Source organism: Salvia splendens, chromosome 11 (assembly GCF_004379255.2).
Source record: "Salvia splendens isolate huo1 chromosome 11, SspV2, whole genome shotgun sequence".
Classification (NCBI taxonomy): domain Eukaryota; kingdom Viridiplantae; phylum Streptophyta; class Magnoliopsida; order Lamiales; family Lamiaceae; genus Salvia; species Salvia splendens.
The window spans coordinates 14,902,612-14,974,700 of record NC_056042.1 but is presented as its reverse complement, the minus strand read 5'-3'; the positions used below and the strand labels follow the sequence as shown (position 1 = coordinate 14,974,700).

Below are 72,089 nucleotides of genomic sequence, written 5' to 3'. Positions count from 1 at the left end.
AGAAATAGCGAGTACCTTTTAGGTGCTCGGCGTATCCCAACCACCCCAAATGTGCTCGAGAACAAAAGACTTGTATAAATATTCAATATATGCTATGTGAAGTGTGGACAAATATTTTTCAGAAATAGCGAGCACTTTATGTGTGCTAGGAATAAGCCGACCACCCCTAATGTGCTCGGTTTTCCGGAAAAAATATGAATAACTTCAACAATTTTGTCACATGAATTGGATTCGTTTATTTCTAATAGATATTGCGAGCAATATATGTGTGCTAGGAATAAGCCGACCACCCAACCCGTGCTCAACATTAAAAAAAAAACAATTTCCAATTTCCCAACAATTATACATCATAAAATATATATGCAGTGTAGTTGTTTTATTTTTATGGATCAACCGAGCATATATATGTGTGCTTGGATTATTAAAAAAAATATTCCTCCAACATTCCAATAATTTTTGGGTAGGCATTCAAAAACAAATATATTCATCCAATATTCCAACAATTATGTATCATGCAATATATATGTAGTTTATTTAGTTTTATTTTTATGGATCCGCCGAGCACTTTATGTGTTCTAGGAATACGCTGACCACCACACCCGTGCTCGGCATTCCAAAAAAATATAGATTTCAACAATTATGTATCATAAAATATATATGCAATGTGTTTGTTTTATTTTGATCAACCGATACTATATATGTGCTTGGAATATATTCATGCAATCTTCCAACAATTATGTATCATAAAATATATATGCAATGTATTAGTTTTATTTTTGTGGATAAACCGAGCACTTTTATTTGTGCTTGGAATATCCCGACCACCAAAAATGTGCTCGGCTATTCGAAAAAAATATATTCCTCCAGCATTCCAACAATTATGTATCGTAAAATATATATGCAATGTATTTGTTTTATTTTTGTGAATCAACCGAGCACTTTTATTTGTGCTTGGAATATCCCGACCACCAAAAATGTAACTCCCCACTTTTTAAACCCTAATTTTCGAACCCTTAATTTTTTGCATTTAATGCTTTTAATACTGTGAAGTCCGTGAATTAAATATCGAGTGGAATTGTTATTTGATTTTCTTGTGACCTATTTTGAGTTGGAGCTTTGCCTGTGCGTTGACTGATTCAACTTCGTTGATTACGTGACGTGACTATTTGAATAAATTGATGTGGGGTGAATTTATTTATTTTTGAATAATTGATAACTTGATTTATAAGCTCGAAATCGCGATGGTGAAATCACAATGTGAAGTTAATAATTTCCTTCAGTGAGGAATATTTATTAGACTTAATACCATGATGGGGACAATAAATTAAATAAATAAAAATCTGAATGGTTTCTCTTCTTCCTTTTCACGCGTTGCCTTCTTCCTCCCAATCTGCAAAATCATTCCAAACTAATATCAATCAATCACAATTTAATTATGAAATCAATTTACTCTTTTTACACCCCTTCACACTCTCCATAACCGTTCCCTCCCTATGAAATCCCTTCCAAAATTAAACCTCAATCAGCTATCAATTATACACTCACATTATGCGGTATATAAATCTCCATACCCTAATCTCTCAGCCTCATACAAATTCTGCAGTCACTCTCAATTCACTTTTGAATCACATAATCTCTTTCTCAAGGCGGCGGAGGAAGCAGCAGAAGAGAGTTCATCATTCTTCCCTCCCAATTCTAATTCCACTACGAAATCGGGATCCAAATTCAGTGAGTAAACAGAAGTTACGATCCTACTGTTAAGCCAAGCCGCTTGTTACCTGTTGTTGAAGGTATACACTTTCCCCATCCAAATCCAATTCCATACTTGTGCATCTCATGAAACCAGTAACCGAAGCAAATCAATAATTTGAACAATATAAAACAAAGAACCGAACTTTAATTCGTGAAACCAAATTAAGAACTTATCTTCGAGGCCGCCGGAGTGGCGACGCAGCGGCTGCTGCGGCGCTGAGCGACGGCTGTGGGTGAGGGCGTCGAAGCTCTAATTTGCTGTTCAATTTTTGTTGTGAATTTGAGAGAAAGCCGACGGTATGGAATGGAGAGTTTTGTTCTTCATTGTTTATTTGTACTGGTTTCTTTTTAAGTATTTTTAGTTCGTAGTTTCTTTAAAAGAAAACGGGATGTGAGGGTACGTGTAAACAAATGGGAGTTTTTGAATTCTTATTAAATTGTTTTTACTTGAATTGTGTTACTAGTTCAAATAGGAGGTGGAAAGTGACCGTATTACTTTGGGAAGGGAGTATGTGTATGTGTGTTTTTAAAATAAAAAATAAAAAATGGAAGTGTACTCTTTTTCTTGTCTTTCATTAAAGTCAGGAGCTTCACTTTTTTATTTACCTATTGGGCCTTTTTTTAAAATTAAAATTGGCTGAATGAATTTGGTGGTTGGGCTAGGAGGCCTATATTTTTTATTTCTGGTGGGTTGGATTGGAATTGATTAAATCATTGTGAGTCGAGTACTTTTTGGGAAAATTCTTAATATTGATCGAGGTAATAATTGGAGATATAGGATGGATGCATCTTAATTTATTGCTTAATTCTTTGTGCTGATCTATATGTTATTTTAATTTCCAAATGTGATATCTTGCAAGTGAATCGTGATCGCAACAGAAAGAATTTATTTGTGGAATAAGCACTCGAGGTGGACTTTATTTTAAATAAGGACAATGTCCTAACTCTTTTTATCGATGGAAATGAAACGTGAAAATGTTTATCATGCCGTATTTTGGTTTTAACGCGCCTATCTGAAATGGCTTTGCCATTTATTATTTAAATCGATTTCGGGTCCTTATAGGGCCGCAAACCCTACTTGGATTAGTGTGCACCTATGGTAGACCATGTGCCAGTGTACGTGTTGGCCGGTCTAGTGACTTGGTTAGTGGCCACATTCCAAGTCATGTATAAGCAGATATGGTTGACGTCTATGGGAAAATGACTCCGCAGTCGTGATTTTGAATGATGAAATATTTTGGTGCCTCGGGCCTTTCTAAAGCTAAAACTTTGATAGTTACTTGAAAATGGCATGATAAATATAAATATTTTTGATAAACTATTTTCGGCATAAGTCCACTGAGTATTTTATAGTAATCAGCCCTACATGTGTTGAGGCCTATGTGCAGGTTGAGCGGCGACGAGCTGGGCGGTGTTGAGCTTAAATTGAAGTCTTGCTGGTTATTAATTGGATCTCGAGTGTCGTTGTGTCTTCATATACATGATGTCACTCTTTCTTTTGAACACTTCCGCTAAGATAATACTAATTTTCACAACTATGTCTTGAACCCTTTTACTCTTGAATTATAAATGATGATAAGTTATTGATCTTGGATTCAAATGTTAAGCATTTAGTCTGATTTTCCCTCCGTTATTTGAATATTAATTATTTAGTCAAACTCTTTATTGAAACCCTAGAATTTTTTCCCTTTCTTAAAGTCACATTAGTCGCGACCACCGCATTTATTAACCCTAGAAAGGGCGGTCGTGACAAAAAATGTGCTCGGCTATTTAAAAAAAATATATTCCTCCAGCATTCCAACAATTATGTATCATAAAATATATATGCAACGTATTTGATTTATTTTTGTGGATCAACCGAGCACTTTTATTTGTGCTTGGAATATCCCGACCACCAAAAATGTGCTCGGCTATTCGAAAAAAATATATTCCTCCAACATTCCAACAATTATGTATCATAAAATAAATATGCAATGTATTTGTTTTATTTTTGTGGATCAACCGAGCACTTTTATTTGTGCTTGGAATATCCCGACCACCAAAAATGTGCTCGACTATTCGAAAAAAAAATATATTCCTCCAGCATTCCAACAATTATGTATCATAAAATATATATGCAATGTATTTGTTTTATTTATGTGGATCAACCGAGCACTTTTATTTGTGCTTGGAATATCCCGACCACCAAGAATGTGCTCGGCTATTCGAAAAAGAAATATATTCCTCCAGCATTCCAACAATCATGTATCATAAAATATATATGCAATGTATTTGTTTTATTTTTATGGATCAACCAAGCACATTATACGTGCTTGGAATATCCCGACCACAAGGCCAGTGCTCGGCATTCCAAAAATAAATATATTCATGCAATCTTCCAACAATTATGTATCATAAAATATATATTCAATGTATTTGTTTTATTTTTATGGATAAACCGGGCATATATATGTGCTTGGATTATAAAAAAAAATCCATCCAACATTCCAACAATTTTTGGGTAGGCATTCGAAAAAAAATATATTCACCCAATATTCCAACAATTATGTATCATACAATATATATGCAGTGTATTTATTTTTATTTTTATGGATCTGCTGAGCACTTTATTTGTGCTAGGAATACGCCGACCACCACACCCGTGCTCAGCATTCCAAAAAAATATATATTCAAACAATTATGTATCATAAAATATATATGCAATGTGTTTGATTTATTTTTATGGGTCAACCGACACTATATATGTGCTTGGAATATATTCATGCAATCTTCCAACAATTATGTATCATAAAATATATATGCAATGTATTTGTTCTATTTTTATGGATCAACCGAGCACTTTAATTGTGCTTGGAATATCCTGAGCACCAGGCCAGTGCTCGGCATTCCAAAAATAAATATATTCAGGCAATCTTCCAAAAATTATGTATCATCAAATATATATGCAATGTGTTTGTTCGTCGTTCATATATAGAAAGAGTTGGGATAGTTATTATCTAATCTAAAACAGAAGTAGTATTAGTTTCAGCTTTCTGTAATGTGGTTTACTGTGTGTGATTCGACTCCATCCCCACCACACAAAGTTAGTAGTCATATTTTGTTTTCAAGGAATAAGAAATATATGGAAAATGAAGTCTAGTTCTTATATTTGATTATTCTATCTACTTCAAACTTAGTTTGTGGGTTTTGAAATTTTGTTTTTTCTTAAAGTTTAGCATCTGGTGATATTCCATTATTCCCATATGATAGTACTGTTTTAGATTGAATGAAATATCAAAGGAGGCTCTTTGAGAAACATCAATTCTGCATCTATACCCATCGAGCTAGGTTGCTAGAAACTGAACAATATTGGAGAGGATGTTCTCCCTTTAAATGTTTGATGTCTAAGCTTATTATTTACCACTTTGGTTGTACTATGCTCCATCTTATATTTATCTTATCAATTTTATTTATCTTATCCACCTAATCTAGCAAAAGCATATCACAGTTCAGAAATCTAGCAAATACAATTATTCTTTTAGTTTGAACCGTTGCCACAAAATGTAATAAATACATTTATTCATTAACTGCTGCATTTCAGGTCGGTAAGCTGTTGCATTTCCACCGCTCTTTGCCACTGTCCGTCACTCTCCTCGTTCCGTCACCACTTTTCTCTCAAGCTTTAAGGTAACCCTCTCACATGGTGATATATTTTTAGACTAGTTTGAGAAACTCTTTATTGTTTGATCACATTAAAAGTTTGAAATGTCTTGTGAAAAGTTAGAAATTATTTTCCATATACTACTTCAAACTCAGTTTATCTGTAACACCCCTATAATGCTTCTCGAGAAGCATCTATTAGACGACGCTCAAATGATCCTTCACTCTCAGGTGATCATCCACCACACGGTATGTGTGTTGTGTGAACTCCACTTGCATTTTATTCAGTCTACTGTACAATCATTGACCAATAATATTGCACAAGTGCACAACTTCAACTCCATAAACTAATTGAGACACTTAAATTTCCATTTTGGGTTGACACAATCATAGCTGTTGATTGTCTGGTTATGTTATGTCCACAGCAATGTATTCTCCACTTCAATATTATCAATTTATCATTGGTCAATTTGTGTTCATTTATGAATTTGAACTGCAATTCTCATTTCCACTTGTGTTATGCACTTTTTTGTTCTATTTTTTCGATTTTGATAGCATAATGCTTTGTCTACTATGTAGAAATAGCTCAAGGAGCATCTGTTGGACATTCCAATGATCCTTCACTCTCCGGTGATCATCCACCACTGGATAATGAGGAAGGAGAATCGACGACACATAATATAGAAGGGGATGATACAACAAGTAACTCCCTAAACGAGTCAGGTGAAGAAGAGCCTACACATGATGCACGTGGCCGCCAATTCATACATCTTAGGGGGAAATAGTAAGTGATTTGATAATTTCACTTATATCATTATTTTTGTGAGTTAACTAACCATATATTGACGTGCAGCTTGCATCCTTCCGGTGTCGTGGCAAGCATATGTACGTATAATTTCAAGCAGATAGTTGACCCGAATGGATTTAGCCAGAAAACTCTAACTGAGGAATACATTAACCTTTTAAGGTAAACTTGTGCATTATATATATTTTTTCTATCTCTATCTCTCTTTTTCTCTTTTAGTAAGATTACTTACAATCTTTAATATCTTATTTTGTAGTTTAAATTTGATTGTCATTTTGTGTTAATTTGTAGAAATCTGCTAATTGTGAGGCATATGATCAAGACGAGTGTAAGAAAGCTTTGTTAGCAAGTGTAAAATCAGATACGGGGATTTCATTAGCTATTATAAAAAGAAGACAAAGAAACCTTCTTTTTACACAGATGCCCAATGGTCGAATTACCAAAAAGGCTGGAATTTACCCGAGAGTATTGAATCTTTTGAGAGGTTCTCGGCAAACCGTAGACAAGGGCTTGAGACTGCGCTTGGCACACATTGTAATGGATGTATATCATTTGCGGAGACAGCTGCAAAAATGGTAAAAATTATAATATTTTATTAGTTTGATTTGTTGGTTACTTTTACACTTTCTTATGTTGAAAATTGTTTTCAGGCCAAAGAGAACAATGAGAAACTTCCTCCATTTATGGATTTCTTTCTACAGACCCACAAGCTAAGGAACGGTGATTCACAAGGCGAGTTGTGTTCGCAGCGTGCTCAACAAATTGTAGTAAGTCTTTTCACATGTTTGGTTTGATTTCTGAAATTTTATTTGGGATTATAGTATGTGATTATCTAAATTTGTTGTCTTATGCTATGAGTATTGCTTGTAGTATTGCTTTTAAGAGTTCTTTATGGAAAGTTAGACTAATTGTGTTGTATGAGAAGCTTAGAGCTCTCATACTTAGAGCCCTCCTCATCCTTAGATTACATTGCACGTCTCTCTTATTTATCAACACACAGCTAGGTTTAGATTACATTTGTGATGAGCAATTTAGATATCAGTTTCCTACTAACAAAAAGTATATGCAAATGTCATTCCATTAAGGGGGTGTTCGATTGGCAAGATTAAATCTCATGATTAAATATGTATCATGTTTGGTTCATAAGATTGAACCCTTCAACTTAATCCTAGATGGATAGTCTCATGATAATTAGTCATAGCCTCCCCCCTCCAACTAAAATAATCTCACAACTTAATCCTAGATGGATAGTCTCATGATATTAGTCATGACAATATGGATATCAGAATACAAGTTCAGTAGCAATATGAAACTAATAATTAAAAGCTTGAGGTTAACTTTTGGCAAGTGTTTTGATAAAGTTAGGAGAAAATAGTATTCACCTGAATTCCCCAAAAGCATCTGATATTGCAGAAGTTTATATCCCACCTTCAGCACAAATGATCTATGTTAAGCATACTATGCAGATGAATTCAAATGAAAATCACACAGAAGATTGATTATTACCTGGCTTAGTAGTGATGCGAACTACTGATTTTCTCTGCATAGCCAACAATAACTTGATATGTCTCTGTGCAACAATGAGAGTCTGTGTATTACTGGTAAAAGGTGAAGCACATAGGAAATAGAAACTCACTTTCAGCAATGCATCACTGCCAGTCATAGAAACTACGAGATTGGATTGGTGTTGAATCATGGTCTATATTCATTCTGAGTTTAATCACAGATTTAATTTCTGATCTGATAAATCATATTCATTCTGAATCTGTAGCTTTATAATGTTGTACAAAATTGTCTGATATGATGAGCTTGTTGCTTGTGAGGTTCTCCCTTTGTTGTTACACATTTTGAATGTTTTTCATGTTTGTTTAATGGAAGGATGACGTTATGGCACGGGTTGAAGAACAACGGGCTGAAGGAATAGAGAACCCGGATCATGAAGCCATCTTCTTGGAGCTTTTTGGGAAGGTGAAGAAGAGAAAACGAATTTATGGCACGTGGCAAGCAAGAAGCATATACTTCCCATTGGCTACTTACTCATCTGTGGGTTCTACACTCGTCAATGCTAGCCAGATCGATGAAATGGTAGAGCAACGAGTTAAAGAACATCGTGGTTAAATGCAGCTACAAATTGAAAAAGTGCAAGCCGATTCAGATCGGAAAATTGCACTAGTGCGTGAGGAAGCAGCTAGAAGGGAGCAACAGATGCGAGAGGAAGCAGCTAGGAGGGAGCAACAGATGCGAGAACGAATGATGCGCCTTTTTAATGAAAAAATGGGACAAATGAAAAATGTGTAGTTTACTGTAATTTTGTAAGACAATCTTATCTTTATATATTTTTGTTAACAATCTTATCTTTTTAATGTTATTTAAGCATTGTTTAATTTTTGATATCTTCTAATTTTTATTTTTTATAAATAATTAAAATTATAGTATATATATATATCTATATATATATATATATATATATAGGGAGATGATCAAAATAAGTATGTGTTTAAATCCAGAAATGCAGACCAAATCTTGGCCCTAGGATTAGATGATCTAATGGTCAATAATTAACCAAAAATACGGAAGGTCATAATTAAGCAATTTTAGGTCATATTATAATATTTGGGTTAAATGTCATGCTAAGATCGTTTTAGGTCATGCTTTGTTAGCATGACCTAAAAATTACCTAATTATGACCTAAAAGTGACCTAATTATGATATTGTTCTGCGTTTCTGTATTTAAATCTAGTTTTGCATAGATCAAAACCCTATATATATATATATATATATATGGGTGCATTATAATGATAACCCCAATTTCCGTAATAACCCTATAACTAAATCTGGACCACACATTTTTAAAATCACGTGGTCTAGATTCAAACTTAGCTTTCCTTCATAAAAAAGGCGCAGAGGGTAAATATGTCATTTCGCTTATTTAATTTCGGAATTTCACTCATGATAAAATTTACGTATCCAAATTTTGCTCATTTAAATACGTAAAATCTTATTTCCCATGATATACAGATGTATGAGGTTCAGTTATACGTAAAATCTTATTTCCCATGATATACAAATTTCGCTCATTTAAATACGTAAAATCTTATTTAAGTATCATTTTATCATTTTATCAGTCACTCAAAAGTATCATTTTATCAACTCAGAGTATCATTCTATCCGGCAAAACTATCATTCTATGCAATAAACCTAACATATATCATTTTATCAGTCTGTCAAAAGTATCATTTTATCAACTCAGAGTATCATTCTATCTGGCAAAACTATCATTCTATGCAATAAACCTAACATATATCATTTTATCATTTTATCAGTCAGTCAAAAGTATCATTTTATCAACTCAGAGTATCATTCTATCCGGCAAAACTATCATTCTATGCAATAAACCTAACATATATCATTTTATCAGTCAGTCAAAAGTATCATTTTATCAACTCAGAGTATCATTCTATTCGGCAAAACTATCATTCTATGCAATAAACCTAACATATATCATTTTATCAGTCAGTCAAATGTATCATTTTATCAACTCAGAGTATCATTCTATCCGGCAAAACTATCATTCTATGCAATAAACCTAACATATATCATTTTATCATTTTATCAGTCAGTCAAAAGTATCATTTTATCAACTCAGAGTATCATTCTATCCGGCAAAACTATCATTCTATGCAATAAACCTAACATATATCATTTTATCAGTCAGTCAAAAGTATCATTTTATCAACTCAGAGTATCATTCTATCCGGCAAAACTATCATTCTATGCAATAAACCTAACATATATCATTTTATTATTCAGTCAAAAGTATCATTTTATCAACTCAGAGTATCATTCTATCCGGAAAAACTATCATTCTATGCAATAAACCTAACATATATCATTTTATCAGTCAGTCAAAAGTATCATTTTATTAACTCAGAGTATTATTCTATCCGGCAAAACTATCATTCTATGCAATAACACTTTCTAGACAAGCCACGCTTAACATATTCAAAAGAATTACCCAAATGGAAAAGCGTTGGCAAGTGACCTGACTTGAGCAGCTGTGTAGAAAAAGAGCTAATTCGATCACCTAATCTGCAGGGGAAAAAGAAAGGAGTGTGCTTCAACAAGCCCAATAGTATACCCACATTAGAGATTAATTTCCAGAGTTAAGTAAACGTTATGCAACCTATATATTTATAAAATTTATTACCATGAATTTTTCTCTCCAGAACCAACATCCTTACATCCATATACATGCTTACTTTTTAAAGAAATATAAAAAAATAATACATCTGACCTTTATATCGTCCTCTCCTTTATATCTCTCTCTCTTGATTTTCTGGGACTTACCGAAGACATAATCATATATAGATTCATTAAAATATCCAGAAATATACAATTATAGTATACATGTCATCACTCACATAGTTTTAACACATACATACTTACTAGATCTATACAGATTTATTCTTTACCAACACCAACAACCATTTAAATTCCACATTCGTATAATCTCCATTGATCTCAATGAATTTACCACATAATCAGAAATCACATATCCATTCATAATATGACCTTTATATCGTCCTCTCTTTTATATCTCTCTCTCTTGATTTTCTGGGACTTACCGAAGACATAATCATATATAGATTCATTAAAATATCCAGAAATATACAATTATAATATACATGTCATCACTCACATAGTTTTAACACATACATACTTACTAGATCTATACAGATTTATTCTTTACCAACACCAACAACCATTTAAATTCCACATTCGTATAATCTCCATTGATCTCAATGAATTTACCACATAATCAGAAATCACATATCCATTCATAAAATATATAAAACTGATACGACCACACCTGGAATGCCCATGACGAGGTCTATGACAAGGCGTCTACACGAGGGGCTCTCGATGTTCATCCAAAAAGTCATGCTGGAGGAGGCTACAAAGATCGAGGAGCACGCGACGAGACTCGTGCTAAAAAATGAAGGCTGGGAGCTTCCACCCTGTCGGATAGATTCTGAAGCCAAGCCTCACCCGACCGGGTGCTATTTTCTGGAGATGCCAAGGCTGCTTAGTTCCACCCGACCGGGTGCCTACTCAACCACCCAGCCGGGTACCCCGTCAGAGGCAAGCAAGGGTCAGGGAGGTCCACCCGACCGGGTGACTTATCGTACCTAAAGTCCACCCGGCCGGGTGACACGTCGAAGGCATCCGGAAGTCAGGCTCTTCCACCCGACCGGGTGACTTAGCATACCTAAAGTCCACCCGGCCGGGTGACGCATCGAAGGCATCCAGGAGTCAGAATTTTCCACCCGACCGAGTGGCTTAGAGTATTAGCCCACCCGGCCGGGTACTATGTCGCTGGGCTATATTTTGTGGGCCAATTTCTATTTTTGGACCCTTAGTATAAATACCTTTTGAGGTCATTTCATTTCTTAGATTTTGCTGAATTAAAATTACTACCCTAGTGAGTTTCCTCTGTGAGGATTGTATCCAAATTCCTTCTTTGAAGGTTGCTTGTGTCTATCCTAGATTGATTCAAGTAGAGGTATGCATTAATGGAGTGTATCCATTGAGTAGTGGAGCCAAGGGGTGATACAGCTAATGAAAGTTGCCTAGGGTTGTCTCCATCTTTTTGGTTAAGGTCCTATGGTGGTAGTTCTCTTATCTCATCAATATACACATGCTTTCCTTTTCTAATCTTCCATCCATTCTAGTTTAGATTCAATTTTTATGGTTGGATCTACTTTACCCTTGTTTTTATTGAGAAATTGGAAAACAATCTCACAAAAATATCTAGATCAAACATCATAAAAGGGAATTTTCTTGGGAAATGGATCACAAAATACTTGGATCCACATCATTTGGTATCTAGAGCTTAGATACCAGAATATCATTCAAAAATTCCTTCGTTTTCCTAGATAACTGTGGGGTTTAACATCATTGCCCTATTTTGGCATAGTTGGGGAAAACCATGAAAATCATATCCAATTATTAGATCTGACTATATATGAATATTTTCCCCTAGATCTAGACTTGATAGTGAATCTCTCCACCAAAATTCATCCAATTTGGGCGTGGGGATCAATACCAAAAAATTCTTAAAGATCAGCTAAATTTTAGCGAAAGCTTCATCCCAACTTTTTTTTGGTGTGTGTGGGTTTACCTTAGGCCTAGTTTACTTGCTTTTATATGCTTAATCATTATTACTTTTGTGTTTACTGTATTTGCTTGAGGTGTATACCTTGATTGAATTGTCCAGGCGCCACCAAGGTGCAATTGGATTGAGAGTGTGTGATACTAGCCCCGCTATATTCTAAACCTACCGAGTAACATTGGTGAGTGACTTGGGGGGATACTCTCATTGGGGTGAGCTAGCTTCTTAAATCATTCTTTCTTGTTTTACCAACTTCTAGGACTATATCCTAGTTTGTTTTGACATTGTAGGTACTCGTGATACCTCCTACTACTTGTTCCAACGCAATGGGAAAGACTCACGAGGGGGAGGTAGAGAAGGGTGAGGGCACAAGTAGTACTAAACCCATAGGAGATCTATTGAGCATGATGTCCCAAATGATGGCGGATCTTAGACGTGATCTCAAGCAAGATGTCCAAGAAGAGGTGAGGAGTTCCGAAGGTTGCACACGTGCCATCCAAAACAAATTGTTTGAAAAGATCACCACCTTGAACGAAGAGCGGACGACAAGACCTCCCACTCCCATGGGCAATGCTATGCCCAATGAGGTCCCAGAGGAATTTGTTGAAGATGAGACGTATGAGGGATGACAAGTGGGGAATGTTAGAGATGTTGTTAACCACTTGGAGAATGGACGATTTAGGGGGGGGGGGGATAATGGAGCCAATAGGGGTTTGGAGGAGGAAATGGGGGATATGGTCGGTTTGGGGTAGGAAATCAACATGGAGGGATGGAGCCTTATGGGGATAGACTTAGGAGGGATAGGTACTATGAGGAAGAACCCCGACCAAGGTTTGATGATCCGTCCAAGACCTTGAAACACAACCTCCCCGAATTCCATGGCAAGTTTGATCCCGAAGCCTACTTAGAGTGGGAATCTTAAGTGGATAAAATCTTTTCCCCCGACAACTATTCCCAAGGTGACAAGGTGAAGATTGCATTGGCGGAATTTAGGGGTAATGAACGATGTGTTAATGAAGAGGAGGCTAGCTAGGTTGGGGGATGTGCATTCATGGGATGAGTTGTGTCGAATCATGAAGGAATCTTTTGTGCCTAGGTCCTATTACCTCAAGCTTCGTGGGGAGCTCCAAGACCTAAGGCAAGGAACAATGAGTGTGATGGATTACTACTATGAACTTCTCGCTTTGATTAACAAGATTGGAGTGAATGAACCGGAAGAAGCCACTCAAGACCGATTCATCCATGGTCTTAACACTTCCTTAAAGCATACAGTCCAAATTGAGGCACTAAGGGGAATAACATTGGGAGAAGTACTAAGTTTTAGCGAGACATTTGAGAGGCAAGGTAAAGAAGTGACGCTTAGCAAGGCAAGGATGGCCTCTAGTCAAACCAGGATGGGAGGAAACAAGTGGAGTACCCCTCCCAAGAAGATGGAGAGCTCACCTAGTACTCAAGGGAAAGCACCATACAGAAAGTAGCAAGGTCCAATATTTCAAGTGTAAGGGCTTTGGGCACTATGCACGTGAGTGCCCTAACAAAAGGGTGATGGTTATCGGGCAAGATGGTAGCGTGTTTAGTGAGGATGAATGGGAAGGGGAGGAGTAAGGGAGAGAGGAAAGTGTGGATCCTCGCATGGCGTACTCTAGTGGGGAATAAGATGATGAGGGGTTGAAAGCGTTAGTGGTGCTTAGGATGTTTAATATGCAACCCGATCTTGAGGAGCACAAGGAGCAAATGTGCAATATATTCCATATGAATTTCAAGGTGGGGAGTAAAACATGTGTGGTGATAATTGATGGGAGAAGTTGTGCCAATGTGGTGACTGAACAATTGGTCTCCAAGTTGGGATTGAAAGTTGTCAAACACACCAACCTATACAAGCTTCAATGGCTAGGGGATTCCGGGGAGCTTAAAGTGAAGGCTCAATGTTTGGTTCCATTGAAGAATGGTGTATTTGAGGATGAGGTGATGTGTGACATCATCCCCATGACGACTTGCCATGTGTTATTGGGAAGACTTTGGGAGTTTGATCGGAGGGCTTACAAAAATGGGTTCAAAAATGAATATTTTTACATGGTGAATGGCTTAAAAGTTCGTTTGAAACCTCTTCTACCTCGGGATATTTTTTAGTCTCACCAACACTTGCAAAGGGAAAGGGAAAGGGAGTGCGAAAAAAGACTAGTGAGTGAGGGTGAGAAGAAAGAGCCAAGTGAGTTTGGGGGTGTTGGGAGTAGCACAAAAATACCAAAAAAAGAAAAATCTCAAGCACGGGGGAGAAAAGATTGCTTGATAGCTAGGACTTCTGAACTTGGGTGGGCTCTAAATTACCGTTCAACCATTCGTCTTATGGTCCGGAATGACTTGTGTTTAAATGCTAATACTCACCCTTGTCCCTTATTGATTGAGAATGTCTTGCATGATTATAAGGATGTCTTCCCGGAGGAGCTACCCAATGAGCTTCGACCCGTGCGAGGGATTGAGCACCAAATTAATTTCGTGTTGGGGTCCTCTCTTCCCAACCGGGCGGCATACAAGGCAAAACCAAAGAAAACTTAAGAGTTTCAAAGGCAAGTCCCTTGCCAAAGGTTTGATTCGAGAATCCCTATCACCTTGTGCCGTGCCCTTTATTTTGGTGCCTAAGAAGGATGGAACTTGGAGAATGTGTGTAGATTGCAGGGCCATCAATAAGATTACTATTAAGTATAGGCACCCTATACCTAGGCTAGATGACATGCTTGAAGATCTATGTGGTTCTACATGTTTGATTTGGCAAGTGGGTATCACCAAATTCGCATGAAAGAAGGGGATGAATGGAAAACCGCTTTTAAAACTAAAGTTGGCTTGTATAAATGGCTTGTGATGCCTTTTGGTTTGACCAATGCTCCTTCTACCTTCATGCGTTTGATGAATCATGTTCTTCATCCGTTCATTGGGAAATTTGTTGTGGTGTACTTTGACGATGTATTGATTTATATCAAAAGTGTGGAGGAGCATGCTAGTCATCTTAGGGATGTGTTTGATGTGTTGAGAATACATGCATTGTATGATAAAGTGCCTAAATTTGGTCGTCTCACAAAAAGAAATCGGGGTACTTCTCTTTCATCCCTATCAGTCCTTGTCGGTTTGCTGCTCCTGCCCTTCATTTCCTTTCAGTGCATACGCCCTCGCTTGCTGTGGGGCCACCTGTTGAATGAGTTGTGGTTGTTGCTGTTATTCCCCATGTCCCTGCCTGTTCCACATTCCTCCTTTGTTGTTATTCGGGCACTCTCGATACATGTGTCCATTTCCACCACAAGTGAAGCATCGGATGCCTCCAGCTCTACACTCGCCAAAGTGGTACTTGGAGCACCGGTTGCAGTGAGGTGCCTTCTGTTGATTCCCTCTCGGCTGTGGCATGGCTTGTCGGTCATAGTCCTGTGTCTGACGGGAAGTAGAATGGTATCGCTTGTTGATAAGGAGCTCGGTTGTCTTCCCACTTCCCCTTGTCTCGATAGTTCGGTTGAGGTGTTGGTGGTGTAGGATTCGCTGCCGTCTCGTCCTTAGGCAGTGCTTCTACCACATCTAAAGCGCAACTCAAAATTTCAGAGTAAGGGATTCCTCTGCGGCTGGCCACGGCTACCTTTATCTCGTGTCAAAGGCCAGAACGGAATTTTGCGGCCATCTTCTCATCGGTGTCCACTAACTCGGGCGCATATCGGGTCATTTCACAAAGAGCACGGTCGTACTTCGTCACCGTCATGTTTCCTTGTTTCAGGGTGTGGAACTCCACTATCTTTGCCCGTCTATAGCTCATGGGAATGTACTTGTCGTACACCTCTTCCTTGAATTCTTCCCATGTGAGCGCCTCACGGCGAGCAGGGTTCATAGTTTTTCGTTTAGTTTCCGACCAAAAATCGGCAGGCCCAGCCAGTTGATAAGTCATGCAAGCCAGACGTTCCCTATCGGTGCATCCCATGAAGTCGAATATACGCTCGAGGTCACGTATCCAAGCCTCTGCATTCGGGGGCTCTCCCAGTCTGTCAAACTTTGGAGGATTTTCCTTTCGGAAGGCCTTAATGTATTCTCTCTCTTGAGGTTGAGGTGGGGGTGGTGGTAGAGGCGGGGGTGTTAGGATTAGTATACTGGAAAGCATGTTTCGAGCGAGTTCGCATGAATAGAATCTTGTTTGTGTACGGAAAAACTCTACAATCAACTTTTGACCCGATTTAGTATTATTCGAGCATTTCGCACGAATAGAATCAGTAAATTATTACATTGTGTTTGCTTGTGCATTTATAAGATATTTTATAAACATTTAAATGCATAAGAAGTAAACGAAGCCTAAGTCTTTTGCTTAGTAGACTGGTTGTGGGCGTCGTCCACTTTAAGGTAACAACAGTCGGTTCTATGCAATGCTTTGCAAAAGAAAAAGAAGAATTTCACAACCTAGATAAGCTTTGGCTACCTATCGTGAAAGGTTGCAATGTCAGTCCGATTATTTCTAAGCCTTATTGAAATAAGATGACGTTGGTGTGGTATAGCACTGAATGGATCTAACAGCAACACTGTCTTTATGATATCTATTGAAAGACGAGGTCTTGATAAATATCTATTTCATAATCAATGTACGTTAGCATTGAGCATACGATATTGAGTATCTACTACTTTGCCTTACCAAAGGTGCGGGTTTTTCGTCACCCAACGATCCAGGTATATTGGGTAGTGGTGATCATTATCTAGCGGTGCTAGGATTGCTATTATAATGAATCGTGCGCGAGGTGAGTCTCGTTTGATAATGTCCTCAAGAGGAGCTTGAACAAGGTTTTATTATTCGGAAAATGGCCAGTTGGAGTTTTATTACTCTATGAATAATAAATAAGTGTTTCTTGCTAAGTCCACTCTTGGAATTAATAAGATGTTAATTAATTAAGTCCATAGCAGACTCTAATTAATTAATGAATATTTATATCTTAAGCACGGGAAATAAATAATAAACAAAATGGAAACCCGGATTACATGTAATTTTGGATTTGGATGGGGAGTTCAATATTACTTCTGTAGGCTGCTCGTAATATTCCAATATAAGCTTGTATTAAATTGTGAGTTCAATTTAATTAGTAAAAAGCTAATTGGGGGAGGCCATATCCAAAACCTTCCATAGATACCTGACTGGGCCCAATATGAACTATTATAAATAGGAGAATAAAGGAGACAGAAAATATACAATTAATTGTCATGAAAATTTCGCCCTCTCTAATTTTAGAAGGGACGAAAATTTCAAAAAGATTTTCTCCTCCGTGAGATTTTAAGCTCCTCCTCCGTGAGAAATTTCTGTCTTCTTTATTCAAGTCCCAGTGTTTCGATAAGATCAGTCTACCCTGATGTCGGAATAGATTTCGGGACACCTGTCAGAAGATCTGTGGTCTAGTATTGAAGATCATCGTGGAGAAGGCGCGAACAATTGACGATTCTTTGGAGAATCAACGAGGTAAATTGGCTAACTCCGTAGCAAGCATGTTTTAGGGATTTTTTTGTGCTAAAGCATGTTTGAAATTCAAGTTATGAGCATGATACATGTGATAATTACGCGAATAGAATTTGTCTAAATAATCTACAAAATAGATCCGTATATGTGATCCGTTAGAACGCATGCTTCCGCTGCCAACCCCTTCAATTGGTATAAGAGCCAGGTTTTGGCTCTGATTATTTGGATTTAAATTTCGTGAAATACATGTATGCATGTATTATTTGATTTCGAAGTTTGTTCTTGGTGTTTTGTTTAATTTATTTACATGATGAACTCAAGAACTATCAAATCAAAGAACTTGAATTACTCGATCGTACGAGACGTGCGATCCGTCGGCGCGAGCGCCGAGACGGATCGCACCACGCGCAATCGAGGTAGGGATGTCGAGACAGTGGGAGCCGGGGAGCCACGATCACTGGGCGACGCGCAGACAAGCGAGGGCTCGCGCGCACCGCCGGCAGAGACAGCAAGCCACAGACGCACCCGCGTCGAGATCGACGCATGAAGCTGGCGAGGTACGGTGGTTTGTCCGAGAACCACCGAGACACCAGGCACCGAGAGCTCCAACCCTAGGCGGAAGGACCGAGACGGGCGGTCGGAGCTGGCCGAGAGCAGGCGCGCCTCCGTGCGCACTGCTGGCCGAGAGCTCGCGCCACCCGATGGCTTGGATGGCCTAGACGGGCGTCACGACGCTGGCCGAGAGGCGCGCGCCGCCGCGTGAGCTCCTGGCTGAGAAGCATCGACACTCGTTGCAACACGAAGCCGAGACGGGCGCTCGCCGCTGGCCGAGAGGAGCCGCGCCTACGCGCACGCTCCTGGTCGAGACGCTGGCGACTCCCGACGAGCCGGTGGCCGAGACGCTGGCACGCCACCTGCGCGCCGGTGGCCGAGACGCCGTGTGCGTCGTATTCCGACGAAGAACTCGTCGGATTTTCATCGTTCATCGTTCGTGCAAACCTCGTACGATGAGATAACGATGAAGGATTATTTTAATGATTATATAATTATTTTATTAAAAGATATCATTAAAATATTATTATTTAATGGAAATAAAATCTTTTAGCAAGATTTCCCTAGATTCTTGGATTTTATTTTGGAAAATATTCAAGATGAATTTGAAAATAAGATTTGAATATATCTTTTATGGATTTTAATATCAAATCACGGATTAATTAGATTCTTTCCTTATTCATTGGATTTATATGGATTTTATTCCTAGATGAATCCTAGTTATATTTGGAAAATAATAATCTAAATTTTATCTATATCCTATGAATTTATATGGATTTATTCCTAGACAAATCCTAGTTAGATTTAGATAATAATAATATTATTTTATTCTTATCCTATGAATTTAAATGAATTTATTCATAGATAAATTCTAGATGGATTTGGATAGTGATAATATAATATTTTATTCTTATCTTATAGATTTATATGGATTTGTTCCTAGATAAATCTTAGATGGATTCGAATAATTATAATATAATATTATCTAATTCTATGAATTTATATGGATTTACTCCAAGAATAAATCCTAGATGGATTAGGATTAATATTAATATTAATTTATTTTATCCTATGGATTTGAATAGATTTAAGACAAATCGTAGATGGATTAAAATAAGTATTAATCCATGATTATCCTTATCTTTTGGATTTATATCCTAGATAGATTAGGATAAAGATAATATATAAGAAAATCCGTATTTAATTGGATTTAGATAAATTAATTTATCAAAGAAATCCTAAGTAATATTTGATATATTCTAGATGTCTATTCTAAATAGAATTAAGATTTGTATAAATATTGGTTGATTGGATTTTATTTATCGTATGGATTATGATGGAATCGTTTCTATCTAGTAATATCCTAGAACGATTTAAATAATGATAATCCTATATCAACGTTATCTTGAATTGAAGGATTTGATTTTATCGAATTAAAATCTAGAATGATCCTAAATGGATCTAGATAGTAAACACTATCTTGATAAATCCTAAATGAATTTGGATAATAATTAACCAAGATAAAACATAATTATTTAATTGATTCTCCCTTGACTAGATTAAATAATTGTCATTAATTATCCAGTGTGTTTAAATGTCATGCATTAAATGGATTTATCTGTTTATTTGGTGTTTATCTATTTTAAGTGGATTATCTGCCTTATATGCTTATGTGATAATTATGCAAAAACCATATAAAATATCTAAGCGATAATTACAACAAGTGCGTTGTATATGGTCTCCATCAATTGGTTTGCAATTTATGAAGCTTTTTTCTAATATTATCGCCATCTGCTCTGTGGGGACAATAATCCTAAGAAATAGCGAGTTCATGAGGGCGGACTTCTCAAAAATAAATAGTATGCACTAGAATGTGGTTTCCAAAATTATCGCCACCTGCTCCGTGGGGACAATAATCCTAAGAAACTGCGAGATTCAGAAGTTCACACAGGATTTATGAGATAGCTTGATCTTCTTAGCAGCACATGAGCATTGTTATGGGAGTGTGTTGTAGAAATGAGACTTTGTAATGCTAAATTCGGTGGTCTTGCTTAGGCAACATTAGGCGGTCATGCCACACTTGTGGTCTCTGGACTATTCGTCGATGATTGTGACCAGTAAAAATGTAAGATTTTAATGCGTATTGACCTCCTCTGGAGGATATAAAATTTTAATTTTACAGTTGCAAGATACATAATCGTTTTGTGGTTATTTGCGATTATGTATTGAGCATAAGTATGTGATAATAAGTTTATTTGCCAAATCTTCATTATGTCATTCAATATCTTGTCTGCGATCCTTAAAGAAATAAACTCGAATGCCAAAATTATGTAGACTGGAAAAGTAAATGGATAAGATTCTCATCGCTAAAACTTGGAGTTAATACTCACTGATTCATGTCCTCCATTTCCTCGGCATAATTCCACGAAGATTGTTCGAGAATGCATTTTGCATGTACTTGATAAGTTCTTTGAGGAATAAGGTCAAGCTATTTTCTTATAAGTAGCATGACAAGTCTTGGTTAGTGACGATGAAAGATGGATATCAATAGAATCTGTCAAGATGATTCGATTGGAATATCCTAGAGGGACAGAATGTTTTGAGGAATCTTTTGATCACTCAAATAGTTTTCTGACTCAAGTCATCGTCTAAAGTAATAAGAAATGACTACAAGAAGGTTTAACTGAAAAGTAGAAAACCCTCAGAATATTAGTTGTTATATTACTTTTACAGGAAAGTAACATGATAGATGACGAATTCATAAAGGTTGCATTTTCCCTAAGTCCTAGTTCATTTGAACAAAAGACTAGATATAAAAATGAGAGAGCCTGAATTGTCATCAAAGTTTGTTTAAAGCGAGTGGAGATGCTTAGTAAGTTGGATTGACCTCTTTTAGAGAAGGACAATGACTTACATAACAATGCAACTTCTAAGTAAGAGATCTTGATCCAGTTAGGTTTCTGTTCCAGTGGAAGCTGTTAATGCTCAATTATTGTTTTATGGTTGATGTTTAAGGCATCATAGTATTGAAACAATATAGATGCAACAAGATTGAGTATTAAACAACACATCAACTTCTTAAACAATGAATGATGAAGTATTTATGGCTTTTAGTCTTAAGGCCAAGAAAATACTTGGTTATTGTTCAAACTGATCTAGACTATCAAGATTTTAACAATTTGTTAAATAGCTTGAAAGTCGAGAATGCCTATTCGATGCACTATGAGTTAGAATCATTTGATTCAGAATACTTATATAAGTGCAACAAGTCTCAATGGTTTACACCAATGAGGAGACGAGCAAAGCGTTATGATCAGTAGTGGGAGTCTAATCTCCATTAACGAATCCAAGCATTCTTTCAAAGAATGGGATAGTTATGTAAGAAGGAATCGAAGTCTTTCTAAGACAAGTTTGATCAAATGATGAGTTGTACTCATGAAAATCTTATCATTGATGGGACAAGCGTTAAATATAACAAGATACACCTTAAAGAAACTACCATCATCAGTGCCTTCTACAAAACACGAGTTGTGGACTAGAGCGTCTCTAGTCTAGCACATCTCAAGGTGTAATGTTGTTCCAATGCATGTTGGAAAGGTATCCAAGTAATTGGAGTTGACTACTGATCAGGCATGTTTTAAGGTTTTCCCAAATGGTGTAAGGTTATAAGTTCTGTAATCTTCAAAGATTGAATTCTTGTATGAAGATCAAGAAAGGAACTAAAAGCCTAACAGTGTGATAACTCTCAGTACAAAGAGAGATATCGAATTTTCCACGTTACCAAGGACTAATACCATTAGAAGCTTATGCACTAATAAAATCAACTTCAACACCTAAGATTGTTAGAACCATGTCGTAGTGGGAGCGTTCCTAGGAACATAACAAGTTCTTGGGTCTAGGAGTGTCGCAAGACTCGGTCTTAGATTAACTTGAACATAATCCCTTTAACTACAATGTAGAATTGGTTCGTTTGGATATTCATCCTTGGAAATGTGGTAGATTCCAAACTACAATCTTAGATAGACAACATATTTTACAAGGCTTGCAATACTGCCTACAGGTTGTGTCAGTCAGTGGGAGCTAGTACATTTCCAAGTGTAAATGTGGATCTCAAATGGCTAGTCAATGACAATGGGCTATTCCCAAAGAGAAATATCATATTCTCGCTGTTGTTGTGCCAAGATTTATTTGATCCTCATGTCTATCAGCACTTACATAATTAGAATGTATGTATCATGATTGTCATGACAACTTTCTATTAATAAAAGTCTTGTAGAAATCATCTACATGGAACATCCTAATAGGTATGTAATAGAGGGCAAGAAACACATGATTGGAAGCTTATGAAGACCTTTGTGGTCTTAGGCACGCATCTAAATCAGAGTATGTGTTTTAGCTAGATTGTCAAGTGTTTGGAATTTGACATGTGCCCTTAAATGTGTTGTGAGGACAAGGAAGTTGAAAGTGCATTAAATATGGTATTATTGGTACTCTACGATGATGAAATCTATAAAAGTTGCAAACAACTAAGATTGGCATCTAGCGTAGGAAACTGGTTGTCTACCCAGTTTAAGATAAAGGATTTAAGAGAAACTAATTATATTCTAAGCATCTAATTCTTTGAGATTGCTAGAAAGAATGTTGAGATTCTCTTAGGAATCCCATATCTATACATTGCTTGGAACATTTTAGCATTAGAAATTCCATGAAAAGGTTTTTACCATTCAAGATGGAATTTTCTTGTCTCTAGTCAAGTGTCGTTTAACACTTAGTGAGAACAAGAATTATGAGACTGGTTCTGCAGATAGATGTCTCATGTATGCTATGATGTGTACTAAGTTTGATATTGGTTGTGCTTTTGCATAGAAGGTATATATCATATTAACCATGGCAAAGGACTTTGATTGAGGTAATGGATATACCATAGTACTTGAGAAAGACTAATCTCTATATTCTAGTTTACCAGTCATTCATGTAATGTCCTTGGGGTTACACTGACTAAGTCTTATGACTAATCAATGATCGAGTAAGTCATCCTCATTATATGTGTTTACATTAGGAGTATACTCCTAGAAGCTTTGATCGTAAGTTTGAGTATGCCTATGAGTAATTTTACTCTAGCAAAGGCTAACTCAAGGGAACACGAGATCATAAGCTAAGCAATCAAATAGAGAGATGAAATTAATTAAAGATCAAGTACGCAGCAAAGGAATAGTGGTGGAAAAGATATTATCAGAGAACAACCAAGCAGATTTTTCACATAAATTGCCTTTGTGGCAACATGTTTCAAACATGATGTGAAATGAATGGTAGTTCGATATATCTAGCTCCAAGACCTGCTTTGTGTATAAGTGGGAGAGTTTTTGGCAGTGGGTATACTCGAAAGCATGTTTTGAGTATAAGTGGGAGATTGTTAGGTTTAGTTTACTAGAAAGCATGTTTCAAGCGAGTTCGCACGAATAGAATCTTGCTTGTGTACGGAAAAATTATACAATCAATTTTTGACCCGATTTAGTATTATTCGAGCATTTCGCACGAATAGAATCAATAAATTATTACATTGTGTTTGCTTGTGCGTTTATAAGATATTTTATAAACATTTAAATGCATAAGAAGTAAACGAAGCCTAAGTCTTTTTCTTAGTAGACTGGTTGTGGGCGTCGTCCACTTTAAGGCAACTACAGTCGGTTCTATGCAATGCTTTGCAAAAGAAAAAGAAGAATTTCACAACCTAGATAGGCTTTGGCTACCTATCATGAAAGGTTGCAATGTCAGTCCGATTATTTCTAAGCCTTATTGAAATAAGATGACGTTGGTGTGGAATAGCACTGAATGGATCTAACAGCAAGACGTGTCTTTATGCTATCTACTGAAAGACGAGGTCTTGATAAATATCTATTTCTTAATCAATGTACGTTAACATTGAGCATACGATATTGAGTATCTACTACTTTGACTTACCAAAGGTGCGGGTTTTTCGTCACCCAACGATCCAGGTATATTGGGTAGTAGTGATCATTATCTAGCGGTGCTAGGATTGCTATTATGTTGAATGGTGCGCGAGGTGAGTCTCGTTTGATAATGTCCTCAAGAGGAGCTTGAACAAGGTTTTATTATTCTGAAACTGGCCAGTTGGAGTTTTATTACTCTATGAATAATAAATAAGTGTTACTTGCTAAGTCCACTCTTGGAATTAATAAGATGTTAATTAATTAAGTCCATATCAGACTTTAATTAATTAATGGATATTTATATCTTAAGCACGTGAAATAAATAATAAACAAAATGGAAACCCGAATTACTTGTAATTTTGGATTTGGATGGGGAGTTCAATATTATTTCTGTAGTGGCTGCTCGTAATATTCCAATATAAGCTTGTATTAAATTGTGAGTTCAATTTAATTAGTAAAAAGCTAATTGGGGGAGCCCATATCCAAAACCTTCCATAGATCCCTGACTGGGCCCAATATGAACTATTATAAATAGGAGAATAAAGGAGACATAAGATATATAATTAATTGTCATGAAAATTTCGCCCACTCTAATTTTAGAGGGGACGAAAATTTCAAAAAGATTTTATCCTCCGTGAGATTTTCAGCACCTCCTCCGTGAGAAATTTCTGTCTTCTTTATTCAAGTCCTAGTCTTTCGATAAGATCAGTCCACCTTGATGTCGCAATAGAGTTCGGGACACCAGTCAGAAGATCCGTGGTCTAGTATTGAAGATCATCGTGGAGAAGGCGCGAGCAATCGACGATTCTTTGGAGATTTTTTAGGGATTTTTTGTGCTAAAGCATGTTTGAAATTCAAGTTATGAGCATGATACATGTGATAATTACGCGAATAGAATTTTTCTAAATAATCTGCAAAATAGATCCGTATATGTGATCCGTTAGAACGCATGCTTCCGCTGCCAACCCCCTTCAGGGGGTTGATTCCCGACACTTCCCTCGGACTGTTCCTCCACATTGTTCTCCACTTGTGGGCCACGTCTGCGTCTCGGTGGCATTCTGATCCAAAACACATGTTAGAATCATTGTTAGTATTCGTTGTTATCAGAATCATAACTTCCTTGCATTCGTCGCACTCTGACACTATATTGAGTGCCCTTGTGTGCGGGTTGTTTTATCCGTGCCATTTACGCAAAGACGAAGGTTTTCCAACATATATTTTATCTAGTTATTTGTGATAGATCTAGGTTCGTCACGCATCACTTAATTTGAGGCCGTCCTAAGACTTCCTATGTTCACATGCTTATTTCGTAGTACTTTCACACATAACACATACTTAGGACTTCATATCAATCTTGCTCATGTCCCACATAATCATACCATAACAATATCATATTCGCACATACAACACGTGCTTAGATCATCTTGCCAATCATGCTCATATTCCACATAATCACATTATAACAATATCATATTCACACATATAACACGTGTTTAGATCATCATGCCAATCATGCTCATGTTCCACATAATGATATCATCACGGTATCATATTCACACATAACGTTTATTCACATGCGTACACTTGCCAAAACATCCTCATCATATCATCATCAATTTTATACATCGATCTCACATTCTTTCAACAACTTAAAACATACCTCACTTTCTTTGGTTGGGCGTGATGCTTTGGATGTTGAGCCTTCGTGACACTTCTAGTCTAAAGTTCACTAATCTAGACTTAAGGTAAAAGAAGACTCTCGGACCAGAGCGAAAGAACGAAGCTCTGATACCACTTTGTCACGACCGCCCTTACTAAGGATAGTGAAGACAGGGAAAACGTGACGAGGGGAGGGACTGAGGAGCGGGGAAGAAATGGGGGACACCATAAAAGTTGACACTTAATGCAAAAATTTGATTAACTTCCAAAAGGGAAAATACTTTAGTCTACAAAAACATTTTAGTTTATCAAAAGTAAGCAGCGGAATAAAGTCTCAAAGTATTTGACACAATAAAGTCATACGAAGTAAAGTAAACTCTTGTGACATCAGTTTTCAAAAGTAGCAGCGGGAATAAGTTATCAAAGAGAGTCATAGGATGACGCCTATGTATGAAGACACAACGCATCCAAATTTCCTAAGCCGACTCAACATCCATCTCAACACCTCGCTCAACCTGCACATAAAGAAAACATATGCAGGGCTGAGTATTTGATATACTCAGTGAACACACGCCAAAATATTTGATAAAAGTTATGTCATCCATACCATAGTGAACTCGAGTTTTAACATTTTAGAAAAGAAGTATCATCGAGTATCACAAAAATATTTTCATAGACTGGCCAGTCAAAACAATCTCCCCACTTTCTCCACAATCAATCAATCACATCCTCTTACCATAGTGCGACGAAAGTGTGGCCAGACTATTCGCCCACGAGACCGGCCGACTAGCAAGGACGGCTCCCGATCCCACCTGTGTACACAGCCTGATAGGGTTCCTGAATTCGTTTCACACATAGCCCTATAGCCTAACAGAGCAAGCTCAAACGAACTAGGCATCAGGCAACAATCTCAACATCAAACAATCACAGCCCTATAGCCTAACGGAGCAAGCTCAAACTAACTAGGCATCAAGAAACAATCTCAACATCGAAAACAATCATGGCATGACATAACACTTTAAACCACCCTTATAACACCGTATCATACTTTTGAAAGTGTAAAAGAGTTTAGTAAAAGAAAGCCCACCTCGCTTGCTTAGACAACACAATACACAACTCAAAAGCAACCTTCGTTCCTTATGCTCACGTACGCACAAAAACCCTTGTCAATATCACCAAACAATCAGGTTTTCCATTATTACAATTATCATGCATGTCTTATCGGTCTTTTCATCGTTTTCTTAGATTGTCCATCCCCAAACGTTCATCAACAAAAACGAAACGAACACTCAAGCATACATCAACGTGTAACACATAGCCACATCATAGGATACGTTTCTTATTCACACATGTATCATTTATTCACTCAAAACTTGACAACAAGTATTATTTTAACACGACAGAAATCTGGCAGAACTGCACGGTCGTTTTGTAAAAATCATTAAAAATCCATCTGACCTCCGTTGGGGCTGAAATTTTATCACAACACAGTAGACATATCAAGGATCATCTAGTTAAAATTTCACATCAAAATCACATCTTTAGGTCGGTCAAATAAAAAATGAAACTCACTAGACGAGAATACAAATTCTGACAGAACTGCGCAGTTAACTTTAAAAATTCATTTAAATTTCATATTTCGTCAAAAGAGGCTGAAATGTATACACAACACAGAAGACATCTCAAAGTTTACTCAGTTATAAATTCGTGCCAAAATAAGATCATTTGGTCGGTCAAACACACGTCGGAATCTACTATCCGAACACCACAGTTTTTATGCTTCACAAATTCGAATTAGGGTTTATCTATCATTCATCCACACATACATATTCATGCTTTCAACACATATTCACGCTTCAAAAACGACATCACAACCAAGTTCTCATATATTCACATATCATTCACCAACGAATCATCCACAACCTCACACATACACATACATAAACGCATATCCACATACTTCCTCATGCAAAACATCAATCCCAACCGATTAATTTTTAGATCTATGATTTTTACACTCACTATATGCATGAGGGAATCAAGAAACATGGGTTCAATGGAAATGATGAGAAAGAGAATTCAAATATACCTTTGTTGTTCAAAATCAATCGGTAGGAAAGATAATTGATGCGATTCTTCGATGAATCTTGAATTTCCAAATCCAAATTGATGCAAGAACAAAGGATTGGTGAAGAATTGGTGGAGAAGGAGAGGAAGAGAGGAAAAAAACATGTGGGAGGAGAGAAGAGAGGGAGGCGAAAAATATGAGGGCTAGGTTTATGGTTCTTTTAATTTATAGTTTAGGATAAATCCCACAATTAAATAAAATAATTAAATTGTGGGGAAATAAAATAAAATCCTACAATTAAAAATGAAAGTAGGCGTGTGGAATGAGAGAGATCAAGGAAAAAAAATACTTAAATCCTCAAATCAAATAGGAATAAGATTTAAATTTGGCAAGATATGGTAAGATTTAATTGGATTTTAAATCAAGGAATGAGACAAACAAGATACCAATTAAATCCACAAAATAATTCATTCTCCTAATTACTAGGAGATTTCGAAAATCTCAATGGATGACATAATTTGGTTTGAATTTAATTTGGATAAATCTCCCAAAGCAATTAATTAAATCCGAGAAGAAAATACTGTTTCCAATAAATAGGAGGGCCGAAAATTTCAATAGAATGGCTAGAATAATTATGCATGATCCCACTTAATTTAATTCACACATTGGAAGCTTAATCACTTTAACTCAGATAACCCACAACAACTAATTTCACATAACTAACTCAAACACATAGAGACTCAATTTCCACAAAAGAAATTCTTATTCAACATCCACATAAATTAAAAAAAATAAAATAATAGGCCATCAAATAAAAATAATAATAAAAAAAGTCAAAATTTTCTGGGGTGCTACAAAGCCCATAGCCTATTTCTCCGAAAAGCTTGGCCAAGCCAATTAAACTACCCTACATATGACAAGGAGTTGTATGCTATAGTGAGGAGTCTAGAGAATTGTCAACATTACCTCATGCATAGGGAGTTTGTGATTCACACCGACCATGAGTCTATCAAGTTCCTAGGGGGCCAACACAAGCTTGACAAGAGGCATGCTAAGTGGAGTGATTTTTTAGAATCTTTCTCGTATATGATCAAATATAAGAAGGGTAAGGAGAATTTTGTTGCCGATGCCCTTTCTAGGAAGCCTCATGTGTCTTTGGATGATGGTTCTTGGGTCGAGAGTCATGTGATGTGTATGCGGAAACGTGTGCTTACTATTTGTGCCTCCAAGTATGTGGGTTTTGAATTCATTAAAGAATTGTATGAACATGACCATGATTTTGCTACTATGATTAAAGCATGTGAAAAAGAATCTTTTGATAAGTACTATAGGATGGATGACTATTTGCATAAAGAGAATAAGCTATGCATTCCTTCATGTTCCCTTCGTAACTTGTTGATTAAGGAATCACATTTGGAAGGTTTGATGGGACACTTTGGTGTGTTGAAAACTTCTGGCATTTTGAGCGAATATTTATTTTGGCCTTGTATGAAGAAGCGTGTTGAGAGATTTTGTAGTCAATGCATAGAGTGTAGGCAAGCTAAGTCCAAGTCTAACAATTTGGACTTTATACTTCTTTACCTCTTCCTACACAGCCATGGGTAGATATCTTTATGGACTTTGTGCTTGGCCTACCTTTGTCTTCTAGGAAGAATGATAGTATTTTAGCACTAGAACTACTTGCAAGTATACAAGGCAGAAATAGTATAGCTAAAGGTCAGTACCGGGATATCGAACACAGGGAATATAATTGCAACTGGCTATCATGTACTAAGCGTCAAATACTATATAGAGAAACAAGAGTTTTGAGTTTTGAATGAAGAAACTGAACAAAAATAAATAAAATAAAAGAAATAAAGCAAATTAGATAGAATTAGGAAAATAAAGGAATTTCAAGGATAATGCTTTCACTCTAATTAGTTCTATGTTCACCCGACTCAAGTTTTACCACGATTTATCCCTATCATGCATCAATACTCGTGTCATAATTATTGTATTAACATATAAGATAAACCAATCAAAGCTATCACCGATCAAAGATTGACAATAATCAAGGTACCGACCAATTAGTCAAACAAAAACTCAAGAAAAGTCAAGTGGAAACGAGTTATGAACATTAAACATAAAAAGAACTACATAAAAGTCAATTACTATCAAACCTCAAAATTCTGTTGTTTAGCAATCCATCTGTAGATGAACTAAAACAATAATTAAAGTACGAGACATGAAATAAACATACAAAACCCAAGGTTGAATGTTGATGTCTTCATGCTCCTCTTGCCTTGCTTCAATCTCCAAGAATGATGGAAGAATTAGGTTATGGAGAATGGAGGGAGGAGCCTTGGAGGCTCCCCTTTTGGGGGCTATGGATGGGTGAATATTATGAATTAGGTTATATGGTATATATAGGCTTGAAAAAGGTTTAACCTTGGTAAAAGGTGTCCTCCAAGTAATAGAAAATATGGAATTTTCGTTCTCCATAGGTTAAGGAAAAGATTTGGCTTAACAAGGTAATAGTTTATTTCCTTCCTTAAATTCCCGCCAGCACTTGACAGCCTTGCGCGACTTTGGTAGAATTGCCATAACTTTCTCCAAAAAAACTCCGATTGAGATGATATTAGTACCAATGCGAAGCTATTTAAAAGACGAAGAGAATGGTATATAGCACGCCCTGATCGGACTTCAGAATCGCCGGAAAAATTAGTTTGAAAATAGGCTATCGTGTGCGACCTTGCCCAGTTGGCCGCTGGTCAGCTCCAGAACTGTTTGTACTCGGTTTAGCGACCGCTGCATTGGGTACAACGGGCCTCTGGGTTGCGCTTCAGTTCTGCTTCCGAATTTTGACCTTTCTATGCCATTTTTTTGCTTTATTTAGCATATTTCTCACAAAACACGTCAAAATACCAAAATGAATAAAATATGCAAATAATTGACACGTAATGCAATTTTGACACTCAAAACGGACCAAATAATGGCCTTAAAAGAGTGCAAAATCCGAGAGTATCAAAGAATCCACACAGACCATCCATCTAGGGTGCAGACAATAATCAGAAAGATCTGATTTCAGATCAGACAAACGATCCTCGCTTCGGTTATCCAGAAGACCGAGAGTTATCATAAGAGATTTGCAATTTCTTTTCACACTGTATCTTGTCAAATAAACTGATAGATTCCAATTCTAACCATCATATATCCAAAATTCTCATATTTCACGCTGTAAGCAACATATACAAATCACATAAAGTATCACCGATTAACATACAATATTCTATATAAAATCAAATAGACTTAATTCAAGAATTAAGACCTAATGTAGAAATAAGACCTTAAAACCGAGAATGTCATCCTGGAATCACGTATCCTTCGCCTTCTCATTGCTATCTCTCAGGGAAGAATTCCCTTTATTCCCTTCAATTATATAAACTTTTATCAGCAACACTACCAACAATGATTTATAACAAGTTCTGTTTTCAATTACTTTCATCAACTAACATATTTTAGCTTATTACAGAGAATTTTATATTTCTTCCAAATTAATTACCATGATCTAGCATAAAGACTCAAATTAATCCACCAACATTATTCCGAACATTTAGAATATAACCTGAAAAGCTTATGGTGAACATCTTTAATAAAAAAATATGTAAAACTCCTCCAAATTCTATGTTGTTTATGGGCTGTCCCAAACCTTCCCATGCCAAGAATACACATTTCCTCTTTATAAAGGTGCAAATTATGGTTAACTATGAAATTTTAATGACTTATCAAGAAGCATAATTAATTTCTGAAACAAAAAAGAAGAATTCTATGCTTTCCCTACATTCACACATCAAGATAAAATTTCCTTCTAATTCACTTCTCCAACTATATTAAAAAAAAAGCACTTAACTATTAACAACTTAGTTTATCACTTAATTTGCTTAAATTTCAATTTGGGGAAAATTAGATTGAGAACCCTAGCTTTAACTTGAAGAAATTGGACAAAATAGAGGTGCAAAGGACTTGCCTACACAAAGAGAAGACAAGTCTATCCTGGAGTTTTAGAAACCGGCAATGGTGATGACAGAATCAGTTGTGGTGGCAGAAGAATCGGTTGGACAACCATGGAAATGTGCGTGGGCGTGTGATACGCTCGGATTTTACACGGTTTTAAGGCCATCTTTTGGTCCGTTTTCAATGTCAAAGTTGCATTACATGTCTATTATTTGCATATTTTATCTATTTTGGTATTTTGACATGTTTTGTGAGAAATGTGCATATTTGAGCCTAAAAAGAGAGTCATAACGCGAAGTTGGAAATCTGGAGTTGTTCTAGATGTCCAGCGGTCCGTTGCAACAATGCCGGCGACCGCTGGCTCCCAACGACCGCTAAGCCAGTAGTGGCCCGCTCCGGGAAAGTTGTGCATGAAGTCAAGACACGCCCAGCGACCGCTGGAGAATGCGTGGAGACCGCTACCGAGAGTCCAGAGAGTTACGAGATTATGACTAGCGTTCTAAAAAATAAGTGCAGCGGCCCGCCAGCCAAGAGACAGAAGCCTCAGACCAAACCACAGTGACCGCTGGCCAAGGTGCAGCGGCCCACTGGGAAATAGCGGCGAGCAGAATTTGCCCTACTTTCTCTCCAAGATTTACTATATTTTGCAATCAATTTCTTTATCTGAGAATGGACGATTTTCCCCTATAAATACCCCCAAAGCTTCATCAAAAATAGATCTTCTCTTCGCCAAATATTTCCAGAGTTTAAAAGTTAGAGTGCTTCATTGTGCAAGGAGTTGAAGAAGGAATCAAGATCATCAAGGCTAAAAGGATTCAACCTTTGGGTTTTATTGCTTTAGTTCTTATGCTTTCATTGTCTTCCCTTCAATCTATGTTTTTAGCTTATTCTATCATGTGTAACTAATCTCATAGGATTCTAGGGATGTGTTAGTAACTTTTATTGATTTATACAATTCCTATTTCTATTTAGCACCTGTTTGTTCTTACTTTGGTTCTTCCTTAAGTTAATGGATAATGCTTCACGCTTGAGTAACACATTCAGTAATGATTTAATATAACTTGCTACATAATCGTGAGAAGAGGTTGGCGAGTTAGATCCACTTAATAGACACTACAATTAGCTTCCTTTAAAATGACACTGTTAATTGAGAGTGAAGACTTTTTAAGGGTCTTAAGAGCTTTTAGGAGTTACGTATTTAGGATTGACAACCCTAATGTTTGTAGTCAACGTTTGTATCGCATGAGCATAAATTAGGTGACTCGTTCTATCAAAGTAAGAACTGTGCTAAGGTGTTGTAGTTGGAATTTGTATAATCATAATTGTGAAAGCACATCCCTGAAATTCCCTTATCTCTATACTTTTATCTCCATGATTTATTTGCAATTAGTTCTTTCTTTGCTTTCAAAGGTTCTTTGTTTTAAAAAATTCTCAAAAACTTTTAGTTTTCCAAATAGTAATTGAGCTTTGTAGATGATAGACAGTCTGTGTTTATTTTCCCCGTGATCGATATCTGGTACTAACCTTTAGCTATATTATTCCTACTCTGTATACTTGCAAGTATTTATAGTGCTAATAAAAAGTGCACCAGCGTGTGCAGAGAGAATTATGTATCAGAGACGGAGAGGGGGGAACGATAAAGGACGCCACCTTCGACGTATGGCGGTGGTCGACGGAGACGTGGCGACGCCAGTGGAGGGTCTGTGTTTTTTTTCCTTGTGTGTGTATATTTGTGAAAGAAAATGTAGGAGTGAAAGAATATAGAAGGTTCTCGCAAGCGGAAGAGTGAAGATAAACTCCCATTTCCAATTTCTTTTTCTATTCCTTTAATTCACTCTCTTCTTTTCTTTCTAAAATCCAACACCCCACTACTTAAATTTTTGCCTATTAAAACTAATATAAACACATTTCTAATCAAATTATTTCCTACTAATCCGACACACAAATTTTCTAATCACCGAGACCACTAGTTTAATTTAAGTATAGACTTCAAACGCATTTTTTTAACTACTTTTAAATTTACAAAATTTTGGGTTATTACAACTTTTGTGCACTAAATCAATATATCAGGTTAGGCACTTCTGTGCCACTCCTTTAAGGTCATCTTCAAATTTCACTCGTCCCAAAAGAAGTCATAATCAAATTCTGCCACTAAAAAAATTCCAAGGTTATGCATTTCATATGTTCAGCGAATATCATATCACAAAAGGTAATTTGGATCAAGATGTGAAGATACCAATTGGATGGGTTGATACACAAAATTCATTGAAACGAACAAAATCAATATGAAACAACAATGATGAAAAAATAGATGATCCCTTAATACATGGTAGCAAAGCGACTGGTGAAAAGATTTTATCAGATAATTACTGAACGAGAATGAAATGACTTCAAAGTCAAAGATCAGTGGTTTCTTGTCAAAGAAGGACGCTACTGAGATTCGTTTCTGGTTCGCCCTAACATTCCCCACTTGTCCGACTGTTGCTGAGCAGTTTTTGGATATCAAACGGACCTCCCCAGAAGGTAATTTTAATGTGGCCGATTTCCCCTCTTTTGCAATCAGTTTCGCTACAGCACCCGCTGCTCTAACTAATTGTCCACCCTTTCCAAGTGTGATTTCTATGTTATGTATGGCCGTGCCTAAGGGCATATCGGTTGAAGTAGATTCCTCTTTTTGATCAATCAAAACCCCTTCCCAAACTGTACAAGCTTCTTCCAAAGCATACGGCTTTCTGGATGTAGATGATATCTATACAGATGGATCTTATATATATATATGGTACAATGAAGTACCACATGGGTGGATATCTATATGAATCCAAATCTGAGTTATGTGGAGTGGCCAGTTCCACATAACTACTTTCTCAGTCACATGAGAAACTCAACCCATACTTGAAGGACAAAAATGAATGATTAGAAACTTAAAGGTCAAAAGAAAATGGCACGACAACTAACATAAATATTGGTACAGGATTAGGACGAGCTGATATATTATCTGGGATACGGGGTACAGAACAATAATGTGCTCAACTAATTATTTTGAGTGTTATTAAATTTAAAACAACAACTCAGTTATGGATTCAAATGAAATAGATCAAAGATTACTGAATGTTGGCATCAAATGAAAAATAAAACCAGTTCCAATTTTTTTCAAACTTCAAAGTGGAGGGTTAGCAAAAGACAAACACGTTGGAGGGTCCAAAACAACAAATGTGAAATCGTAGTAATAATTGAAGAATGCAATAACTCAATGATCGCATGATAAAAAAAGGAGTTATCACTGGACTCTCATTGAACTAATGAATTGAAAGGAAATTTAGAGTCAAGGATGTCTCATTGATTAGGTTAACAATGCGGTAGTCATGAATCCCACAAGTCAAACTATATGAAACAAATTTTTCGTCATAAAATATTTTGGATCAAAGAGTTCAATGAATTGTGGAATGGTCAAAATGTGACAATATAATATAATCCCAGACTCTAGTGAATATACATACAGACGGTCCAAAATTTTTCAAATGAGGGTGAACCCCTTTTTTTAGTCAACAGAATGCCAACAAGAGGAGGACCAACAATAATTCATAAAAGAAAAGATCACGAAGGACAGATCTCATTTGGCATATTCAGACCACTAGACCAAAGCAGCTACATCAAGTCACTAGCAAAGGCTCATATCGAAATCCTATGTGGCATGTTCTAGGCACATCTAAACTCGTCTCAGGCTTAGGACCACCTAAACCTAGGCTCATTTGGTATAAATTTATCAAAATGTGACATAAGACATAAGTTTATCAACACAAAGATATTAGTTTATCAACACAAGAAGATTGATAAATTTATGTCTTCGTGTTGATATTTTTAACATACAAAATTGATATTTAGTTATTAGTTATTACTATAAAAAGTTAGTATTTGATCACACACCTATAGGAATATATTCATATCCTTTTTCTATATTTTGTTCAATCTTCCAACTAAATCTCGGCCCTTCAATTTCAAGATCTTATGGCCGAAAAATAGTGCCACATGTAACTAATTAAAATGTTTAAAAAATTTGAAAAGGTCATTTTTGGTATACACAATTGAGTTGGTTATAGTAAGTTGCTTGATTTTCTCCATCAAAAGATTACAGCGGTTTTTGTTATGGAATTACACGAATCTTTCTTCTCTCTCCAAACTTTAATCCTTTCTTCTCCGTTGAAAACATTCTCCGTTGAAGAAAAACTTTGTTCAAGACATTCTGCCTAATTTTATTTTGATTTTTTTTCCTCATAAAAAATCCAAAAAGTTGGAACCGTCGTGCATTTTTTTCGTGTTCTTCAACAATGGAAGAAGTGTTTTGTAATCATAAAAACCGATTTGAAGACTAATCGTTCATCTGACTGCATCTTTAATTTGGTTGAGTTATACAATTTCATGAGAAGTTTAATATTGACAGTGTTTGATTGTATGGCACAAGTTTAATTTATTCCCCAAGGGTTCAGCAATCCTTGGGGCTAGGGTTTCGATTGCAGTAAGTAACACAACTGTCGCCAAAGTCTAGGAGTTTCAGTCATTCCTCAAGGGTTTAGATATCATCTCGGCTAGGAAGTAGGTTTAACTAATAAACATAATGTACAAATATATCAGTGTAACGTATTTTATTTAATCTGTAATGGACGATGTGTGTATTGTAATGTATATGTTTCTGAGCAGTTTCTTTTTTGATTTTATACGGTACGATTGGCAGTGTTTGATTATATGACGCAAGTTTAATTTATTCCCTAAGGGTTTAGCAATCCTTGGGGCTAGGGTGTAGTATGAAGTAAGTAACACAACCGCCGTCAAAGTACACGAGTTTCAGTCATTCCTGTAGCATTTAGTTATCATCTCGGCTAGGGGGGTAGCACTAACTAATACATATAATGTACAAATACTGGAGTATAATGTTTTCTATTTAATCAGTAATGTACGATGTCTGTACTGTAATGTATATTTTTTTTCTGAGCCGTTTTTGTTGTGATTTTATACAGTGTTGGTTGTGCCTGAATGTTCTCCAGAATTGAAGCCCGTCGTCGGTCAAAAGTTCCAATCACTAGATTTTACTTTCACGTTTTACGATGTGTATGCCCGCGCTGTTGGATTTGATACGCGCAAACAAGGAATAAGGAAGACGGACGGTGTTACTACTTGGTATTATGTTGTATGCAAAGGCAAGAGGAAATGTTGATATCTTTTGTAGCTCACGACATTATTGGTTTTGTTTTTCGGATTAGCCTTGTTCTTCAATCCATTACCCTTAGTCTTATTAGTCTTACTTTTGGCGACAATATATACATAATAAAATTACATTATTATTCTGTTATTTGTACATTATTATCAACAAGAACTTAACTTATTGTACATTGTTAATCATGTATAGTACATTATTTGGTTTCAGCTTTGTTTCTAATAACACATCTTTGCTTGATTTTGACATCAGTTACATTAATCTTCACATGTAGTACATTAATATTCGGTTACTGTACATTATTATTCATAAAGTTGTACATTATTGTTTACAAGCACTTAACTTACTATACACAATTATTCCAGTATAGTTCTTTATTATTCATATTCCGTACATTATTCGGTTATTTACATCCATTATATTTGAGAGTTCATGATCGCATAAATTTATATACAATATGTAATCAGCTTGTTGTACATTATTATTAAAATGCACTTAATTTTTATACATTATTGTATGCCTATATTACATTATTATGCATTAACTGTACATTATTCGGTAATTTACATTTATTATAAATTTTGAGTTAATGGTATCATGAACTAATACGAAAATATAATTTGGATTTCCACAAGTTCAGAACACTAGATATTGTTCAAAACGAACCAAGCACCAAGTCGGCTATTTTCCCTTCCAACATAAGTTATCAAAAAAAGAGATTTCAAATGCATTAAAACAGCGTATCCATTCAGTATCCATCCGACCACTCAACCCCATAGTTGTCGACCCACTGATCGAAGTTGATATACTCCAAATAATGACAATAACCTGCTACATAATGCACTACCTAAACCAAACAATACACATATGTAATCTTCAAAGAGATGATTAACCCATATGCAAAATACCTCTCATAATGCATAATAGACTCAAAATAATGACAATTACATACTTCATAATGCACTTCCTAAACCAAATACTGCACATATGTAATATTCGTTGAGTTGATTACCCCATATACACAATACCTCTCATAATGCATAATATATTGCAGATAATGACAACTTAAAGATACATAATGCACTGCCTAAACCACATAATGTAAATATGTAATCTTGACTGAGTTGATTAACACATATACATAATACCTCTAATAATGCATAATATACTGCATATAATGACAACTAGCAGCTACATAATGCACTACCTAAACCAAATAATGCACAAACGTATCTTCCAATAACCACTTTTCCCACAACAGCAAACGAACCGGGTACATAAGTCAAAATATGTAACAAATAATGCATCCAAGTACATCAATAATGTGGATTTTAGATTATCTAATGCGCACAAAACAGTCATGCAATTACCCTTCCAGCCATTACCCAGATATGAAGATGAATACACAATGGAAGCCTAATTGATGTCGAACAACTGAACTAATTATACACTCACTTCATACGCTCAATCAAATGACGCAATTATACACGCAGTTATACCTGCAGCTTGTGTAGGTTGAGAGCGCGACAGACGACCTCGTTTAGTCATTGCGAATCTGTCATAACAAAAAGAGATTAGATACCCGATTCCATCATTCTAAACCCAAAATTGATGTCTGCGCTTCGGATACAGAGAAAACCCTAACCAAACAAACTACTAATTTCCGAATTTCAAAAATTGCAACGTAGTGGATGTTAAAATATTTGTTTTTCGTGTCTAAAAAATCATGAATTCGGATTCTAGTCTGCCTTTTTCACACATACCTTGTCGACTTGGTGAATACGACAGCACCGGTATTGCCGGTTTGCGTTCGATGTTTGCACTGGTGGAGGGTGGGTGACGGGATCTAGGAAAGTGATGACAAATTTTTCGTCGGCTTCCGACGGAAAATAACGGCGACGGCTAGGGTTTGTGTTTAATGGAAGAAGAGGAGTGGGAAAGGCGGAAGAGTGGAGAGGAAGTTAGAGAGTGTTAAATGAGAGAGAATACGTCGATGGAAGGGTGGAATTCATCAAAATGCTTAAATTTCGTGCCTTCCATAGTCTAGCGGTTCCAATTTTTGTGTTTTGACTAAATTACCCTTATAATGCACAAAATCAGCCTTATAATGCAACGCGGGTTATAAAAACAAACATCCATCTGGACCGTTGATGAATCAGATCCAACGACCCATATTTAGAAGAATAAAGGATCTAAGGGATGAATAAGAGAATAATGCTCCTCAATATATATATATATATATATATATATATATATAATTGTATTCAATGTCGAACTAATTTTAAAGACCGAATCAGAGACCAAATCACATCCATCCATTGTTTTAATCTAACGGTCATATTAATTAAAACCAAGTCTCATTATTTTATTCAAATAAATCGGACCAAGGCTTTTTTAGTAAATCCCAATCTAGAGCAGTTATTTAGTTTCCCTGATTCATGCCACACACTTATTGAAAAAATCTCCACTACGCTATCCAAGTATAAACTGCATCTTCCTAATCTTAATAAATTCTTGCAATTTTTCCTTCTCAATTCCATTGTTCGAAATGTCTTTCTGAATTTCTTGGTTCATTTTTTCCGTCGTTCGACTTCTTCTTCTCAAATCGTTCGATATGCAACGATCATGTATCGGGTTTTATATTGATATACTTAATTTGTGATCCATGGAGAATTAAACCAACCGTAATATTTGTCGAAATAATGCATTTTTAATGAGTAATCCAATTCAGAAATGCTTAGCTTTAATATCATTAGGTCTCGATGTAATTTCCCAGTTTTTGAACTTCTTTAATTTTTACATAGCTGAACTTACTTTTAGTTGTGATGAATTATTTTACATACTTAATAAAGTATTTTTGCTAGTTAGTTTGAGTGTTATATTAATATTTGATCCTACGGATTGACATTGAATTAACACTTTTATAAAAATTTGTGTCATTCATTTTTTCAATTTAATTTAATGTGTACTGAAGTACAATATATAATGAAATTTTTGCATTATTTTTCAAAAACTATTTATTTATCTAATGAAGTTTTTGCATGTTTATGTTGAACCTGATTCCTTATAGAATGAACTAAAGGTGTCCGTCCTTCTAGTTATTATACCAAGAATTTAAAGTGCTATTATTGTGTTTATTGTTGTATTTTTGCTTTAATGATAAAATATGGACTCTTTTGTTTATTGTTGTATTTTTGCTTTAATGATAAAATATGGACTCTTTTTTGTTTTATATAGTTCATTTTCCATTCAAATTTCTTTATTTGAAACAAAATCTCAGTCCAACAAACAAATATATTTCTTGATGAAGTGTTATTTATATTTATTTACAATGTGATCGAATGTGACTGAAATAAATTTTGGTAGAGAATGGCTATATGAAACTAGTTTTTAACTAAGGTGAAATATGTGTACACTAATTCTAAAATGTGTACACTAATTCCTCAAATGTGTCTCATTGTACAATCTTCACATCGATCGTCCAAAATCCATCAAATCTAAATTAATCATTCATAACTCGATGAACATCAATGAAATTTTTTGTTTATTCTTGAATAAGAACATTTTTCAAATGAGTCATATGTATGAGCTAAATAATGAAGTCAATAAACATTAGTAATGATCCTATTATAACCTTGTAACGCCCGTACTTTTTGAAGTACTAATTTAAAATATGTCATGAAATAAGTAATAAAAATATTTCGGATACTACGCTTCTCGTTAATGTGCTTTGGAATGGAGTGTCGTGTTATTGTGTTGATGTGAAAAGCGACGTATTTATTGTATTTAATTGTGGAACTTTGGGAGACATGTTGGAAGTCTCGTTGAGTTAATGATGACAATATTGCTATATTTAGCATAATGAATGAGATGTGGGAGATGAATATTTTTTTTTGGAAGATGACGCGCGTAAATCGAGGAGCAGTCGAAGAAATTATATTTGGAACAACACCAAATAAAAGTTGTGACGTTAGACGTTCTTTAATTTTTTTTGGGAAGAACAAGATAACGAAATTCAATAAAGCTTCTGTGAATTTTAATTATCGAAAGAAATGCGAGAATATAAAGTACGTATATTTATATTTGGGCCTCTCAAATAAAATTGGAGTCCAAAGGTTTATATAAAATGACTTTGGGCCATAGCAATCTAAAGACTAACAAATAATTAAATAATACAAATTGGGCTTGCAGCTAAGCCCAAATCAAATAAATTCAATTGGAAGCCCAAGTCATTCCAAGAATATGGGAGTAAGCCCAACATTTTTTTTTTCCTTTTTCTCTTCTCTTCTCTTCTCTTCTCTTCTTCTCGGCCGGTTACCTTCCCCATGGAGACTCCCCATTTTCCCCACTTCTTCACCTTCCATCTCCTCACTTAATTCTGCAAAAAAAAAAAATCAAGAGTCTCACAAATTAAGTTTGATATCCCTTTATCTCCACTCCTTCTCTATTCTCATTAGCCTTTTTCCAAGCAATTCAGAGAGGGAGTCGAGAGAGAGAGCCGAGAAGAAGGGGAAGAAAATTTGCTACCATTTTGATTCAACCACAACCAAGTTCGAAATCACTGAGGTATAATCTCTACTCTTTTCCAAGGCATGAAGTCTTAACATCTTGTCCATACATTATCTCATACATCCACCTCCCACGTTTAGTTCAAACAATTCAATTTTTTGAAATCAATCGAACATCGCCGCTTTTAATCGAAAGCACGAAAGAACACAACTTTGTAGTAAAAACGTGTCTTGCGGGACGTTTCGGGGTGGTTGCGGGCTTGTTCGGGGTGTTTCCGGAGAGGGAAGGTACCGGCAGCAGTCGGGCGGCGTCTCCCGGCAGCGGGCAGCGGCGAGCGGCCACTGACCTTCCTTCTCGCCGCAACGGCGGCTGGCGAGCAGCTGCGACGGCAACTCCGGCTCCCAGCGACGAAGGTTGCGGCGTGAGGATCGATGAGTTGGCAGCGGCTAGCGGCAGCAGACCCCTTTACTTCGGCGGCGACTCCGACGGAGGAAGAAGAGAGGGCGACGGATTTCAAAGAAAAAAAAAAGAAGAGAGAAGAATGGGGAAGAAGAGGAAATCGGTAGTGAGAGAGAGGGAGAAAGAGATGGAGGTAAGATGGTGTAAGAATGGGGCTTTTGTCTTTTGTTGTTTTTGGGCTTTTGTTTGGGCCTCATTTTTTTTAAATGGAGGTTTTATTTAAAGTTTGGGGCTTTTATTTTAAGTGGGGTTCTTAATTAAATTGGAGATATAAGGTGGAGGAATGATTAGATGTTGTGCCGATAATTTAATCATAAAGAATAATTTAATTTAATCATGGGTGTTTTAATTAATTTCTGGAATAATTCAAATTATGAATAAATATTCCCAAGTCCGAAATAATTGAGTTTCAAAGAGAAATAGTGTGATAGTTTAATTATACGTATAAATATATTTTGGGAGTTTATTCGACGTCATGGAAAATACGAGGAGCCAACGTAGGAAAGAACGAGCGTAAGCGGCCGACTGGCGTCGTACGCAACGCCTTGGGCGGCCGCCGAATAATCGAAAACGCATGAAAACCGAGAAAATGAATTAAAAGATTTTAATTAGAGTGCATGCATTCTAAATATCTTCGTTGCTGAGATTTGATGTGAACTTTATGTATTTTCCGAAAAAGTGGTTCGCACGGCCGCTAAAGTCGGTATGAGAGGCTACTTAAGGAAAACCCTAAGCTTTTGAGGTGGGATTTATTACTTAAACTCTTTTATTTGAAATGATATGTTTATGGTGAAATAAGGGTGGTTTTAAATATTATGTCATGCCGAATTTTATGTTTTTGAATTGCCTATCTGATTGTCTACTAGAATAATGTTCTACTAGACTTTGATGGTTAATGAATTCGTGTCTAACTAGGGTCTAAGCCCTACTTAAGCTAGTACACTAATGGGGATCGTGAGCCGTCCTCTAGGTCGGCCGGTCCAGTGATCAAGTTTGTGGCCACATTCTCGTTTCATATGATGGTTCAGATATGGTATATGATGGAGGATGACGATTGTCTGCGTAGACACCATTTTAAGGAATGATTTTAGTGTTTCTCGGCCTTTTAAAGTTAAACCCGAGTTTCACTCAATGATGGCTCGACATAATTTTATCAATAAATGTATTTCAGGCATGAGTTCACTGAGTGCGTCAAGTACTCAGCCCCTGCATATGTTTTCCCTATGTGCTGGTTGAGCGTGGACGGGAGGCGAAGGATGTTGAGCATTGGACCGAGACCATATTCAATAAATGTTCCGGTTACTATTGTGTCTTCATACATAGTAGTAGCTAACTCTCAATTGCTTCCGCTATGCCAAGTTTTACGAACTCTTATGTCTTTATAATCTGTTGGACTATCTTATTTTTATTCAAACTATGTTGCTTCGTGATCTCAGATTATAATTTGGAAACGAAGTTTGGTTTTTTTTTTTTAAATCGACATGTCGTACCCCTTTGATTGTTTCCCCTTTCTTCCCCGCTTCTTAATTCCCCCATTAGTCGCGATCCACCGTGCTTTCTATCCTTAGGAAGTGCGGTCGTGACAGAATGGTATCAGAGCAATTTTTCCTTCCGCTCTGGACCAATAGTCTTTTATTCAATCTAGTCTAGACTCGTTTCGCTAGACTAAAAGAGTATTCATTGAAGGCTCAACATTCCATATCGCCGCGCTCAACAAGAAAGAAGGTAAAATGTTATGGATAAGGCATGTTGGATGTGATGATGAATGCGATATGACTTCAAGGGCCTTAGATGTAGGCTAGTCATACGCGCGAACTTCTTTGGCTTAAAGACGATATGTGAATTGATGGAACGAATGAGGTGTAGAAAAATAGCAAATTCCAAGGGATGATGAGATGACGGGACAAGGATAACCTTGTGAAGCGCGACTAACGCTAGATCGAAAGATTGACGAAATTGCAATTTACTACGTTTATAAAATACGAAACATCTATCCTTAGATGATAACTTAAAAAGAAAGAATTGTTATGACCTTTTTCTTTGGAAATCGACAGGTATATCCACGGTAGCACGTATGACGTTCTCTACGCGTTTTTATCCTTCTCTACCTTGCTTATTCTTTTTCTTTGACTCGTTACTAAGGGAACTTACTTTTATGTAGATGGCGATCATGATCCACGCACCGCTAAGGGGAAGGTACGTCAAGAATGGACTACGGGCAGTGGAACTCTATCGGGGGTTCGAGAGGGACGAGAGGGCCCCTTTGATGTCCTATGTTTCCTACTACTTGGCACTATGGCGGGATGCTCATGGGTATGGAGTGAGGCACTATGAAGGTATTAAGAGATTGATTGATGGATTACCGGCGCCTTGGAATAGGTGGGCCGACGAGGCTTCGCGACCATACATTTGGCATAAGCTCTCCGACTATAGTGTGCAAGGAGACATGCATGATTTTGTGAAAGTTCTCTTGGAAGCCCTGGTCGATGCTCGTGACGGACCACCACCCTATGCCCCACCTAGAAGGGAGGCATCCTCATCGAGTCGCAGCCCCTACAGCGGGGGTCGGTACGAGGGTGAGACGCCGCAACCAAACTTCCCCAAGAGGAGGAGGCTTGGAATGCGTACCTCCGCACCTCCCGCGACGGAAGTCCTTGTGGTCGATAAGCATATCGACGTAGCTACTTATGTGAGGGAGAACGATGAGGAAGAGGAGGAAGATCCTCTTGAAGATGAAGAAGAACCCCTTGAGGATGAGGAAGAACCTCTTGAAGACGAGGAGGATCCCATGGAGGAAGAGGATGACCCCGAGGAAGAGCCACTTGAAAGGGAGATTGAAGTCAAAAGCGAGGGAGGGGTGAACGTTGAGAGAGCTCCCGAGGAGTAGTGTTCTCTTTCTGTTTTGTTAGCTTTCGAATGTTTTGTTTTGACGAACTGTGTAATGTTTTCTTGCGGCTTTGGTGTTCCTTGTTGCAAAGACCTTGTGGAAACACGTACTTGTTTTGTTTTAAGTTAATAAAATTCCCGTTGTTTTACCGTTGTGCTCTGTTTACCTTGTTATGTATGAGAAAACTTGTGAAAGCGCTTTTGGAAAGGTTGTGTGGTGTGGTGTGGTGATGGTAAATTCGGACTCTTGTACTAACACGTGTGTTGAACAGAATGCCTCCCCGACGTGCAGCCGTTCATCACGAGAATGAGGCAAGCAACGAGACTCAAAGTAGTGTGGGTCCTGAAGGACAACCACCACCACCACCGCCACAGCCAGAACGAAACATTGAGAAGGAGTTTCGGAAGGAACGTCCTCCCGTATTCGATGGAATGGGAGATCCGGCCAAGGCTGAGACCTGGATTCGGGCCATAGAACGCATCTTCAAGTTCTTAAGGTGCACCGATCAGGAGCGCCTATCGTGCGTGACCTACCAGCTTACCGGGTCCGCAGAGTTTTGGTGGGAGACCAAGCAGCGGACGATGACGCAGGAACAACTGGACACCCTGACATGAGAAGACTTCAAGGAGGAACTGTATGACAAATATATTCCGAGGAGTTACCGCAAGGCTAAGGAGGCCGAGTTCTACAATCTGAAGCAAGGGCGGATGACAGTGACGGAATATGATCGTGCCCTATGCGATATGTCTCGATATGCACCAGAGCAGGTAAATACTGACGAGAAGATGGCGGAAAAGTTTTTTGCCGGTCTGAGGCACGAAATCAGGATGGCTTTGGCATGCCGTGGAAGGCTCTCGTATGCCGAGTCGTTGTCTCGTGTACTGGATGTGGAGGAAGCAATGCCACGGGAAAAGACAGTTACAGCCACTACTCCAACACCACCGACGCCACAGCAGAATTTCCGAGACAAAAGAAAGTGGGACGGGAACCGCGAACCCTTTGACAACAAGAGGTTCGAAGGTACCCCAAACTCTGCCCGGGGAAAAGGAAAACAAACTACTCCATACCAAAGTGGAGAGTACCGTCAGAGAGCACCTCCTTGCGCCCAATGTCAGAAGAATCACATGGGGGAATGTAGAGTCGGGACAAACGTATGCTACAAGTGTGGTGGAGTTGGACACTTCGCCAAAGAGTGCCCGAACAACAATAACACGGGAGTTGGGAGAACACCGAATGGGGCTCGAGGGAATCCTACACCACCTCAGCAGCCGCAGCAGCGTCGCCTACCATATCCCACTCAAGCTAGGGCCCATGCCTTGGGACGCAAGCAAGCTAAAGCCGCACAGGGAGATCAAAAACAGGATAATCTGGCAGGTATGGGGACATTACTTGACATGCCTGTTGCTGTTCTGTTTGATACAGGTGCGTCGCACTCCTTTATATCGCACTCCTGCGTAAATGCTTTAAGACTTCTCGTTGACGAACTTGAACATAAGGTGAACGTGAACTCACCGGTAGGAGGCCTTATAAACATTTCACAATCTTGCTCGAACATAGAATTCATGGTGGGGGAACTTAGCTTAACGGCTCACAACCTACATGTTATGTCAATGGATAACGTTGACATTATTCTGGGGATGGACTGGTTAGCTGAAAACTATGCCACTATTCGATGCCAAAAGAGGCAAATCTCGTTACAAACCCCGGGGAAGGAGCCCTCTACCTTCCACGGGATTTCGATGAATCAGCGGACTTGCGTGATATCGGCACTTCAAGCAACTACGATGATTAGAAAGGGGCATCCTGCCTATCTCGTTTACCTGCAAGGACATGACAAGAAAGAAAGAAAAGTTGAAGATGTGGTGGTAGTACGTGAGTTCCCCGACGTGTTTCCCGACGCGTTGCCAGGACCTCCGCCTGACCGACAGTTGGAGTTTACTATCGATCTGGAACCAGGAGCCGCACCAGTATCGAAAGCACCTTATACGATGGCACCGAAAGAGTTGGAAGAACTCAAAATCCAGCTACAAGAACTACTGGACTTGGGTTTTATAAGACCCAGCGTATCGCCGTGGGGGGCACTTGTGCTGTTTGTGAAGAAGAAAGACGGGACACTGAGAATGTGCATTGACTACCGAGAATTGAACAAATTAACTCTCAAGAACAAGTATCCTCTGCCGAAAATAGATGACATGTTTGACCAACTCAGGGGAGCAGGGGTATTTTCAAAAATGGATTTAAGGTCAGGATATCACCAGCTGAGGGTACGAAGAGAAGACATACCCAAAACGGCGTTCCGAACGAGGTATGGGCATTATGAGTTTGTAGTAATGGCGTTTGGACTGACAAATGCACCTGCAGTATTTATGGACTTAATGAATCGAGTATTCCACCCATACTTGGACAAGTTCGTCCTGGTGTTCATAGATGATGTGCTGGTTTACTCGAAGAACAAAAAAGAGCATGAGGAGCACCTAAGGATCACGCTAGAGACACTGAGAATGGAGAAGTTGTACGCCAAGTTCAGTAAGTGTGATTTCTGGCTAAGGGAAGTAAATTTTTTCTGGGGCATATTGTAACAGCCGAAGGAATTTGAGTTGACCCCGCAAAGGTGGAGGCCGTACAACAATGGAAGGCGCCAAAGACCCCAAATGAGATTCGAGTTTCCTGGGACTGGCAGAATACTACCGGAGATTTATTGAAGGATTTTCAAAAATCGCAAGGCCGATACTCAACAACTGAAGAAGGTGACCAAGGTCAATTGGACACCGGAGTGTGAAGCTAGTTTCCAGTTGTTGAAGGAGAAGTTGACCACCGCACCTATTCTGGCCGTGCCGAAATCGGGAGTAGACTATGTGGTTTACACTGACGCATCTAAGGCTGGACTTGGATGTGTTTTGATGTTGAACGGTAAGGTGATTGCCTATGCTTCACGTTAGTTGAGGCCACACGAGCTGAACTACCCTACTCATGACCTGGAATTAGCAGCCATTGTGCATGCATTAAAGATTTGGAGGCACCATCTCTACGGAGTTCGGTGTTAGATTTTTACCGATCACAAGAGTCTGAAATACTTCTTTGAACAGAAAGACTTGAACATAAGGCAACGCAGATGGCTCGAGCTAGTCAAGGGTTATGACTGTGGTATTAACTACCATCCGGGCAAAGCAAACGTAGTGGCAGATGCATTGAGCCGGAAAACCCAACCACAATTGGCTACCTTTCTCACTCAGGAAGCGGAGTTTATTCGCGAATTCAGCAAGATGCGATTGGAAGTAGTGAGAGCCCCGGAGACCGTGAAAGGAAAGATCGCCACCTTGGTAGTTGTACCTGATCTGCGAACAAGGATAAGAGAGGGTCAACGCAATGATGAAAATTTGGAGAAAGTTCGACTGAAGGTGAGGAAGGGCGAGCAAGAGAAATTTCGAGAGGAGGCTGATAATGCCCTCACTTACGAAGGGAGACTTTGTGTGCCGAGCGACGAAGGACTTCGAAATGAAATTTTGACCGAGGCACACGAGACTCCATACACCGCTCATCCTGGAAGTACAAAGATGTACCAGGACTTGAATGGATCATTCTGGTGGGAAGGAATAAAGAGGGACATAGCTTCGTTTGTGGAGAAATGCTTGGCGTGTCAACAAGTAAAAGCTTTACATCAACGACCCTATGGGAAGCTGCAACCGTGGGAAATTCCTGAGTGGAAATGAGAACATATCGCCATGGATTTTGTGACGGGTTTACCAAAGACCCGGCAAGGGAATACATCCATTTGGGTAATCATAGACCGCCTCACCAAGAGTGCGCATTTTATACCTATCCCTATAATTCATGGATCCGACAAACTAGCCCGGATTTATGTGAAAGAAATCGTTCGACTACACGGAGTGCCAGTAACAATCACGTCAGACCGAGACACCAGGTTTACTTCAAGATTTTGGATAAGCCTACAAAGAGAGCTTGGTACTCGAATGAATTTTAGTACTGCTTTCCATCCACAAACCGATGGACAGTCTGAGAGAATGATTCAAACTCTCGAGGACATGTTGAGAGCCGTGGTTCTCGACAAAGGAGAAAATTGGGAAGTTGTACTACCGTTGATCGAGTTTGCCTACAACAACAGTTTCCAAGCGACGATAAATATGGCCCCATATGAAGCATTGTATGGGAGGAAGTGTAGATCACCACTCTACTGGGATGAGGTTGGTGAAAGAAGAATACTCGGGCTAGATTCAGTAGAAGAAATGATTGAAATTGTTCGACAAATTCGACAAAGGATAAAAGAAGCTCAAGACAGACAGAAGCCGTATGCTGATGTCCGGCGTACCGACTTACAGTTCAACGCTGGAGATAAGGTGTTCTTGAAAGTATCTTCGTCGAAGGGGATAACGAGGTTTGGCGTAAAGGGAAAATTGAAGCCGCGTTACGTAAGGTGGGACCCGTAACGTATAGGTTGGCACTACCACCGAGTTTTGGGACCGTGCATAATGTTTTCCATGTGTCACAATTACGAAAGTACGTGTTCGATCCCAAACACGTGGTACATCAAGAGGAGATGATTTTGAATCCCGACTTGAGTTATGAGGAGAAGCCCGAAGCTATTCTGGACAGGAAGGTGCAAGAATTGAGGAGTAAATCAATCGCGTCCGTGAAAGTGCTTTGGAAACACCATGGTCACGAGGAGGCTACTTGGGAACTCGAGGATAAAATGAAAGAGAAATATCCGGAGTTGTTCGTTAGAAATGAGTAAATTTCGGGACGAAATTTCTGTTAAGGTGGGTAGAATGTAACGCCCGTACTTTTTGAAGTACTAATTTAAAATATGTCATGAAATAAGTAATAAAAATATTTCGGATACTATGCTTCTCGTTAATGTGCTTTGGAATGGAGTGTCGTGTTATTGTGTTGATGTGAAAAGCGACGTATTTATTGTATTTAATTGTGGAACTTTGGGAGACATGTTGGAAGTCTCGTTGAGTTAATGATGACGATATTGCTATATTTAGCATAATGAATGAGATGTGGGAGATAAATATTTTTTTTGGAAGATGACGCGCGTAAATCGAGGAGCGGTCGAAGAAATTATATTTGGAACAACACCAAATATAAGTTGTGACGTTAGGCGTTCTTTCATTTTTTTTGCGAAGAACAAGATAACGAAATTTAATAAAGCTTCTGTGAATTTTAATTATCGAAAGAAATGCGAGAATATAAAGTACGTATATTTATATTTGGGCCTCTCAAATAAAATTGGAGTCCAAATGTTTATATAAAATGACTTTGGGCCATAACAATCTACAGACTAACAAATAATTAAATAATACAAATTGGGCTTGCAGCTAAATGAGCCCAAATCAAATAAATTCAATTGGAAGCCCAAGTCATTCCAAGAATATGGGAGTAAGCCCAACATTTTTTTTTTCCTTTTTCTCTTCTCTTCTCTTCTCTTCTTCTCGGCCGGTTACCTTCCCCATGGAGACTCCCCATTTTCCCCACTTCTTCACCTTCCATCTCCTCACTTAATTCTGCAAAAAAAAAAAATCAAGAGTCTCACAAATTAAGTTTGATATCCCTTTATCTCCACTCCTTCTCTATTCTCATTAGCCTTTTTCCAAGCAATTCAGAGAGGGAGTCGAGAGAGAGAGCCGAGAAGAAGGGGAAGAAAATTTGCTACCATTTTGATTCAACCACAACCAAGTTCGAAATCACTGAGGTATAATCTCTACTCTTTTCCAAGGCATGAAGTCTTAACATCTTGTCCATACATTATCTCATACATCCACCTCCCACGTTTAGTTCAAACAATTCAATTTTTTGAAATCAATCGAACATCGCCGCTTTTAATCGAAAGCACGAAAGAACACAACTTTGTAGTAAAAACGTGTCTTGCGGGACGTTTCGGGGTGGTTGCGGGCTTGTTCGGGGTGTTTCCGGGGAAAGAAGGTACCGGCAGCAGTCGGGCGGCGTCTCCCGGCAGCGGGCAGCGGCGAGCGGCGACTGACCTTCCTTCTCGCCGCAACGGCGGCTGGCGAGCAGCTGCGACGGCAACTCCGGCTCCCAGCGACGAAGGTTGCGGCGTGAGGATCGATGAGGTGGCAGCGGCGTGAGAATGGGGAAGAAGAGGATCGATCAAAGAAAAAAAAAAGAAGAGAGAAGAATGGGGAAGAAGAGGAAATCGGTAGTGAGAGAGAGGGAGAAAGAGATGGAGGTAAGATGGTGTAAGAATGGGGCTTTTGTCTTTTGTTGTTTTTGGGCTTTTGTTTGGGCCTCATTTTTTTTAAATGGAGGTTTTATTTAAAGTTTGGGGCTTTTATTTTAAGTGGGGTTCTTAATTAAATTGGAGATATAAGGTGGAGGAATGATTTGATGTTGGGCCGATAATTTAATCGTAAAGAATGATTTAATTTAATCATGGATTTTTAAATTAATTTCTGGAATAATTCAAATTATGAATAAATTATCCCAAGTCCGAAATAATACAGTTTCAAAGAGAAATAGTGCGATAATTTAATTATACGCATAAATAATTTTTGGGAGTTTATTTGACGTCATGGAAAATACGAGGAGCCAACGCAGGAAAGAACGAGCGTAAGCGGCCGACCGGCGTCGCACGCAACGCCTTGGGCGTTCACCGAATAATCAAAAACGCATGAAAACCGAGAAAACGAATTAAAAGATTTTAATTAGAGTGCATGCATTCTAAATATCTTCGTTACCGAGATTTGATGTGAACTTTATGTATTTTCCGAAAAGGTGGTTCGCACGGCGGCTAAAGTCGGAACGAGAAACTACTTAAGGAAAACCCTAAGCTTTTGAGGTGGGCTATATTACTTAAACTCTTTTATTTGAAATGATATGTTTATGGTGAAATAAGGGTGGTTTTAAATATTATGTGATGCTGAATTTTATGTTTTTGAATTGCCTATCTGATTGTCTACTAGAATAATGTTCTACTAGACTTTGATGGTTAACGAATTCGGGTCTAACTAGGGTCTAAGCCCTACTTAGGCTAGTGCTGATGGGGATCGTGAGCCGTCCTCTAGGTCGGCCGGTCCAGTGATCGAGTTTGTGGCCACATTCTCGTTTCACATGATGGTTCAGATATGGTATATGATGGACGATGACGATTGTCTGCGCAGACACCATTTTAAGGAATGATTTTAGTGTTTCTCGGCCTTTTAAAGTAAAACCTGAGTTTCACTCAATGATGGCTCGACATAATTTTATCGATAAATGTATTTCAGGCATGAGTTCACTGAGTGCATCAAGTACTCAGCCCTTGCATATGTTTTCCCTATGTGCAGGTTGAGCGTAGACGGGAGGCGAAGGATGTTGAGCATTGGACCGAGACCATATTCAATAAATGTTCCGGTTACTATTGTGTCTTCATACATAGTAGTAGCTAATTCTCAATTAATTCCGCTATGCCAAGTTTTACGAACTCTTATGTCTTTATAATCTGTTGGACTATCTTATTTTTATTCAAACTATGTTGCTTCGTGATCTCAGACTATAATTTGGAAATGAAGTTTCATTTTTTTTAAATCGACATGTCGTACCCCTTTGATTGTTTCCCATTTCTTCCCCGCTTCTTAATTCCCCCATTAGTCGCGATCCACCGTGCTTTCTATCCTTAGGAAGTGCGGTCGTGACAAACCTTTTGTGGTATGCAGTAATAATAGCAACAAGGTTAATTATCGTTGTATTCATCATGAACTAAATAGAAGTTACAATTAACTAATTGATGTAAGTAATGAACTATCGTATCAATTAGAATGAACTAATTGACCAAAGTAATGAACCAAAATATAAACATATATTGAAATACAATAATAACAATATTTTCAAATATAATGCAATAATAAATCATTTTAATGAATCAAATACACATTTTCGATGAATCGTTTTCGAAAGGGCCAAGTGGTTCGTTCGGTTTAGATGTTGAAAGCGCCGAGGGTGGTTGATTCAATGCAGGTACCTCATTCGTGAGAACTGATTTGTCTACATAAAGAATAGTTATGGCGTAAGTGATGAACAAAAATGTGCGAAATATTACGCAATGCAAGGCAAAGTATACCAAAATATATTGCATAACAAACTAGTTCATCATATAATCATATTTCTTCATGTTATGCTTTAATTCCTTCATCATATAATCACATTTATAGTTAAAACACAATGTTCAATTACAACATACCAAATTACATCATTTAATAAATAAATTCGTTCATCTTATATTTTAATAAGTTCATCCAATAAGGAATGATTTTATGTTAAACCGAACATAGTTTCAAAAATTCAACACACATACACTCAGAAATACATTAAAAACTTTGGTAAAAAAAACATAACTTTAACAATATAAAATCAAAATTAAAAAGGGAACACAAAATTAAACCAACAACGAACTAATTTTACAAAAAAACAAGAATTAAAACTTGATAAAGCAGAACTGACCGGTACCAGATGAGGCCTTCGAACGCAACTGTTGCTCATCTAAAACCGAAAGATTCAGAAATTATTAGATACCTTCGAACTAATTTCAAAGAATGACTACAAGTTTAGGACACAACTGATACCTTCGATTTTCGTCCGCCTTGTGTCAACCATCTAGTCCTGGAAGAAAGACAAAGGGGTTGAATAGGATGGTGAGGATGAATGGATGGCGGAGTTCTCCGAGTCGTCGGCCTCGTAAGAGAGAATGGAGTAGTGGGAGAAGTGCGGCGGTAGGAGTGAAAATATTTCACTTTTTTCCTTTACACACGTTGATTTAAGGTTCATAATGACTAAAATATCCCTTGGATGAAGTAATTAAATTATTAGATGAATTACGGGAATGATACATCCATAATCTCATCTCATCCACCAAAATTTTAATCTAATGGACAATATTTAGTCTCTAGTTCTACACTAAGGAGATGTTGTGCATATAAGGGCACCCTATATATATAGGGATGTAATCATATTCTTTTTGTAAATATGGTTCATTCTTCCTTTTTAATCCTAGCCCCAAGATTTAAAAATCCGATGGCCAAAAATCAAGCTGATTTTGATTATTAAAATTATTAAATTATTAGGAAAAAGTATAGGATTAAGATTCAGTTATGGTAGTTTCCATGATTTCCTCCCTCAATCATCAGCCAAAATACGTTGGAAGATTACATCCCTATTACACGCCAATGTTAATCACTCTCTACCAGAATTATCATCGTCTTTTATATTGAATACGTCTGTAATTTTATTTTCTCATCCCATAACAATTTGTTGAGAGATTATATCTTTGAATTATCATTGCAAAACCTCTTATCCATTGAAGACATCTGCATTGTTTGATTGTCGTCGCGAATCTTCTTTTCCATTCAACACGTCTCCATTTTTTGAGATTTCACTCATTCTCGTTTCATTCATGTCAACAACGGAAGAAGGTTATACATTCAGTTACTTAATTGATTATTCACCAATTTTGGTAGAAAGTTATTGTATTAGTCATGTAATTGATATCTATGGTTTTCTGTATTTGTTTGTGATGAGTTCATCTTTGTATTCAGATTTATTTTTCATCGATTGTCGTTTTTATTTTCATGAAATCATCTAACATTTACAGTTTTTTGTGATTTATTTTCCTGAGTTACATCTTGTAAATTTTCGACATTTACAATTTTGGTATAGTAAATAATGTACCAATAGTATCTAATAATGTGCATTGATCAGTGAATAATGTACAGATTGAAGAAAATAATGTTGAAATGAACTTGAATTCATGCCCTTTGGGTTCAACAATCCATGGGGATAGGTTGTAGTACCCACTCACAAATGGATCCATTACAAAGGGCAGAGAGTTTGAATCATTCCCCTTGGGTTTAGCAACACATGGGGCTAGGTTATAGCACCACCACATGAATTAAATTTTATTTTTTAATGTGTTTAAGATTTGGTACAGTAAATAATGTACCAATAGTATCTAATAATGTGCATTGATCAGTGTTTAAGATTTGGTACAGTAAATAATGTCCCAATAGTATCTAATAATGTGCATTGATCAGTGAATAATGTACAGATTGAAGAAAATAATGTTAAAAGAAACTTGAATTCATGCCCTTTGGGTTCAACAATCCATGGGGATAGGTTGTAGTACCCACTCACAAACGGAACCATTACAAAGGGCAGAAAGTTTGAATCATTCCCCTTGGGTTTAGCAACCCATGGGGCTAGCTTATAGCACCACCATATGAATGAAATTTCATTTTTTAATGTGTTTAAGATTTGATACAGTAAATAATGTACCAATAGTATCTAATAATGTGCATTGATCAGTGAATAATGTATAGATGAAAAAGAATAATGTTGAAAGGAACTTGAATTCATGCCCTTTGAATTCAGCAATCCATGGGGATAGGTTGTAGTACCCACTCACAAATGGAACCATTACAAAGGGCAGAGAGTTTGAATCATTCCCATTGGGTTTAGCAACCCATGGGGCTAGGTTATAGCACCACCACATGAATTAAATTTCATTTTTTAATGCGTTTAAGATTTGGTACAGTAAATAATGTACTAATAGTATCTAATAATGTGCACGGATCAGTAAATAATGTACAGATTGAAGTGAATAATGTTGAAAGGAAATTGAATTCTTTCCCTTTGGGTTTAGTAATCCATGGGGCTAGGTTGTAGTACCCACTCACAAGCGGAACCATTACAAAGGGCAGAGAGTTTGAATCATTCCCCTTGGGTTTAGCAACGCATGAGGCTAGGTTATAACACCACCACATGAATTAAATTTTATTTTTTAATGCGTTTATGATTTGGTATAGTAAATAATGTACCAATAGTATCTAATAATGTGCACGGATTAGTAAATAATATACAGATTGAAGAGAATAATGTTGAAAGAAAATTGAATTCTTCCCCTTTGGATTTAGCAATCTATGGGGCTATGTTGTAGTACCCACTCACAAGCAGAACCATCAATTATGTATCACATTAATCTAATGTAGTATATACATTCTTTGACATGCATAATGTACAAAATCTAACAATTAATGTAGACTAATATGTTAATAATGTAACTAAATAAAGAATTAATGTACCCATAAAAAAACAACCATATAATTACAACAAATGGTGAATGACCAAATAATCCATTAAACCCTCTTGAAATAGAGGAAGTTCCCTTTCTTTGATCTACTGGGCACTTCACCCACTTCAGCTTGCACTTTAGGGGGCTCCTCTTTTTGTTCTGTCATTCTCTGCTGGAAACGCTGCGCAATTGCTATCGGAACAACAACATCCAACATCTCTTCGTAGTCTACCCTTGGGAGCTTTGATGCTGTGTAAAAGACGGTTTTAAAAATTTTAGAGTGATATATAACATAATATTATACACGCAACATCAATTAATGAATATGTCATCACATATAATGTAATACATTAGTAGCAAATAATGTAACAATTAACCTGAATAATGTAACCTAATATGTGTAAGAATACAATAGAGACTACTATACCCTAGCCCATGAATTGCTAAATGATTTGTCGCTGAGATTTTTCTCAGTTTTTACCGTTTTCTTAGATTCAAAAGTGTTAGCTTAGTTTAAATTTCACGTTGTACTCAGCTTTTAGTTTAATCAAAGTTATTTTCACTTTTAATCCGCGCATTTACTTTTCTGTTATTACCTGCAATTCACTTGATCCAGTAGTTAAATTTCCATTGATCAAGCTAGTTTAATTTTGTCTTGATTAAAACCAGTAGTTAAAAAACTCCCAAGTTAAAGCGTGGCAGCAGCCAACCCTACTGTTCACTACTCACACACTCGACACACCAACTTCTCTGTGGGATCGACCCCAAACTTGCCGCTTTACTGTTAAAGTTGTGCAAAATTGGGAGTTATAAATTACTTTGGCAAGGCGGAAAGGGCGAGAGCTAGATTGCATTGATTAAGTGGCAACAACATTTGCTAAATGATCCAATCGGTTCGGTTATCATTCCATATAACTTGATCTGCATTCTATTTGTGTTTTTAACCTCTTTCCAATTCCTTCCACCTGCTCGGATCCAGGATAGACCAAACACTGGAGGGAACAGAATGCAGGGAAGTCAGGCAGGTTGGTCAAATGGAACCCAAGGAAACTGGTCCAGTGGAGGACAACCCAACTGGTCAAGACAACAACAGGACGGGAACTGGGGATACAGACTCCAGGGCCCTCAGTCAAGCAGCCAGGGAAGACAGCAAAATAATCAAGTGGTAAATTATGTCCTACCGTACCAAAGAGGAAACCAGTATTTCCAAGGGAACCAACATAATCATTTTTCCCATAACCAGCCAGAACAGTATGGACCTTCTGGCTACTATCAACAAGGCCATGGATGAGGTCGTTTTAATCAGAGGTATAACAAACAGCAAAATGAAGGTCCAGGAGATGTAATGATCCCACATCAGCCCCACGATGCAATGCGAGAAATACAAGAGACCCAGAGAGAACAGAGGGCTGCACTAGATATGCTTACAAAGCATCTATCTCAGGTCGCCATGTCACTAGGCGAGCTGAGGGGAAATGAAGGAAAAATTCCGGCTACTGTACAGCCACCACCTGGGCGAGAGAATGTCAATGCAGTATCTCTAAAATCAGAAGAAGTTTATCAAAACCCATCTGCGAGTTCTCCAAGACCCACAAATGGGTCCAATCATGAAGAAGGCCCTGAGTCCATCGCCTTTGATCAAGTCGCATAAGAAGGAGAGTCTAGTGCCCTTGAACAAGTCACTAAGAAAGAAAGGATCGTCGAAGCAGAAAATGTAGCTGTGGTGATCCAACCTAGTGATCTTCCACCAAAGAAGACTGACCCAGGAGTGTTCATACTCCCAATTTCCATCAGAGACGTTCAAATAGAGCACGCAATGTGCGACCTAGGGGCTTTCATCAATATTATGCCGTATTCTATATATGAAAAGCTGGGAGTAGCTAAGCTCGTCAAAACTGATATGATGATACAGCTAGTAGACGGGTGTTGCATTCACCCAGAGGGAATTCTGGAAGATGAAATCATCAAGGTCAACAAATTCAAGTATCCCGCCGACTTCTTCGTCATGAAGATGACAGAGCCAGGAGCGGAGGAGTCTACCGGAGTCCTTTTGGGAAGGCCTTTCCTATCTACAGCCAGCACAGTCATAGACGTCCGCCATGGGACGATGAATCTGGTTTTTAATGGAAAATAGTTTACATTCGACATTGATAAAGCTGTGAGAAAGCCACAGGACAGTGAGAGCATACAATCGGTAGATACTATCAGACCTTGGGAGCAAAAGTATCTAGGAAAGGAACTCTTCAAAAAACCGACCACTGACTCCATTGAAGACGAACAGCTTAAGAAGGAAGCAACTGAATGGTTCAATGCAACAATGACTGGGGAAATGGATGATCAAGCCATTGAAAGGGCAATTATGGATTTCTGTAAGCCGCCACGACCAGCTGAGCTAAAAGAGATCACTCTGCCGGCAAGGGTCGAGAAACCACCTGACCAGGCTGACCCATTGAGAGGAATGCTGAAGGAAAATCCCTCGCCTACAAGGCAACTATTGTCTTTACCTATATCGCCGTTACCCTCAAAAGCCTTTCCAACCAGACGTACCAAAAACCAATCAAATCAAATACGCAAGGACAGGGAGGACAATTGAAGGAAGAATTGAGACTGGGTCAAGAGGTGGTCAAGTGGAAAACAACAGAGATTAACCCAGACCTGTGCATGAATCCCGCCAGGTTAGAAGAAGAAGTGACAGCCCACCGTGATCGACAACGCAGACTCGACCCCACTTTGCGAAAGGAAGAGCTCATAGTGGGGCAGAAAGAGCTACTCTTTCACTGTCAACTCAAACTGATACCCATGCGGCGGAATTCAAAGTGGTCGGACCCTCGTACCATGAAGGCAGTGCACACACAGGAGGCAAACATACTCCCAGGAGACCCCCCAATTCGTCTTCCTTCTTGGTAAATAGTCATCGGGTTGAGCCCTACAGAGAAAAGACCGAAGCAGGCACAGTGGAAGAAATTCCACTGTGGAAGTCATATTCCTTTGTGCATTATTTGATTGCTTCTGTACACTATTTATCAAGCATTATACATTATTTATCAAGTATAAGACATTATGTGACTGTTGTGTACATGGGTGAATGGTTGAAAACCAGAATTCCAGAATCTGGTTGAATAATATTCCTTTGTGCATTATTTGATTGAATATGTACATTATTAAACTAGTAGTATACATTATGTATCAAATATTATGCATTATTTGACTGTTGTGCACATAGGTGAATGGGTGAAAGTCATATTCCTTTGTGCATTATTTGATTGAATTTGTACATTATTAAACTATTAGTATACATTATGTATCAAATATTATGCATTATTTGACTGCATTACCGTGTCTTATTTTGGACAAATCATTTAGCAATTCATGGGCTAGGGTATAGTAGTCTCTATTGTATTCTTACACATATTATGTTACATTATTCAGGTTGAATTGCAAGTAATAACTCGAAAAGTAAATGCGCGGATTAAAAGTGAAAATAACTTTGATTAAACTAAAAGTTGAGTACAACGTGAAATTTAAACTAAGCTAACACTTTGGAATCTAAGAAAGCGGTAAAAACTGAGAAAAATCTCAGCGGGAAACTTAAGATAACGCTAACAGAAATGAGTATTCTGCAGCGCTCCCTTTCGGTCGCCCTTTAAACTAAGCTATCTAACTAAGCTAGAGAACTGAACTAAACTAAGCTAGCGAGCTGAACTAAACTAAGCTACAGAGCTGAACTACGCTAAATAACTAAGCTAAGCTAAACTAGACGGAAAGTAAAGTCTCGGATGCCTTCTTGTGGTGGCACACCCTCTATTTATAAGCTCGATTCGGCTGCCAGCTGGATAACGATCTGACAGGAAATATTCGCTCATTTGAGAGTGAGCGACTCATTGATTGCTACGTGCTGTTCTTCTAGAATGACGACGCTTTTTGGTAACAGATTCGTGACTCAGCTCCGTCCTTGCGTCTCATATTCCAGCACGTGTCCCCTTCTAGAACGTCGTCCTTGATAACAGAATGGTGCGCTATATCTAACTCATTTCCTCACGTGTTCTTCTTCTAGAAGCCAGCGGTCCCCACCTAACTGCTTGATCGCTCCTCCTTGATCAACTCTCTCGATTCTTGGCCTTTTATCGCCTTTTGTACTTGCTTGATCAGTTCGGCCTTGCTGCCTTGGTTAAGTGGTATTTCTGCACATTTAACACTTGTTTTGCGCGATAAACCTATCAAGTAGCATGTATTTCACCCTTAAACTAATGCATGAAATGAGCCTTATCAAACTGCTCACACTTAAAACATACTTGTCTTCAAGTATAAAGAAAAATAAAAGAAAAAGATAAGGCAAATTTAAGGCATGGTTTACTTATTTCACTAGTAAAGGAAAACGAAAAGAAAAACAAAACTTTAAGATAAAAACACGTATTCACATGTATGCATTAGACCGAATAATTTTCCAACAATCATACCCGAGGTCGAGGTCAATCCATTTGTCAGTAGCTTGTGTTCCTTCTCTTTCGCCTTTGCTTGATCAAGGTGTCAGCTTTTCAAGATTACTCAATTTAAAAACCACTGTTGGATTCACTCAGTCACTCATTTCTCACCAGAGATGTTAGGACTGTTCACTCGGTGTTGCCACAAATTTAATACTTTGAATCGGACTACACAAGATAGTTTCTTACGGTATTTGTTTTGGGTTGTAACGGGGCTCAAGTGTAGTAACATGTTAGGTTAGGGTCCTAGGGGTTCTAAGTTTAAATATAAAATTTTTAAAGAAAAATCACATGAGTCGAGAGGCCAAAGATTTGACTAAACTCGCTAGATTAGAATTGGGTTATTTATTTCTTGGTGCTCCCTCTTGGTCAGATTTCGACCTTTAGCCTTATAACCTTCGGCTTATTATTATTTTTACTTTTGATTTCCTGGGTCAGGTTACAACTATTTCCTGCCCTTTCTCTTTTTTTTTATATTTTTTTCATATGATCAACCTGATTGTCTAACTTGATCAACCCGGCTACCCTTTATTCCGACCATTCTTATTGCTATCCCCCTTTTGTTTCCCTTGACAAACCATTTCTTAGACCATCTTTCCTCATGTGATATGAAACTTTGAATTTGGTTTTAAGGCTTCAAAGAAAAGGAAAGAGTGTATGTGCTCGAATTGGCTACTAGGGGGTGCCTTGACTAATGAGGCGGGTTTGTGGAACGAAAGAAGAACACGGCTCAAATGGTTAAGTCCTAATGCCTTTAGTCATTACTACTTGTGCAATTTTCATCTCACTATTAAAAGTCAGCCTCTCGTAATTTTTTTTTCTTTTGTAAAAATTGTAGAAAGTGTTCTACTTTTGGCTTATAACTCACATATAGAGAGGCTTCACAGTTGGTTTAGAAATTGAGCGTTTCCATCATACTTGCGTCATTAAAATTGATCAAGTTTTTGTAATCAAGTTTTACATGTGAGCATACTGAATCCTTTTTCTAACTCTCCCAAAATTTCATGCATATTGCCTATCTATTACTACCTGGAATTTGTTATTTTTGAGAAAAAATTTAGCATGTATGATTTTATTGTAACTAACCCGTCCCCCCTCCCCACTGCATATGAACTCGTCCTCGAGGGACTGGATGCAGTGGAAAGAAGGGTTAGGCACAGGCGATTGCATAACAACAATCAAGGGAACTTCTCACACTTAGACCAGACACTGGGCTAAGTGTGAGGCAGTGCCAGCAATCAAAACATGCTAATAACCACACAAAAAATAAAACAGATATAGGAAAAACAGAGAACAACTTCCATAAACTTCTCACACTTAGTCCAGACACAGGACTAAGTGTGATAACGGAGTCAAAAACACAATTTACAAAAAGAAACAGGGTTAAGGGTGATACTACTGCCTTCTAGATTGTTGAATCAGGGGAATGTTGCACGCCTTCCTTGTCGCCTCCATTACACAGGCCTTCTTTATTGCTTCTAAGGCTTCGTGTTTATCGGAGCTCCTCCTCCTTGGTATATTTTTTTTTCTTTTTTTCCTTCGGGGGGGGGGAGCATGTTGGCAGCGTTAGCAAGCCTCATACCTTGGTTGGTATGGTGACCCGTACTAGGGGAAGGAAGGATATTTTCTTCCCCCTTCCTCTGCTCTCTTCCTCTACTCTCACCTGGTTGCTCTCCACAGTCTTGCTTGCTGCCTTGAACCCTCAGCTTCAAGAAGTAGCTGGTTCATTGTCTGGTGGCGCGTCCTTCTCGGGATGGAGTCTTCCTCTATAGTCGATGAGAGGTTAAATTCTGCTTCCTTTCATCGTAGAAGGAGGTCACTGGGACGAGGCACCCCTCTGTTGGTGGTGGCGGAGCAGGGTCTTTAGACCGAGAAATTCTTAGGCGAGCTTTTAGGGTGGTGTAAATCTCCACGGGGTCAGTGCCGATGGGAAAACTTCTGAGTACAGTGTCCACACGCCCTATGTCAGCCGGGTCCATATATTGGAGTGGGCCGATGATAATGGTGTTTTGGTGATTGGTGGACTCGGTGGTGAAAAGGATCTCTGATTATTACTGTTGAGACCGGCTCCTGAAGAAAACGAGGAGGTATTGGAGGTCTCGAGTTGATTGCCCTGCATTTCTTTCTGATTATGTTTGCTGGTGACTTGAATTTGGAGAGAATTAGATGAGGATAGCACAAGGGTTCTGAAGGCAGTTGATAGAAAGTGAGATTCGAAAAACCCCCTTTTATACTCAAACTCCGACTGTTGAGATCCCTGCCTATTGAGATCTCTGCGACTTTTCACGTACTGTCGCGCCTTTTCAGAATGCCAGATGGCAAAGCTTCTCCAATACGCTTCCTTCCTCTCTCTAGGTCGTCCTTTCATTTAAACAGTCGGCGCCGACTGACACCTCTTTAATTACTGCACACGTCTTATCACCACCTGCTCTTATCAACTCAATCACTGCACCACCAATTAAATTCAATTTGCACTGATCACGTGGAACATTAAATCCCGATGGCAACTCACATAATTCCACTTGATCAGTTCCTTTCCTCTACTTTCGATTTTTTTATTAACTAAGAAAAACTTGACACACTTAAAAAAACTATTTACACTAACAAGGATTTGACCGGGTCTCCTTGGAATGTCACTTGATCAGATTAAGAGATTTAGAATTTGTCGCTTGATCAAGCAGACTATCCATGAATACCCGATCACTCCTTCTACCTGTTTACTGGCGTGAGCTAGGCATTGGTAGTGAAATGTTGTCCACTACAAACGCCTCCATTCCGTTCCTTCCGGGTAACTTGCTTTCCTCCAGACTGTTGGTCCTTCCTGCGAACTTTGCATTTTTTGGCGCAAGTTGCTCCCAGCTTCTCTGTTTGCTTTGATTAATCCTCATTTCCTGGAAGATCCGCTGTCCTTCAGACTTCGACTTGATCAGATGCATGTGCCTTTCAGGGAACTTGTCTGGAATGGCTTCCGTATTTTCTTTTTGCAGAATTCGGCGTAGGTGACTCGCTTCTATGTTTTCACATCTTCTCTTATCAACTGCTTCCCACTCAAACTCCTGTAGAAGGAGTAACCATCTGATCAAATACGGGTTTGATCTCCTCTTCGACGATAGGTATTTGATGGCCGTATGGTTTGTATACACCATCACTTTGGAACCTCGTAGGTGCTGTCTGAACTTCTCAAATGCGAAGACTACTGATAGCATCTCTTTTTCGGTCACAACATAGTTCCTTTGCGCCTTACCCAAGGTTTTTGATGCATAGAGGACAACATAACTTTTCCCCTGGAATTTCTAACTTAATATTGCTCCCAAAGCACAGTTACTAGTCTCACATATCACCTCAAATGAGTGATTCCAGTCAGGGCCGCGTATTATAGAATAACTCATCAATCGATCTTTCAGAAATGGGAACGCGGCCTTGCAGACATCAGAAAATTTAAACTTTACGTCATCCTGGGGAAGCTTCGTCAGGATCTTGGCTCTTCCGGCGAAATCCTTGATAAGTCCTCCACGGGCCCCATCATACTTTAACAAGGCTCTGATCTCCTTCTGGTTAATAGGGTACGGAAGTTTTGCCACATGAGTGTGCCTTGCCATGACTGTTCGAGGTTCCGACCAGTTTGAACTTTGCTTCTTGGGCATCAGCTGGGGTTGGTGTTGGAAGAGTAGTTCTTCCTGTTTCTGCAATCGTGGTTTGACTGTTTTGTGATCTGTCTGGTTGTACAAGTCCTTGAAAGCCATCGATGATGCTGATACGGAAAGTAGTTGCCTTGTAAACGAGGATTCCTTCTTCAGCATTCCTTTTAATGGAGCGGCTTGGTGAGGTGGTCTCTCGACCCTTCTTGGTTGAGTAATCTCTCTTGCCTCGGCTAGTTGTGAAGGCTGGCAAAATTCCATAATTGCCCTTCTAATGGCTTGATCATCCATTGCTCCAGTCACTGTCGTATCAAACCATTCTGCTGCCTCTCTCTTCAGCTGTTCATCTTCAGTGTAACCAGAGGATAGCTCTTCGAAGGATTCCTTTTTCGAATACTCCTGTTTCCGAGAGCTGATAGTATTTACTGCATGTATGCTCTCTCTGCCCTGTGGCTTTTTTGCCGCTTCATTAATGCCGACCGTAAGTCGCTCTCCTTTAAACTCCAGATTAATTGTCCCATGGCGGACGTCAATGTCTGTGTTGGCGGTGGATAGGAAAGGTCTCCCCAAAAGGATCCCAATAGATTCCTCTTCTCCTAGTTTCGTCATTTTTATAACAAAGAAGTCGGCGGGATACATGAATCTGTTGACCTTGACGATTTCATCTTCCAGAACTCCCTCGGGGTTAATGCAAGACCCGTCTGCTAGCTGTATTTCCATATTGGTTTTGACGAGTTTAGCATTCTCCAACCTCTTGTATATAGAATATGGCATAATATTGATGGAAACCCCTAGGTCGCACATTGCGTGCTCCATTTGAACGTTTCTGATGGAAATTGGGAGCTTAAATACCCCTGGGTCAGTTCTCTTGGAGGGAAGATCACTAGGTTGGATCATACCGGTCACTTCCTCTGCTTCGACCTTCCTCCTCTTTTCAGCACCTTGTTCATAGATGTTTGACTCTTCTTTCGCTATTACTTGATCAAGGGCTCTGGATTCAAGGCTTTTATTAAGACTTGTCCTGGATGCTAGAAAACTTGCAGTTGAGCTTTGATAATCTCCTTCTGATTTCAGAGAGACTGTGTTGACATTCTCTCGCCCTGCTGTAGGTTGCACTGTAGCCGGAATCTTTCCTTCATTACTTCTTAGCTCGCCCAGTGACATGTCGACCTGAGATAACTGCTTCGTAAGCATTTCTAATGCAGCTCTCTGTTCTCTCTGGGCTTCCTGCATTTCTCGCACAGCATCATGGGACTGGTGTGGAATCATATCCCCTGGACCTTCATTTTGCTGCCTGTTATTTCTCTGATTAAATCGGCCTCCTCCATGGCTGGTAAAAACCGGAAGACCCATACTGCTCTGGTTGGTTCTGGGACAGATGATTTTGTTGGTTTCGTTGGAACTACTGTTGGTTCCCTTGGGATTGCTGGTTTCCCCCGTGGTACTGCGGGACATAACTCACCATTTGATTACTTGGTTGCCTACCCTGGTTGCTGTACTGAGGGGCTTGGTGTTGGTAGCCCCATTCTCCTTCCTGTTGTCGGCTTGACCAGTTAGGTTGTCCTCCACTTGACCAGTTCCCTTGAGGTCCACTTGACCAACCTGCCTGGCCTCCTTGCATTTTATTCCCTCCAGTGTTTGGTCTATCCAAGATTCGAGCTGGCCAGTTGGACTGCCCGTCAGAGGGCTGTACCTGTTGTGGTTGGCTTTGATTCTGATCAGTCCATCTGAAGTTGGGGTGGTCCCTCCACGGAGCATCTCTCTGCTTCCCCTGGATCCAGTTGCCATTTGTGTTCCAGTGGCCTACGGCGTTTACTTCCTCTACCTCAGGGGGAAACTCGCAATAATAGTAATGATGCTCTTCTGGCGGTGGCGGCTGCGGCACATACTGTGTCTCCTTCGGTGCAGGCGGTGGCGGTGGTCTCGTTTTTTCTACTGCTTCCAGTAGTTTCTTCTCCATCTGCTCAAATCGAGCCTCCAACTTTTCATCGTTGCACGCCTCAGCTGCGTGTACTGCTCCTCTTCTGTACTGCCCTCGAGATGTTTCGTACGACCGCTTAGCCTCAATCAGCCTCTCCAAAATATTCTTAGCTTGGCTAAAAAGGGTTTTTGAGGAATCCCCTTGTGCTGCGAGGTTGAGGTCGTTATTGCTGTCCACCGTGAGTCCGCCATAGAAGATCGAGTAGATCTCTTTCTCTCCCAGCTTATGGTTAGGGCATGCTTGAAGCAGCCCTTGGAACCTATCCCAATACTGGCCGAGGGGCTCGTCATACTCCTGTCTGGCTTCTGTAATTTCCCTTTTTAGGACACTTGTTTTTGATGTTGGAAAGAAACGATCGAGAAATATCATACGGAACTCAGCCCACGTCCTGACGGATCCTTCCGGCAGCCTTGACAGCCAGACACCCGCATCGCCCTTCAAAACGAAGGGAATAGCCTTAAGCCTGTAATCTTCGGACGTGGATCCAGCTGGCACGGGCTGAATATCACAGTATCTGCAGAATTCTTCCAGGAAAGTATACGGACATTCCTTCGAAAGGCCATAGAAATGGGACAAAACGGCCAGTACTCCTGATTTGATTACGATGGTCCGCATTCCAGGAGTAGCGGCGATAGCATGTGTGGGCTCTCTCTCATCATGAGCGTGTAGAGAGCCGATTCCCGAGTCGTCAGCGACAACGGCTATCTCTGCTTCCGTTCGTTCTGGTTGTGGTGGTTGTGTTTTCTGCTCGGTGGCTGCTGCTGCTTCTAATGCAGCTCTGCGACGAGTGATGACAACGCCGGCTTCCTGGACTCTCCACTGAGTGTTAGTTCTTCTGTATATCAAGGGATGATTCCAGTAATCGCCTTGGTGGTACCTTCTCATCAACAGCAAGAAAAACAAAAAAAATGAGAAACAAAATTATATACACCTACGCACTACGCACAAAACATAAAGTAACACCATGCTTCCCCGGCAACGGCGCCATTTTGGAAGGACTTGGAAAGAGGATGAAAACACGAATAGAATGTGGATCAAGTTATATGGAATGATAACCGAACCGATAGGATTAGTTAGCAAATACCGTGTGCCTCTTTATCAATCCAATCTAGCTCTCGCCCTTTCCGCCTTGCCAAAGTAATTTATAACTCCCAATTTTGCACAACTTTAACAGTAAAACGGCAAGTTCGGGGTCGATCCCACATAGAAGTTGGTGTGTCGAGTGTGTGAGTAGTGAACAGGGGGGTTGGCTGCTGCCACGCTTTAACTTGGGAGTTTTTTAACTACTGGTTTTAATCTAGACAGAATTAAACTAGCTAGCTTGATCAATGGAAATTTAACTACGGAATCAAGTGAATTACAGGTAATAACAGAAAAGTAAATGCGCGGATTAAAAACGAAAATAACTTTGATTAAACTAAAAGCTGAGTACAACGTGAAATTTAAACTAAGCTAATACTTTGGAATCTAAGAAAGCGGTAAAAACTGAGAAAAATCTCAGCGGGAAACTTAAGATAACGCTAATAGAAATGAGTATTCTGCAGCGCTCCCTTTCGGTCGCCCTTTAAACTAAGCTATCTAACTAAGCTAGAGAACTGAACTAAACTAAGCTAGCGAGCTGAACTAAACTAAGCTAGAGGACTGAACTACGCTAAATAACTAAGCTAAGCTAAACTAGACAGAAAGTAAAGTCTCGGATGCCTTCTTGTGGTGGCACACCCTCTATTATAAGCTCGATTCGGCTGCCAGCTGGATAACGATCTGACAGGAAATATTCGCTCATTTGAGAGTAAGCGACTCATTGATTGCTACGTGCTGTTCTTCTAGAATGACGACGCTTTTTGGTAAGAGATTCGTGACTCAGCTACGTCCTTGTGTCTCATATTCCAGCACGTGTCCCCTTCTAGAACGTCGTCCTTGATAACAGAATGGTGCGCTATATCCAGCTCATTTCCTCACGTGTCTTCTTCTAGAAGCCAACGGTCCCCACCTAACTGCTTGATCGCTCCCCCTTGATCAACTCCCCCGATTCTTGGCCTTTTATCATCTTTTGTACTTGCTTGATCAGTTCGGCCTTGCTGCCTTGGTTAAGTGGTATTTTCTGCACATTTCACACTTGTTTTGCGCGATAAACCGATCAAGTAGATGTATTTCACCCTTAAACCGATGCATGAAATGAGCCTTATCAGTAGGCTAGTTGGGCTGCCCTTCAGAAGGTTGTATCTGCTGTGTCGAGGGCTGTGGTGGTTGGTTTTGATTCTGGTCAGTCCATCGAAAGTTTGGGTGATCTCTCCATGGGGCGGACTCTTTGCTTTCCCTGGATCCAGTTGCCATTTGCGTTCCAGTAGCCAATGGCATTTACTTGGGGCAGTGGCTCTACCTAAGGGGGAAATTCGCAATAGTAGTAGTGATGCTCTTCTGGCAGAGGCGGTGGCGGCACATACTGCGTCTCTTTTGGTTGCAGCTGGTGGAGGCGGTGGGTATGGCTTTCTCCACTGCCTCAAGCAGCTTCTTCTCCATCTGCTCAAATCGAGCCTCCAGCTTTTCGTCATTGCGAGCCTCGGCTGCGTGCCACCGCACCCCTTCTGTACTGGCCACGGGACGTCTCGTACGAGCGTTTGGCCTCGATAAGCTTTTCCAGGATGTTTTTGGCTTGGCTGAATGGGGGTCTTTGAGAAATCCCCTTGGGCTGCGAGGTTATTAGATCATTCTTGCTATCGACTGTCAGTCCACCATAGAAGATCGAATAGATCTCTCGCTCCCCCAGCTTGTGGTTGGGGTATGCTTGAAGCAGCCCTTGGAATCTATCCCAATACTGGCCGAGGGGCTCATCGTACTCCTGTCTGGTTTCTGTAATCTCGCGCGTGAGGGCACTCGTTCTCTACGTGGAAAGAAGCGGATCAAGGAATATCATTCGGAACTCGGCCCATGTTTTGATGAGACCCTTCTGGCAGTCTCCGACAGCCATACTCCAGTATCACCCTTCAAGACAAAGGGGATGGCCTTCAGCTATGTCTCAGACGTAGATCCAGCCGGTACAGGCGGATATCACAGTATCAGCAAAACTCCTCCAGGAAGGCGTACGGACATTCTTTTGAAAGGCCATAAAAATTGGACAAAACGGCCAGTACTCCTGACTTTATCGCGATAGTCCGTATCCCAGGAGTAACGGCGATGGTGTGTGTGGGCCTCCTTCTCATCATGAGCGTGCAGAGAGCCAATTCCTAAGTCGTCGGAGACAGAGCCATCTCTGCTTCTGCTTGTTCAAGTGGTGGTGTTTAGGTTGCGCGTTCTGCTCTCCTTTTTTCTTTGCTGGTCAATTGATCAGCGGCTACTGTTGCTGCTAGCGCCGGGCTCTGTAACGAGGTAGGTCGAACTACACCGGCTTCCTGGACTCTCCAACGCGCGTTAGTTTCTCTGTATAAAAGGGATGATTCCAGTGTCCACCGCGGTTAGTACCTTCTTATGAACAAAAAAAAACAAATGAGAAAATAAGGAAACAAAATTATATACACCTATGCGCTACACACAAACATAAAATAACACCATGCTTCACTGGGAACGGTGCCATTTTGGGGGGCCTAACGATCACGGTCTTTTTTCTCTTGGATTCAGGTTATATGGAAGAGATTACTGAATCGGATGGATCAGTTAGCTAATGTCGTTGCCACTTGATCAAGTTGATCTCCCTATCGCACACATCAATGTAATTTATAAACTCCCAATTTTGCACTACTTTAACAGTTAAATGCGGCAAGTTCGGGGTCGATCACAGAGAAGCTAGTGTATCAAGTGTGTGAGTAGGTGAACAGGGGGTTGGCTGCTGCCACGCTTTAACTTGAGAGTTTTTTAAATACTGATTTTTACTCTAGACAGAATTTAAGTTACTAACTTGATCAAGGAAATTTTAACTACTGGGTCAAGTGAATTTCAGACTGGAATGAAAATTAACTACGTGAAACAGTAAACACCACGATGAAAACGAAAGCAACTTTGATTAAAACTAAACTCAGAACAGTACAGCGTGAAATTTAAACTAAGCTAACAATTCAGAAAATACGAAAGCAAGTAAAACCGAGGAGATCCTCGGCTGGAAACTTAAGAATACAACGGCAGATATCAAGTATTTTGCAGCGCTCCTTCGATCACCCTTTCTCACTAAGCATTACTTTATCTAAGCTATCTAGAGAACTGAACTAAACTAGAGAGCTAAACTAAACTAAACTAAAGACGAAAAGTAAAGGATCAAATCTCTTTTGTGTGATGGCGCATCCTTTATTTATAGGCTCGGCACGACCTCCAGCTTGGATAACGATCTTGGCATGGAATATTCACTCATGCTGGAGAGTGAGCGACCTCATTTATTGCTACGTGCTTTCCTTCTAGAATGACGACGCTTTTTTGTAACAGATTCGTGACTCAGGTCCATCACTGCGTCTCACTATATCAGCACGTGTCCCCTCTCAGAACGTTGTCCTTGATAACAGAATACTGCGCACCATCCAGCTCATGGCCTCATGTGTCCTTCTTTTGGAAGCCTGTGGTCCCCTCCTTGTTTGCTTGGTTACTCCCCTTGATCAACTCCCCCTATTTCTGGCCTCTTTCGCCTATTGTACTTGCTTGATCAGTTTAGCTTTGTTGCCTTGGTCTAGCGGCATTCCCTGCACATTTAACACTTGCTTTTGCGTGATAAACCGATCAAGTAGCGTACATTTTACCCCCCTAAACTGATGCATGAAATGAGCCTTATCATTAATCACTACTATAATTATAGGTACATATGTTTTTACACTTTGATATATTATCCAAACAAATCAATAGCGATTACATCTCGAATAAAAATTGGAATGCAATTCAACCAAAACTTGCTCTCAGCTATTGAACCTGATTGCCCGAGCAAGTTGTGTGGGCAACTTGATTCGCTAATCGCATTGCGAACCTCATAGAGGATCCAAAAACCTCTTTCAAAAAGCTGACGACAATCTTCTACCACTGCCCCAAAGATAGATTCATCCTTCCGTAAACCTGTCACCGCGAGTACTACCGTTTGGGCATCCGTTTCAAACTCTATCTTCTTCCATCCATTTCTTTTGACCCAACTCAGCACCTCTCTCAAGCAAAGGAGCTCGGCCATAGATGGGTCAACCACCCTTCCCACCTGTCCACACATCGCTGCTACCACCGTCCCTTCAAAATCTCGAACAACCGCCCGACAACCAACTTTCCTTTGGCTTTCGAACACAACGGCGTCTATATTGCATTTTAGCACACCATTCCGAGGCTTCACCCATTTTTCCTCCAAGTGGTGTCTCCCACCCCGCGCACTAATGGCATTTTGAACCCGAGCTTCTCTCCAAGCCTCCAGACAGCTACGGGCTGCACCAATGATTCCTGCAGCTGACTCGTTCTCATTTTGCCATGTAATTTTGTTTCTATTAAACCATAGATACCATATCACAACAACCACTTCTTCAACTTCCGCCTCTAAATCACCACTCACCAATATTTCCAGCCATTCAATAAACCCCCTCTCACCTGGCGAGAATAACGACACCCTAAGCCTCTGCCAACAATCACGCGCAAGGCCACAAGAAATAAGGCAATGGATAACAGTTTCCGTCTCAAAGTTGCACACCAGGCAGATCTCTGGGACCTCCATCTGGCTTTGTCGCAATCGGTCCCTCATTGGGAGGAAATTTCTACACGCCTTCCATAAAATGATCTTCACTTTAGGCGGCACTTTTAGTTTCCAAAGCCTACTCCACACCATCGAGTTTGTCTCCACTTTAA

At 38.8% G+C, this 72,089-nt stretch overlaps 3 protein-coding genes and 2 long non-coding RNA genes across 5 annotated transcripts; 2 read left to right on the top strand and 3 right to left on the bottom strand.

Annotated features, from left to right (window-relative positions):
* Positions 1–5,818: 5,818 nt before the first annotated feature.
* Positions 5,819–6,743, top strand: LOC121754487. Its single transcript, XM_042149835.1, has 4 exons — positions 5,819–5,855; positions 5,971–6,175; positions 6,245–6,358; positions 6,488–6,743. Exons 1-4 carry the CDS (start codon positions 5,819–5,821, stop codon positions 6,540–6,542), a joined length of 411 nt encoding a protein of 136 aa, XP_042005769.1. The 3' UTR covers positions 6,543–6,743.
* Positions 6,744–15,999: 9,256 nt separating this feature from the next.
* On the bottom strand, positions 16,000–16,500 carry LOC121754485. The gene has a single exon (XM_042149834.1). The coding sequence runs from the start codon at positions 16,498–16,500 to the stop codon at positions 16,000–16,002; it is 501 nt and encodes a 166-aa protein (XP_042005768.1).
* Positions 16,501–41,403: 24,903 nt separating this feature from the next.
* Positions 41,404–42,404, bottom strand: LOC121754893. Its single transcript, XR_006040581.1, has 2 exons — positions 41,792–42,404; positions 41,404–41,642 (listed from the first exon to the last, which is right to left on the bottom strand). It is a non-coding gene; the product is annotated as an uncharacterized LOC121754893 (long non-coding RNA).
* Positions 41,507–45,253, top strand: LOC121754892. Its single transcript, XM_042150183.1, has 2 exons — positions 41,507–41,830; positions 44,394–45,253. The coding sequence occupies exons 1-2, from the start codon at positions 41,507–41,509 to the stop codon at positions 45,117–45,119; spliced, it is 1,050 nt and encodes a 349-aa protein (XP_042006117.1). The 3' UTR covers positions 45,120–45,253.
* Positions 45,254–50,330: 5,077 nt separating this feature from the next.
* On the bottom strand, positions 50,331–51,365 carry LOC121755001. Its single transcript, XR_006040600.1, has 2 exons — positions 50,794–51,365; positions 50,331–50,644 (listed from the first exon to the last, which is right to left on the bottom strand). It is a non-coding gene; the product is annotated as an uncharacterized LOC121755001 (long non-coding RNA).
* Positions 51,366–72,089: the final 20,724 nt, after the last annotated feature.

What these genes read in the sequence shown, in the direction of transcription:
- LOC121754487 (XM_042149835.1), top strand. Translation starts at nt 5,819, where the DNA reads ATGTATTCTCCACTTCAATATTATCAATTTATCATTG. An exon ending in ATATTATCAATTTATCATTG is followed by an intron (nt 5,856 to 5,970) that starts GTCAATTTGTGT and finishes TCTACTATGTAG; the next exon opens with AAATAGCTCAAGGAGCATCT. An exon ending in GAATACATTAACCTTTTAAG is followed by an intron (nt 6,359 to 6,487) that starts GTAAACTTGTGC and finishes GTTAATTTGTAG; the next exon opens with AAATCTGCTAATTGTGAGGC.
- LOC121754485 (XM_042149834.1), bottom strand. Translation starts at nt 16,500, where the DNA reads ATGCTTTCCAGTATACTAATCCTAACACCCCCGCCTCTACCACCACCC.
- LOC121754892 (XM_042150183.1), top strand. Translation starts at nt 41,507, where the DNA reads ATGGGAGTAAGCCCAACATTTTTTTTTTCCTTTTTCTCTTCTCTTCTC. An exon ending in CCAAGTTCGAAATCACTGAG is followed by an intron (nt 41,831 to 44,393) that starts GTATAATCTCTA and finishes ACTTTTATGTAG; the next exon opens with ATGGCGATCATGATCCACGC.